Source organism: Trachypithecus francoisi, unplaced genomic scaffold (genome assembly GCF_009764315.1).
Source record: "Trachypithecus francoisi isolate TF-2019V2 unplaced genomic scaffold, Tfra_2.0 Lachesis_group2, whole genome shotgun sequence".
In the NCBI taxonomy this organism is placed as follows: Eukaryota; Metazoa; Chordata; class Mammalia; order Primates; family Cercopithecidae; genus Trachypithecus; species Trachypithecus francoisi.
This window is the reverse complement of record NW_022681465.1, coordinates 134784657-134856745: the sequence shown is the minus strand read 5'-3', so window position 1 is coordinate 134856745 and position 72089 is coordinate 134784657. Positions and strand designations below refer to the sequence as shown.

General features: G+C 41.9%; 1 protein-coding gene and 1 pseudogene across 1 annotated transcript; one reads left to right on the top strand and one right to left on the bottom strand.

Annotated features, from left to right (window-relative positions):
- Positions 1 to 26737: 26737 nt before the first annotated feature.
- On the bottom strand, positions 26738 to 69940 carry TIMD4 (T cell immunoglobulin and mucin domain containing 4). The gene is made up of 9 exons (XM_033180492.1): positions 69826 to 69940; positions 61083 to 61424; positions 58199 to 58474; positions 56325 to 56402; positions 55044 to 55127; positions 33768 to 33817; positions 29546 to 29663; positions 27907 to 27946; positions 26738 to 26983 (listed from the first exon to the last, which is right to left on the bottom strand). The coding sequence occupies exons 1-9, from the start codon at positions 69881 to 69883 to the stop codon at positions 26899 to 26901; spliced, it is 1131 nt and encodes a 376-aa protein (XP_033036383.1). The 5' UTR covers positions 69884 to 69940; the 3' UTR covers positions 26738 to 26898.
- Positions 30935 to 32187, top strand: LOC117064649 (annotated as a pseudogene).
- Positions 69941 to 72089: the final 2149 nt, after the last annotated feature.

Here is a 72089-nt window from a genome sequence, read left to right as displayed (position 1 = left end):
CTTAAAAAAAAAAAAAAAAAAAAAAAGGAATCATTTGCAATGGTGCTTGCTGCTAAATTTACCTTACCTGGAGCCTCTGTGGAACTTTCACACAAACAGGAACACAAACAGGGATTTGTTAGCAAACTCCAACCTGGGCAACTCTCCCTGTGCAGAGAGGAAACAGGGCTATAAATAGCTGTTCCAGCCTCATTCTGCCTATGATGAGTTCACGAGGGATCTGGGAGGCCCTGCGTCTGATGAGTCCACCAGGTGCAGGTCATTGAGAGGCAGAAGGCATGCACCAAGTCCCAGGAGTGGCTGATAAGGGCTAAAAGCTGAGCCTGGGCCCTCACTGCAGTAGGGATTAGTAAGCCGTTTCAGTGCTATAATAGCATCTGAGAACTTGTTAGAAAAGCAGAATCATGGGTCCTATCCAAGCTGTGAAGGATCAGAATCTGCATTTTAACCAGACCTCAGGTGATTCATATGCATAATGAATTTGGATAGCCCTAATGTTGAGTAGCACTAATGATAAATGCTTGCCATGTTGAACACAAATAAGCAAGAATGAAGAGTCCCGCCCTTTTCAATCTAGCCATGTAAAATGTTCAAAACTTACTTTCTCAAATCATGGCATGATGCAGATGCTTTGGAAAGATACTTCTGCAGAGATGCATGGCATCCCCCGTTTACCCCAGGTCAAGGGGAGGGGAGCCGGAACAAAGGCTCTATTCCTGACTTCCTTGCTGTCTCCATCTGATGGCAGGCAAGTTCTTTTCTTTTTAATGTCTGTTTTCATTGCTATAAAGCAGGCAAGTTCTTCGCCCTTTCCAGAGAACTCATTTCCCCAACATGTAACGTGAAGATTTCATAACCAGACCATCTTCTAAGCACCCTCCTAGGCAGTGACAGTCTCCAGTCTACTCATGAGAAGAACTGTCTCTGCTGTGAGGTCTCCAGATTCCAGATAAAAACATCCTCAACCTCTCCTTTTCACTGACCCTTGAATTAGACAAGTCCTTTCTTGCTAGAGCCCTCCTTTGATCTTTTTGGCTTTCTTGGTTGTGCTTAGCACCCTTTACTCTGCCAGAGGACCTCACTTTTACTTTGAGGCCAGCTGGTCTGTTTCCTGGACTCTTTTCTTCAGTGAGTCGTGTTAGACATGAATGCCTGGAAGTCTAAGCTTTCATCCACAGACTCCTGAAAAGAAAGATCACACACACAAACACACACATTTGTGAAGATGAGTAGTTTATCTTGTTTGGTATTTCTTGCATTGTTAATCATCTTAGTTTTCCACAACCCACAGTGGCTATAACACAGCCGATTATTCTTTACATAGAATCCTAGGGTTAAAAAGTTCTCCTTAAAGATCAAGTACCCCAAATTTTATTTAATTATCCCCTGTACATTACCCTGACACATTATCTTTCAGTATCCATTTGACCACCCCATAGAGGCAACCAGTACTATTCCACTTGCTCTCTGGAAAGTTTGTTCAGTTTATGAATCACAAATCTTCCCTCCAGTCCCTTCTACTCACTGGGACTGGTTCTTCCTCACAAAGCCTCAGCACACCCCTCTTCTTCAGAGGAGCCATCCAGTTATTGTTTTCCAGTTATTGTTCTCCTGTTAAGCATCCCAGGTCTTCTGTCACTGTTTAAACTCTCTTTAGTAGGTTCACATCACTTCTAAAGAGTAGCACCTGGACTTGAAATCAGTATTTCAGGGATAGAAAAGAGCAGAACCCAATCATGAGTGTTTTGCTCATTCTCTTCTTTGCAAAGGAACTAAAACTATTATGTGGCAGGATGATTTACGGAGATACTAGTTAATGTTTTGTTCTTCCTGTTCGTCACACCATGCCACCTAGACCAATCAGTGAGACCTTTGTGCTCCCATACCTCAGGGGAGGTTTGTGTTGCAAAGTCAGGAGCTATGCTGTCCTCCCAACACTAGCATACTTAACTTTTGTTTCCCAGGATCTTCTACACCTTGGCAAACTTGAGGGATGGCAAGGAGAGACAGCAATGCCTTTGAAGCAAGAAAACAAAGAACAGATGCCCCAAGAATGGAAGGAGATGAGAGTGATCCACAGGGTACTAGAAACCTTTGCAAGTGTGGTACTTAAGAGATGTGAATGATGTTGGATAGGAGAATGGCTGTCTGGGGAAACTAGGGAGGCCGGGCTGTAGTCATTGGAGATTCCACCTAAGCTTGGCAAATAAAGCAACTGAAACATTTCTCTCCAAGTGACCCCATCTACCCCACCTCAGGCTTGGTAATGAGGAGGTCATGATGGATTGAAAATGAAAGAGTCTTTCCACCATTTTCTGGCCACAACTTACATCTCTAAAACTTGGATGTGACCCCTGGAAAGGGGAGGGGAGCCTCCAAAAATCACTGTAGGTTACTTTTCTTATAGCCCTTCTGTAGGTTTAAGGTCTGATTTAGAGGAAATGAAATACTTTAATTTTTTTATACTTGCACTTACCGTTTAAATTGTATTTCCATTATAACTGTGTAAAGTATTGTGAAGGGACTCAGAGGAAAGGCTTCCTGTCTCAATGAAAGTACTGTCTAATCTGGAGATAGTTAGTACTTTGATTTTTCTTGTGATGACAGGAATTGTAACCTAATATAAAGCAATGTGACCCCTTGTCATTTTAAATCTCTTTATCTTACTTCCCTCCTCTAATAAACAGAAGTAAAAATGCAATACATAAAATTACTGGTAGAATTCTGCATTCCCATGCAAATGGACATGTTAAATTTTCACTAACCATAGGATTTGTTTAGGATATGGGTTCAAAGCTTAGACTCCAGGCCAGAGCACCTGTGTTTAAACCCTGGTTCTGTGAGTCTCTGTGTGGCTCTGGGAAGGCTAGTTACCCTCGCAACACTTCAGCTCCTTTATCTACACAATGGGGATAATATCAGCAGCTAGTTTGTAGGGTTTTGTGAGAATTAAATAATATCCATATAATCTTCTTAGCAAAGTACTTGCTACACACTAAGTAATAATTAACTATTATACATCGAGGAAATTGAGGTGAAAACATTTTGCAAAATTAAGCACATCACACAAATGTAAGTCATCATTGTTAAGCACTTACTATTCCAGTTGATTTGAAATTTTCTCATTTTTAAAAATAACTTAAACATCTGGACCTAAAACATATATAATTATAACAACAAAAGGAGAGAAAATATTTAAATCAACAGATGGATAATGTTACTTATATTGGCCTAAAAATGACCCAACGCTGTGATATAACTCAGATCCGATTTCCATAAATATTCATGGGATGATTAAATGATAAAGTTAAAGTATAGTACTCAAAACTTTTTTTGTGCATGTATGTCTGAATGTGAACATCTTTCTTTTTTTTTTTTTTTGAGACATGCTGTCGCCCAGGCTAGAATGCAGCAGCATGATCTCAGCTCACTGCAACCTCCGCCTCCCAGGTTCAAGCGATTCTCATGCTTCAGCCTCGTGAGCAGCTGGGATTACACACATGTGCCACCATGCCTGGTTAATTTTTATATGTTTAGTAGAGACAAGGTTTTTGCTATGATGGCCAGACTGGTCTCAAACTCCTGGCCTCAAGTGATCCACCTGCCTCAGCCTCCCAAAGTGCTGGGATTACAGGTATGAGCCACTGCGCCTGGCCTGGATATGAACATCTTTAAAATTAAACAGTTTTCCTTCATCTCCTGGGCCGAAGATTAAAAGGTCTAATTAATTATCCACCCCAGCAAATAAACTAATTACTCAGCCAAGGTTATAATGCAAATCCCGTCAAGAAGCCTTGTTTTGGCTAAATAATAATAATGTAGTACAAAGTGAATAATCCAGCTCTCTAAAAAATCATTCATTCCAGAATTAAACATTATAGATTCCTCCATTTAATATGCATCCCAGACTTGGACGTATATTAACCTCTACATCGGTCGGGCAAGGTGGCTCACGCCTACAATCCCAACACTTTGGGAAGCTGAGGCGGGTGGATAGCCTGAAGTCAGGAGTTCGAGACCAGCCTGACCAACATGGAGAAAACCCGTCTCTACTAAAAATATTAAATTAGCTGGGCATGGTGGTACATGCCTGTAATCCCAGCTACTCGGGAAGCTGAGGCAGGAGAATTGCTTGAACCCAGGAAGCGGAGTTTGCAGTGAGCCAAGGTTGCTCCATTACACTCCAGCCTGGGCAACAAGAGCCTATATCGCTTGGTCCTAAGTGATGGCCAATCCAGTGTTCTTGGAGTCTCTTTGAAGCTACCAAGTCCACTGGGCAGAACACAAGCAAAATCAAGTTTTGGAGGAGCCAAGAATTCAGAGTTGGAAGTCCTCAAAGTTAACCTTTCACATAATCTGGGCATCCATTCCATACCTACTGTGAAGACTGGTCATCTCCTCTGTGTGGAAACTACTGTGAGTGCAGTGTTCACTACCCATTTTAGTTAAAACTCCTGGCCGGGTGCAGTGGCTCAAGCCTGTAATCCCAGCACTTTGGGAGGCCGAGACGGGTGGATCACGAGGTCAGAAGATCGAGACCATCCTGGGTAACACGGTGAAACCCCGTCTCTACTAAAAATACAAAAACTAGCTGGGCGAGGTGGCGGGCGCCTGTAGTCCCAGCTACTCGGGAGGCTGAGGCAGGAGAATGGCATAAACCCGGGAGGCGGAGCTTGCAGTGAGCTGAGATCCGGCCACTGCACTCCAGCCTGGGCGACAGAGCGAGACTCCGTCTCAAAAAAAAAAAAAAAAAAAAAAAAAAAAAAAAAAACTCTTTTCACTTCAAATGGCAGAAAACCCAGTCCAAACTGGATTAAGCAAAATGGAAATGTATTTCCTCATATCACAGACCATGAATCTTCTAGGATCATAATTTCAGTCTTGGCATGATCAAGACTCAGCCAACATCACCAGGGTCTGGTTTTCATTCCCATATCTGAGCTCCACTTCTAAAATAGGCTCTCTCTGCGTGATAGCAAAACAGCAGCTGTAGCTTCCCATTCTCTTCTTAAGGGTCAGCAGGAAAAGATCAGCATCATAAATAACTCAAACAAAAGTCTTAGGATTGTATCTTTTGGTCCTAATCGGCCTAACTTGGGTCTTACAGTACCCAGTCACTATTATCAGGGTTATGGTGGGTTATGCAATGCTCTGACTTGCCAGACTCAGCTGTCAGATGGATGGGGATGAGTCAGTTTCAAGGGAACTATGAATAATAAAAGGACAGAAAGGAGGTATCAAAGAAATCCAAATGACCAAGCATGGTGGCTTACTCTTGTTATCCCAGCACTTTGGGAGGCTGAGGCGGGTGGATCACTTGAGGTCAGGAGTTCAAGACCAGCCTCGCCAACATGGTAAAGCCCCATCTCCACTAAAAATACAAAAATTAGCCGGGCTTGGTGGCACATGCCTGTCATCCCAGCTACTCTGGAGGTTGAGGCAGGAGAATTACTTGAACCCAGGAGATGGAGGTTACAGCGAGCCAAGATCATGCCACTGCACTCCAGCCTGGGTGACAGAGCCAGACTCTGTCTCAAAAAAAAAAAAAAAAAAAAGCCAAATGGAAGAATTGAACAAGTAAATCCTACATTATTATCAAAATCCTCTTCACAACAACATTCACCACTGTAAATTATTCTAGTAATGTATTTAAGTGAAATAGAAATTATTTTCTGATATTTCAATTCCCAGTCCTAAATTTATCTTCTGGAATCACATTGAACAAGGCTACTTCCTCTTCCTGGTGACAGTCCTTCAACTCTTTGTAGATAGACATCAAATCTAACTCAGTCTACTGTCCTCCCAGTTAAACATATTGCATATAAGGCGGTAGACTTTTTTGACTGAAAATAAATCAGTGCATCCTATTGGGTAGACACCAGAGTTGGTTTTTTTAATTTTAATTTGTATTTTTATTTATTTAATTTTATTTGGAAACAGGGTCTCACTCTGTCACCCAGGCTGAACTGCAGTGGTACAATCTCACTTTACTGCCACCTCTGCCTCCTGGGCTCAAGAGATCCTCCTACCTCAGCCTCCCACAGGCACATGCCACTGCACACAGCTAATTTTTGTATATTCTGTAGAGATAAGGCTTCACCATGTTGCCCAGGCCGGTTGTCAACTCCTGGGTTCAAGCAATCCACCCTTCTCAGCCTCCCAAAGTGTTGGGATTACAGGCATGAGCTGCTGTGCCTAGCCTGACATCAGAGTCTTTATGTGGAAATGAAATATAATGTTAGTTTGTATTATTTTTATCTTCATCATGAAGAAAAAATAATATAATAATAATAAATGTGATAATGATAAGCATTGGCAAGGCTATTGGGGAAATAAACATTATCAAGGAGAATCAGTTCTGGTAATGCTGATTTGGTAATTTGGACCAACCATCCTACATTAGACACACAAAAGATGAACAAAATACATTAAAATATTTTTAAAATATCAAAAAGTTAATAAAATTCAAAATGAGTAAAATTCAAACTAAAGAATATGCTAATCCACGTGAGCTCAAAGTTGCTTTTGCCTTGGAATCATTTTCCAATCTGGAATGAATATCAGCAAAATTGAGCTGAGGTTCTGGCTGCCTCATGTAACTAGAGGAAAGTGTCTAGGCAGAGGACTCACCAAAGTTAGGGACCTTGATAAACCACTAAGCTAAGATAAAAAAGGCCACACCCTTAGAGTGAGGGTGAACCAGTAGTAACTCTATTCTCAGATGGGCTTGTAACCTGGTTCCAGGTCATCTAAGTAATTAATTGAACTTAAAGCCTTGAACTTGAATTAAGGTGTGACACAAAAAGGTGCCTGATAGAAGCAAATGCAAGTTTCTGCAGAAGATCACATTATTAGCAGCCTCAAATTATTCCTACAAAAAAGTTTCCATTGCAATAAGCTCCATGCAATCAAAGACCAGGCACACAAGAAATTAAGACACACAAGTAAGAGTCGGCAGAGACAATGACCTCAAATGGTGAAATTACCAGACAAGTATCCTTAGTATCTTCAAATAAATAAAGCTAACTTTGGGGTCCAAGTCCATTTAGTGGAGGGAAATTTTTTTGCAGGAATAATTTGAGGCTTGGAATAATGTGTTCTTTGGAAAACTTGCATTTGCTTCTGTCAGGCATCTTTTTGCCCCACATCTTAATCCAAGTTCAAGGCTTTAAGTTTCATGAATTACTTAGATGACCTAGAACCAGGTTACAAATGGTGCTGGAACAAGTGGATTTCTACCTGCAAACGAATGCAGTTGGACTCCTACTTTTGGGTGTGTATGTGTGTGTGTGTGTGTGTAATTTTTTTAAAAAATTTTTGAGACAAATCTCGCTCTCTCACCCAGGCTGGAGTTCAGTGGTGCAATCTTGGCTCACTGCAAACTCTGCCTCTCAGCTTCAAGCGATTCTCCTGCCTCAGGCTCCGGAGTAGCTGGGATTACAGGCACGCCTGGCTAATTTTTGTATTTTTAGTAGAGACTGGGTTCCACCATGTTGGCAAGGCTGCTCTTGAACTCCTGACCTCAGGTGATCTGCCCACCTGGGCCTCCCAAAGTGCTAGGATTACAGGCATGAGCCACCATGCCTGGTCAACATATTTTTAAAACCTCAAAATGAATCAAGGATCTAAATTTAAGACTAAACCAAAGCACTCTTAAAAGGAAACACTGGGTAAATCTTCATGACCTTGGATTTAGCAGTGAATTCTTTGATAGGATAATGAGGGTATGAGCAATGACAATTAACATTTCTTGATAATGTCCTTCGTGCATTGAAGGACATTATCAAGAAAGTGAAAAGATAACCTACAGAATGGGAAAAATTATTTGCAAATAATATATCTGATAGGAGATTAAGATTTAGAATACATGGAGAACTCCTGCAACTCAACAGCAAACAGATAAACAACCTGATTTAAAATTGGGCAAGCAGTTGGAGGGAGGCAGGAAAAAATAAATACACAAAATTAAATGGAAAAGGGATTTGAATAGATCCTTCTCCAAAGAAGATATACAAATGGCCAATAAGGATACAAAAAGATAGTGAACATCATTACTCATTTGACAAATGCAAATCAAAGCCATGAGATACCACTTCACACCTATTAGAAGGACTATGATTTTTTTTTTTTTTTAAAGGAAAATACCGTCCTGGGTGCGATGGCTCACACCTGTAATCCCAGCCCTTTGGGAGGCCAAGGCAGGTGAATCATTTGAAGCCAGGAGTTCAAGACCAGCCTGGCCAACATGGTGAAACCTCATCTCTTCCAAAGATACAAAAACTAGCCAGGCGTGGTGGCAGATGTCTGTAATCCCAGCTACTCGGGGTGCTGAGGTAGAAGAATTGCTTGAACTTGGGAGGCAGAGGTTGCAATGAGCTGAGATCATGCCACTGCACTCCACCCTGGGCAACAGAGCAACAGTGTCTGAAAAAAAATAAATAAATAAAAGGAAAAATACCAAGTGTTGGCAAGTATGTAGAAAAATTGGAACATTCATACATTGCCGGTGAGACAGTAAAATGGTGCAGCCACTATGGAAAACAGTATGGTGGTTCCTCAAAAAGCTAAGCATAGAATTGCCATATGACCCCACGGTTCCATTCTTATGTATATATCCAAAAAAAATTCAAAACAGAGACTCAAACAGATACTTGTATGCCAGTGTATTGCACTATTATTCACAATAGCCAAAGGGTGAAAACAACCAAAGTATCTATCAACAGATGGATGAATAAACAAAATGTGGTATGCATACACAATGGAATATTATTCAGGAATATTATTAAAAAGGAATAAAATTCTTGTACATGCTAAAATAGAGATGAACCTTGACATCATTTTGTTGTGTGAAATAAGTCATATACAAAAGGACAAACATTGCATGATTCCGCTTACATAAAATAGCTAGAATAGGCAAATCCATAGAGACAGAAAGTAGAAGGATGGTTGCCAGGACCTGAAAGAAAGAGAGGAATGGAGAGTTATTGCTTAATGCTTACAGAGTTTCTGTTTGGGGTGATAAAAATGTTTTGAACATAGGTAGTGATGACGGTCGTGCAATATTATGAATATAATTAGTGCCATTGCATCGTGCACTAAAATGGTTAAAATGGCAAATTTTATGAAAAATTTAAAAATGTTGACAGGGAACTGGGAACTATAAAAATGATGGAGCAGATTTTAAAAGCAACCAAATACATATAAAATTGCAGAAAATCAATGACAGGAAAAAGTTTTTAAACAGTCCAAAATAAAAAGATGAATTAACTTCAAGAGAGCAAGTGTTAGACTGACGTTGTCTTCTCTGCAGAGATCATCAAACCAGAAGAGTACTGCGTTATCATCAAAAGTCTGAAAGAAATTAACTGCCAAACTAGGATTCTAAACCCAGGGAAAATATTCTTTCTAGAATGAAAGTCAAATAAAGATATTTTAAGATAAACAAAACTATTAGAGATGACTACAAATTAATTTGCATAAAGAAAATGCTAGCATGGGTGCAATGGCTCATACCTGCACTCCTAGTACTTTGGGAAGCCAAGGTGGGAGGATGACTTGAGCCTAGGAGTTCAAGACCAGCCTGGGCAATGTAGGGAGACCCCATTTCTACAAAAAATTTAAAAATCAGCTGGGCATGGTGGTGCACAGGTGCACACCTGTAGTCCCAGCTACTCAGGAGGCTGAGGTGGGAGGACTGCTTGAGTCTGGGAGGCAGCAGTTAAAGTGAAACAAGATCACACCACTGCACTCCAGCCTAGATGACAGAGCAAGATGCTGTCTCAAAAAAAAAAGAAATACTAAAGACTGTATTTTAGGGAGAAGAAAAAGAAAAAGAATATCAGATGGAGAGTCAGATATTCAGAAAGGAGTAAAGATCACAGAAAGTGGTAAAAACAAAGTAAATGTTGACTATATAAAACCACAACAATAATATCATGTTGAATTAATAAATTTACATATACTTAAAATGCAAGACAATAGCATATATCAAGAGAGGATTAAGTGAAAAGAAAATATTTTAAGGTCCTCAATGGTCCAGGAAGTTAATAGTGTTGATCGACATTAGACTTTGATAAGATAAAGATATATGTTATCAGTTGTAGAGCAAACACTAAAAAATAGAAATACAGTGTATAATTTTCAACCTAATGGAGAAAAATAATGGGAAATTTTTAAAAAATCAATCCAAAGAAATTAAGAAAGAAGAAGAAAACAGCAAGCAGCACAAATAAAAAATAATATCATAGATTTAAACCTAAATTTTATCAGTAATTCACTTAAATATAAATAAATTGTTCCAATTAAAAGGTAAAGATTGTCAAACTGAGAAGCACATCTAATTGTGTGTTGTTTATGAGGAAAACAGGCATTTCATAATAAAATTAATGGAAGTATAAATCGGGATAGTACTTTGGACGCTTCGGAGATATTTGCAATGAACGAACTACCAAGACTTTAAAGTACTGTTTGAGCCAGCAATTGCACTTATTTCAATTTACCATCCAATTTTGCTCTTATTGCACAAAGATGAACATGTGAGACTGTTATCGCAGTATAGTCTATAACAGCAGAGGAATGGTCTTCTTGTAACTACTTACCAACAGGAACCTAGTTACATCGTAATAATCTATATAATGGCACATTCTTCAACAATAAAAAAAGAATGAAGTATATTTTTATGTGCTGATAGAAAACGATATCCAACCTGTATTACAAAGTAGAAAAGAATAAGATGTCAAGCAATCTGTAGGGTATAATCCTTTCTGTATAATAGAATATATTAATATATATATTTTGCTTGTTCATGAATAAAGCATTTAGGAAGAACACACAAACACATGCCCAAAACAGGCAATGGTGGTTTCCCCAGAGAAGGAGACTGCAGATGGCAGGAGGAAGGGAAAGAGATAAAATATTTAAATTGTGTGTACAACTTTTATATAATAAAATAACTAATACAAAAATGATTTTAAAATTTTCTTTTGTCACAGTAAGGAGTTTTGCAATTGAAAGCTGTCTCCTGGCCAGGCACGATGGCTCAGGCCTGTAATCCCAGCACTTTGGGAGGCCGAGGCAGGCAGATCACCTGAGGTCAGGAGTTTGAGACCAGCCTGGCCAACATGGTGAAACCCTGTCTCTACTAAAAATACAAAAGAAAAATTAGCCAGATGTGGTGGTGCATACCTGTAGTCCCAAGTATTCAGGAGGCTGAGGCAGGAGAATCACTTGAACCCAAAAGGTGGAGGCTGCTGAGATCACACCACTGCACTCCAGCCTGGGCAACAAAGGAAGACCCTGTCTCAAAAAATAATAATAATAAATAAAGCTGTCTTCTATATGGCTGGAGCATCACCTTTGGCTTTTCATTTTCCCTTTCTGCCTATAACACACACACACACACACACTCTCTCTCTCTCTCTCTCATACACATCATCCACAAAAGTCTTCTTCCTCCAGACCATGCCAGAATCCCAGCTACTCAGGAGGCTGAGGCAGGAGAATCACCCTGAACCCTTGGGTAGTGTTCATACTTATAACAACATCGAGAAACTTTCTTTTTCTTTTCTTTCTTTTTTTTTTTTTTTGGAGACAAAGTCTGGAGTGCAGTGGCATGATCTTGGCTCACTGCAACCTCTGCTTCCTGGGCTCAAGTGACCCTCCCACCTTAGCTTCCCAAACAGCTGAGACTACCAGTGTTCACCATCGTGCCCTGCTAATTTTTTTTTTTTCTTCAGTAGAGACGAGGTCTCGCTAAGTTGCCCAAGTTGGTCTTAAACCCTGGGGCTCAAGCTGTTCTCCTGCCTCGGCCTCCTAAAGTTCTGAGATTACAGGTGTGAACCACCATGCCCAGCTGCCAGGGAAACTTTAGTCACCACAAATTCAGTATGAAGTAACTAGGTGAGATACTGATGTTTTAAAAATGATGTGGTCTTAGGTTGCATTGTAGAATAATGTGATGGCTTTATTCTCTTCTATGGTGGCCAGGCCCCTGCATTCACTTCAAGCAACACTTGGCCAGGCTTGATGATTCATGCCTATAATCCCAGCACTGTGGGATACCAAGGTAGGGGGATCACTTGAGTCCAGGAGTTTGAGACCAACCTGGGCAACATAGCAATGCCCCATCTCAATTGAAAAAAAAAAAAATTAAAACAAGCAACATCACTTTTAAGAGCCTTATTAAAATATAACTTACATACCATAAATTCACCTGTCTTAAGTGTACGATTCTATGGTTTTTAACATATTTACAGAGGTATGCTACTATAGCTATAATTTAATTTTAGAAGATTTTCATCACCCCTATAAGAAATCTAGCACCCATTAGGGTCACTCTTCATTTTTGCATCCTCAGCCACAGGTAACCGAAAATTTTTTCTTTTTTTTTTTTTTTTTTTTGAGATAGGGTTTCACTCTGTCACCCAGGACGGAGTGCAGTGGGCATGATCATAGCTCACTGTAGCCTTGATCTCTTGGGCTCAAACGATCCTCTTCCCTCAGCCTCCCTAACTACTGGGATTACAGGAGTGAGTCGTCTTGCCTGGCCATAAGCACTAATCTCTATGTCTCTACAGATTCACCTATTCTAGAAATTTTACGTAAGTGAAATCATACAATATGTAGTCTTTTGTATCTGGCTTCTTTATCATAATGTGTTTGAGGTTTATCCATGTTGCATGAATCAGTACTTCTGGTTTTTTTTGTTTTGTTTTGTTTTGTTTTTTGAGGCAGAGTCTCACTCGGTCACCCAGGCTGTAGTGCAGTGGTGCGATCTTGGCTCACTGCAACCTCTGCTGCCTGGGTTCAAGCAATTCTCCTGCCTCAGCCTCCCGAGTAGCTGGAATTACAGGCACCGACCACCATGCCCAGCTAATTTTTGTATTTTTAGTAGAGATGGGGGGTTTCACCATGTTGGTCAGGCTGGTCTCGAACTCCTGACCTCAGGTCATCTGCCCACCTCGGCCTCCCAAAGTGCTGGGATTACAGGTGTCAGCCACTGCACCTGGCCCGTATCTTTTCATTGCCAAATAGAATTCCATTGTACATTCCACATTTTGTTTATCAGTTTATAAGTATTTGGGTTGTTTCTACTTTGGGGCTATTATAAGTAATACTACTATGAGCATTTATCTACAAATCTTTGCTGTATCGTATAGTAACTACGTCTAACATTTTGTGAAACTGCCAACTATTATCCAAAGCGGCAGCACCATTTTACATTCTTACCAGCAATGCATGAAGGTTCCAATTTCTCCACATCCTTCTTAGCACTTGTTATTGTCTTTTCTTAAATTATTACTGCCATCCTAGTGGGTGTGAAGTGGTATCTCATTGTGGTTTTGATTTGTATTTTCCCAAGTGACTATTAATGTTGAGCATCTCATGTCCTTAACAGCCATTCATATTATCTGCCCAGAAAAAATTCTATTCAAATCGTAGGCCCCTTTTGAAATTGGTTTATTCATTTTCTTATTAGTAACCCCATCTTAAGAGGGAACAGTGATAAAGCAGAGCACATTCAGACAAAGACTAAGACGAAAGTAAAAGTGTTGTTAGGAACTAGAAGAAAGAATACCTGGAGGCAGAGAGAAACATGACCATTGTCTTCAAGGGTCTGAAGGGCTGTCATGTGAAAGAGAGAACAAAAGCCTTCTATTTTATTCCAGATGGGAAGAGGGATCATGAGGCAGAAGCCATGGAGAGGCATATTTTTCCTTACTTATGAAAATATTCTTTTTGAGAGCCACATAAAAATTAAACAGGAGATAGTGAGTTTCTAGTCACTGGAGGGATTCAAGAAAATCTAGCTACCTATTTGTCAGAGGTGTTGTAAAACAGACCAACACATGGGAAGAGAAACAGATCTACCTTCATTCATTCAAAGAATAGTTGACAACATAGTGAGGCCGGGCGCGGTGGCTCATGCCTGGAATCCCAGCACTTTGGGAGGCCGAGGCAGGTGGATTGCATGAGGCGAGGAGTTCAAGACCTGACTGGCCAACATGGTGAAACTAAAATACAAAAATTAGCCGGGTGTGGTGGAGGGTGCCTGTAATCCCAGCTACTCAGGAGGCTGTGGCAGGAGAATCACCTGAACCCAGGAGGCAGAGGCTGGCTGCAGTGAGCCAAAATTGCACCACTGCAATCCAGCCTGGGTGACATAGTGAGACTCCATGTCACACACACACACAAAAGTAAAAGAAAAAAAAGAAAAGAGTACAGGCCAGATACTGCCAAGCAATGGAAACAGACAGGCCATGACAGCCTCAGTCAGGTAGGAGTGTTCAAGAAACTCAGCTGTGAAACAGGAGCAATGGCTGGGGGTACTAGAACTAGAGAAAAAAAGGGCACTGTCCTGGGGTTAACTGCAGTGAACTGAGAAAGAGAATAAAATAAGACCTATACACAGGGTCGAAAGACAAAGATAAATAAAGCTGAGTGAGAGTTCAGAAAAGCATGGCAAGACCAGAGTGGCTAGGAATTGAGATGGCTGATATCAGCCCTGTTTGAATGTGAGCCTCTGAACCATACTCTCAGAGCATGATCCTTTGTTCCCCTGCTTCAGAATCCCAGTGGGCAAGGTGGAATTACAGGGCCCCGTCCAGCATCGCAGAATCAGCATCTCTGAGGGTCGGGCCCAGATATGTGCATTTTAGCATGTCCCTGGATCATTCTTACAGTCTTTAAAGGATGAGAACTACAGGCCAGGAGACACGTACTCAGCTTTTGAAACAGAGCAGAAACCCCCAGGTTTGACATTCTGGTTTTGCAAGTATACCAAATGCATCCTCACTGGGAAACTGTGCCAGTCCTGCCAGCAAATATCCATAAACACACACTTATAACTCTAAACTTGCTGGGCCCAGAGAGTGAAGAGCAGCAGCAGCAGCACCTGCTAATCATGGGGCACCTGTCTGTGCCAAGTACTGTGCTGATTGTTTTACTGACATTAACACATTTAATGCTTACTTATGAGGAGGGTACCATTATTTTTCTCAATTTATAGATTACAAAACTGAGACTGAGAGAAACTGAGCAACTTGTCCTGGGCCACCCAGCTGGGCTATAGCAGCTTCATGTTCTAGGCCAGTGTGACTCCAAGACCTGTGCCCTTTCCATTTGCCAACAGGTGGCAAAGTTTTTCAATAATGGTAACAAAGGGTGGTGGAGGTCACAGCATCATCAGCTGATGATAAGGCCTTGGCTAATTAAGAAACTTTATTTACCCTGGGATACCCAGGACATTATGGTGAAGCAAGCCTGTGCTGTCTTTTCTAGTCATCTTGATCCCTGAGCAAAAGGTATTGTCAGCATTTGTAATGTCGTTCAGGCCTTTTTTTTCATCTCCGGGAAGAAGGGTCTGAGATTCAGTTTGGGAGACTGAAAGTCAAAGCTCATAGGAACAGATTAAAATGATGCAGAGATGTTCTGAATCTGGAAGGAAAAATTGATAGCACTGTGTTGGCGGAGCTGCTGAAGGGAGATAAGACACCAACCTCCTCTCAGAGGGAGGAGAGAAGGGGAAAGAAAGAACTAGAACAGAGGGAACAGGATAAACAGGGTGGAGAATGAACATAAGAGGTGGAACAAGGGCAAGGCAAGGGAGGAGGATGGGGAGACCAGGCTTCTCTAAAGGAGAGTGGAACCCAGGCCACTTCCTTTTTTCTTTCTTTCTCTAAGTCTTTTTGTGTATTCTTTAAAAAATGAGAGGTGGCAAAATTTCTAGTATAATTATGTTTGAACCTGATCATTTAATCTCTGTGCTTTAATATATGACCTCATTTGGAGATCTGGGTCTAAATTTGAGTCTCTTCAAGAAGGTGAGACCCAGCCAGGTGCGGCTGGCTCATGCCTGTAATCCCAGCTTTTTGGGAGGCTGAGGCCAGAGAATCACTTGAGCCCAGAAGTTCGAGACCAGCCTGGGCAACATGGCAAAACTCTATCTTTACCCAGAAAAAAAAAAAAAAGAAACACAAAAATTAGCCAGGCGTGGTGGCTTGTGCCTGTAATCCCAGCTACTCAGGAGGCTGAGGTGGGAGGATCACTTGAGCCTGGGAGGATCATGCCACTGCACTCCAGCCTGGGTGACAGAGTGAGACCCTGTCTCAAAACAAACAAACAATGTAAGAGCCAGGCCCAAAGAACTTTCTAGCTCCATGCTCTTCACTCCCCACCCATCTCCATATTGGTGGCATTAAGAGAGGCTAGGGATGGAGAACACGTTGATACAGGTGTTAAGAAGAAATCACTCAGGCAGATAGCAAGGGTATGGAACTCCTCAGTAAGGCTTTTCTTTTTGATGAAGAGCAGTCCCAAATCATTTTCTACCAAAGAGCAGTCTGCAAGCTGGGAGCTTGCATGGGTGAATGCCGGCAGAACTAGGGACTAGACATGTTCAAGATGGCGGCTCCATGGTCTCTTCTCTGCCAGCCCCACGTACAGTAAGAAGCAGACAAGATAGTCACAATCAACTGGAAAGTATTTGCATAAGAAGATTAGGGTGGGGCGACCAGCCTTCCTCGTGCGCTATGTAAACGTCATACCTCATCAAACCAATCTATGAGCCCTATGTAAATCAGACACCGCCTCCTCAAACCGGACTATAAACTTTGGCACATTCACCACCAGCGAGTCTTTTCCACTGGGAGACCCCTTCCTCTATAGAGGAAGCTGTTTCTCTTTCTCTTCTCCTCTACCTATTAAACCTCTGATCCTAAACTCCCCGTGTGTCTCTGTGTTGTAAATTTTCCTGGTGCGCTACAAGGAACCCCAGGATATATACCCCAGGCAACGTAGCCGCTCCAGCATCATCTTACTACGGTGATTAGAGGGAAAATGAGGACAATCTAAAAGTCACAGCTGAATAGTTCTTTCCACCTTCCACATGTATGTAATCATTAAGAGATCAAAAAAGTGCTTTTAAATACCTGGAAGGGCCAGGGTACATGGGTTAGTTAAGACCCTGGGCCGTGGAGGTTCTTCTTAGTTAGAATCCCAGCCAACTAGCCTCTTTATCTGGCTGAGCGTCCATTTCCTCATCTGTCAAACAGATAAAACTGACAACTACCTCAAAGGGTGATTGTCATTATTAAATTTAAAAGCGTATTTAAAGTGCTTAGGGCAGTGTCTGGCTTACTGCACGTGCTCAAATAATATTAGTGATAATGATTGGCCCTGTTACGAATTCCAAGCACAAAGCCGGGGGCACATGGTGAGCATCCCATGAAGATGGCATGGATCCGTTGATTTGAGGAGGAATCAGGACACTTGACTCTAATCCTGTCTCACTAACCATGGTGGGAACACAGTCACTTTGCTTCTCTGTGCCTCCATTTTGCTCCTCTATGAAATGGGGACACACTGTCCCTCTGACACAGAGCACCAATGTTTGAAAATGCCTAGAAAACTATGAAGCAGCATAGAAATATAAGGTGAGATTTATTTCTATTACTGTCACATTTGTGATAAAGCTAGCTATCTTCTGCTGAGCTAAGAAAGTTCTGCCATAGCTAAGAATTCTTGCTCTAATTTGCCTTCACCACCTAGGTCTCAATGTTTCAGCCCCTTCCTCCATTGACTGGTGACCCTTACAGCAAAGGTACAGGTCCACAAGTTCAAGAACGTATCTATATGTACACAGAATTTCTAAGCGTATTATCCCTTCACTCTTTTTGTTTCTCAGGCACATCAGATATGATCCAAATATTTGGAATCATGAAATGGACAATAAAGATAGAAATGGCTTTGTAGACTGTAAGCTGCCTAGGATCAGGGACTGGGACTCTGTTGTCCCTCACAATGCCCCAGCTCCCCACTGGGCCCTTTGGCACATAGGAGACAACCAGTAACCTTGTGGTGGATGAGTAACTACGGCAGAAATCAAGACCATCCACCCCACAGCCATTTCCAGTTTCACCCATGCTAACGGATCCTAGTCAATATGCACAGCCTAGAGAATGAATAATGATTGATTAGTATAAATCATCTTAGCAATTGCATTCCCCTTTGCCAAGGTCTGGGTATGTGACCCAGTTTGGACAATCAAACATAGGAACGTCTTCTGGTAATGTCTGTGAAAGATGTCCCTTTTTGATAAAGCATCATATTAGAGGGAAAGTCCCATTTGCCACCTACTTCACCTACTTCCTTTCTTCCTACTTGGCTTATTTTTTCTCTTTTTGACAGGATCTTGCTCTATTTCCCAGGCTGGAGTGCAGTGGTGCAATCAGCTCAATGCGGCCTTGAAATCCTGGGCTCAAGGAATCCTTCTGCCTTAGCCTCCTGAGTAGCTAAGTGAGAAGATACATGCCACCACCCAAAGCTAATTTTATTTTTTAATTTTTTTGTAGAGATGGGATCTTGCTATGTTAACCAGGGCTCTTTCTTTCTACTTGGGATGCTTTTGTGGGAGGGCATATCAGAGCTGTGGCAGCCATCCTGCAACCATGAGGGAAGCACCAATGAAGACACAGAGACCTAATACCTCATTCTCATGAAGCTCCTGAACCTACCCTACAACAGTCCTAAGTCCCAAGTCTAGTTACGAGAGATGATTCAAAGTCTTTGGTAATTAAATCATTATTTTTTTGTATTCTCTTACTTGTAAGAACACAATCTTACTGAGACAATGAATGACTGCTTGTTCCCTACAGAAGATCTCCCATTATATCTAAGTACAAAAGAAAAGGTAGTTGCCTTTTTACCAAGTTCCTTATTGTGCAACAAAGATTACCACTTAACCAATCTCCCTCATTTCTCTTACAATCTTGGTGTCAAGCCATCTTTCCGATGTCTTCTGAAGAGATTCATAGTGCCACCCTGACCCTAGGACATTCCTTCTCTGATTATCTTTTGTCTTATTATCACTTTCCATAGACTAAATATTATGTCTTGGTTTTTAATTACTTTAATGGGCCTCTTGCATAGTAACTGGTCATTATCTTTATGCCTCAGATCTTCTTGAGCAATATTGATGATTTCTGTATGCAAAATCACGTGGGGGTAGTAGAACTACATAAACTTAGGCCAAGCTTTGTTCTGATTAATTAGAAACATTACTTTCTGGTGCAAAGCTACCTCCTCTTTAGGGCTGAAGTTTGCAAACATTGCTGTATATTCAAATCAACTGAAGTGCTTTAAAAACTGATACCCATGTTTCCTCATTGTGAATCAAATCAGGACCTCAGATGGAAGCCAGGCATCAGTAATTTTAAAAATTTATTTATTTATTTTATTATTTTATTTTTTGAGATGGAGTTTTGCTCTTGTCACCCAGGCTGCAGTGCAATGGCGTGATCCCAGCTCACTGCAACTTCCACATCCTCCCAAGTACCTGGGATTCCAGATGCCTACCACCATGCGCAGCTAATCTTTGCATTTTTAGTAGAAATGGGGTTTCACCATGTTGGCCAGGCTGGTCTCAAACTTCTGACCTCAGGTGATCTGCCTGCCTCAGCCTCCCAAAGTGCTGGGATTACAGGCATGGGGCATGGCACTTTGCCTAAATTTATTTTTAGTTGACAATAATTGTGTGTATTTATGGGGTACAAGGTGATGTTTTGATCTATGGATCAGGCATAAGTATTTTTTAAGTTTCCCCATGTGATTCCAATGTGCAGCTGAGTTTGAAAATCAATGCTTTAGACCACGACTTCTCAAACTTTAATGTGCACATGAGTGACCTAGAGATCCTAGATTTTACAAGGTGAATTTTGATTCGGAGGGTCTAGGGTAGGGCCTGAGATTCTGCATTTCTAACATGCTCCCAAGTGATGACAGAACTGCTGGTCTGAATCCCCCACGTTGAATAGCGAGGGTCTAGATATAAAATGTAGATCTAGTAGTAGTCTATTCTAACAGCGGATCTGAACAAACTAAATTCCATTTGGGTCCAACTGCGAAGTCACAGGAAAAGTGATCACTGCAATAAAGTCAAGAGCAGGGGCTGAGAGAACTGAGAGGATGGTTGTTTTTGATCTCTAGTTTATGGACTTAGGTTGACCAACCATCCCAATGAAGCCATCTTTGCAAAATTATAACGGCGAGAGAAATCTGACACAGTTGACCCCATTTTGTATAGTTGACATATTTTGATGCCATAGTTTCTACAGTCCCTTACTGCTTAGGAGTTACATGGCCAGAGATCACAAGATTTGTGACCTCCTCAATTGCTCATATAGGTAATATCACTATTGTAGAACCTAAGATTGGATTTTTGAAATATTTTTTCAGACTGATCCCACCCAGACTTGTGACTCATGATTCACCTGGTCCTGTGGCCCCACCCAGAGGTGGACTCAGCACACAAAGAAGTTTTCCCACACCCCTATGATTTCATCCCCAACTAATCAGCAGCACCCTTTCTCTAGCCTCCTGCTCTCCAAGCTGTCCATAAAAAACCCTAACCTTCAAGTCTTTGGGGAGATTGATTTGAATAATAACTCTATTTTCCATGTGGCTGACGTCATGTCCATTAAACTCTTTCTCTACTGCAATGCCGTGGTCTCAGTGAACTGGTTTTGTCTGTGCAAAGGACACAGGAGGAACCTATTGGGTGATTACACTAGTTTGCTCAGGACTGAGGGTTCCTGGCATGTGGAACTTTGAGTTTTAAAACCAGGAAAGCCCAGAGCAAACTGGGACAAGTTGGTCACCATAGTTATGGTGCTGCTAGGATAGCAACAGAGCAGCCAAGCTGTGTGCTTTCTGCATTCGGATTCCTCTTCCTGGGGGCAGCAGCCCACTATAAAGCCAGGGGTGTGCTAAGAAAGATGGCTCACGGAAGAAACGCTGAATTGCATGGCCACACCAACAAGAACTTAATTACATGACTCCAGAAGGGCAATAACAGGGCAGATTCTGTGAAAACCCCAGAATCTTAGCCACAGAGACAAGTCTAGAAAACACAAGTTAGTGCTTTGCTCTAGCATTGGTTTACTGTGGGGACTGGGCAACTCATGCCCCCTTTCTGTGCCTCAGTTTCCTTGGCTGAAAATGGGAGTGAAACTGACAGATGTGTGCAGGTCTTTCCTGTGCTCCCACCCCATTATTTCACATACAATATGGATAATGCATATAACTGCACAACAGCACCTTCTCAGCACAAGCAGCAAATCCACCTTCTGTTTTGTGAGCAGCCATTTCCAGTGCTCCCCAAACTCCCTCTGGATAACATTAACATTCATCTTATTCCGGAACACTTCCCGTCACTGTTCTTTGATGCTCACAGAGCTGAGAACTCACAGTGTTTTTTTTTTTTTTTTTTTTTTTTAAGGCTGTAACATGTTTACAAATCTAAATGAAGCTCTATATCCAGACCCAGTCTTTTGGTTTTGAGTGGCTTCCTCCTTCTGCTCTCACCTCCACTCAGGCAGCCCACTTCTCAACTTCCTGTTTTCTTTAGAGAGACAAAGAGTCTCCCAAGCCACCCATTGCTGAATTCCTGTTAACCTTTCATTAAGCCTGCTGACAGCTGGCTTCAGCTCTTCATGACTTAGTTCAACACATTTCCATTTAAGTGTGTCCCACCTGGCTTCATTAAGGTTCCTCCCAGGTTCTCCCTTTACAGCTTCCTCTGCAAATGCAAATCAGATTCTGAGTAAATAATATGGGGACTAGGGAAGATTGAGCTATAATGGGGTTGGAATTGGAAAGCCATTGTTATACTCAGGTTGCTGTGGATCTGAGAACACTGAAATCCATTTGAGTTCAATGCAGGTCAGTGTTACAGAGCCATATGCATGAAGTCTGGAATTGGAGCCCTCGCTGTGAAGTAAAGGGTAGTGGTTAGAGTGTGGAGTCCTTCAAGCCTGGTTCAAAACCCAGCTCTGCTACAGGAGCTTGGATGACCTGACCTTGATGACCTTGAGCAAGTTCCTTCACCTGCCTCTGCTTCTGTTTTCTTAGCTCCAAAGCCAAAATAATATACCTGCTTTGTTGAGTTGCTGTCAGGAGTCAATGAGATAATTATGTTGAAACAGTTAACAGAGTTAGAATATAGTAGGTGCTCATTACAAATTGATAGTATTTCTTTTATTTAGCCTAGAAAGGCCATGGGAAGGAATTCCATTGCTTTAAATTGAGCTTGCACGCAGCCCAGGATGACTTTGAATGCGGCCTGACACAAATTGGTAAACTTTCTTAAACATTATGAGACTTTTTTGCGATTTTTTTAGCTCACTAGTTATAATTAGTGTTAGTGTATTTTATGTGTGGCCCAAGATAATTCTTTTTCTTCCAGTGTGACCCAGGGAAGCCAACAGATTGGAAACCCCCGCTTTAAATTGTGAGGTTTGATCGTGGATCCACCATATAATCATTAGCTGTAAAAACCACATACTGCATCAAATTCCTTCCTTATGGAAATGGAAAAACAATATTGATGCTATTCTATTGCATTACCTTTTTGTTGTTGTTGTTTGTTTTTGAGACAGACAGAGTCTTAATCCATTTCTCAGGGTGGAGCACAATGGCACGATCTCAGCTCCCTGCAACCTCCTCCTCCCAGGTTCAACCGATTCTCCTGCCTCAGCCTCCCGAGTAGCTCGAATTACCCGCCACCAGGCTTAGCTAATTTTTGTATTTTGGGTAGAGACAGGGTTTCACCATGTTGGCCAGGCTGGTCTCAAACTCCTGGCCTCAAATGATGTGCCACCTTGGCCTCCCAAAGTGCTGGGATTACAGGTGTGAGCCACTGCACCCGGCCTATTCTATTGCAATTCCCATGTGTGTTTTCTCTCATTCAGATGTGAAGCTCCTTAAAAGAAGCAGTTCTCTCTCCTGGGCCCCACATACAATAGATACCAAAAAGTTATAGATGCTAACAATTCATCCTGATTACACAAAGAGGGAATGAGAGGAACAACTACGTCCACAGCCTTCTCTGATCAAGGAGTCTCAGTATAAGAATTACATATTTATTTTAATTCATCTTTTACTAAAATCCACCCCTTACCCCCAGTCTCAAACTGGCTACCTTGTTTTAGCCCACAGCCATGCTTTGCTTGCCCAGGAAATTATTTTAACTAATTTTAAATGTTAATGCCCTTAAGTAGACATACATACACTCCAATTTATCATGGGCCACGTCATCTCCCATGGACTCCCTCAACTGTATCAGCTGCCTGGCCTCTGAAGTCATCAGACTTTGCCACCCCTGCCCCAGGCAGAGCTAAGTGTGCTGCTTCTAGGTAGGTCTAGGGGCCAAGGATGAAAAGGGCTAGAAGTCAGGAGACAGGAATCCCATACCTGTATTGAAAGAGGGTGTCTCTGCCAAAGCATGGAGAACAGAGAGGAAAATGAGTAAAGTCGGAGATTATAATTAGGAAGATACTGCAGGAATGCAGGCAGAAAGTGATGTCAGCTTAAAGGAGGTGAAGCAGCAGGCCCTTTGCCCCCGGTGCTGGAAGCTCCTGACCCTCTGTCTAGCCAAGCCCACCACCACACAGCCCTGGTAAAGAGAGATTCTTTTCCTGAACTCTCAATCCATCTGTTAGAAATTACTACAGTGCAACACTTCTCAAACTCTAGTGCGCATCAGAATCATCTGGATGGTTTGTGAAAACACAGTTTGCTGAGCTCTACCCCCAGTTTCTGATTCTGGAGGTATGGGGTGAAGGACATGAATTTGCGTTTCTATCAAGTACCAGTAATGCTGAGGCTGCTGGTCTGAAGTGCATAGTTTGAGAGCCACCAGGCTAGACCAGCGTTTTTAGACCTTGGTTCCACATTAGAACCACTTTGGGACATTTTTCAAAAATTCAGATGCCCAAGTCATACTCTGGACCAATTACAAAAAGAATCTCTTAAAGGGTAGGACTCAGGAATTGGCATTGAAAAATCTCCCCAGTTGGGCCAGGCGCAGTGGCTCAAGCCTGTAATCCCAGCACTTTGGGAGGCCGAGACGGGCAGATCACGAGGTCAGGAGATCGGGACCATCCTGGCTAACCCTGTGAAACCCCGTCTCTAGTAAAAAATACAAAAAACTAGCCGGGCGAGGTGGCGGGCGCCTGTAGTCCCAGCTACTCGGGAGGCTGAGGCAGGAGAATGGCATAAACCCAGGAGGCGGAGCTTGCAGTGAGCTGAGATCTGGCCACTGCACTCCAGCCTGGGTGACAGAGCGAGACTCCGTCTCAAAAAAGAGAAAAATCTCCCCAGTTGATTGTTCATTGTTCAGCTAACATTGAGAACTACTAAGACAGAGGCTCCTAGAGGCCATTACCAGCTCTAAAATACTATGATTGCTCATGTCAACGTTTCTTAGTCCTTACAAGGAGTTTCAGAATTATATTTGGGAATCGATTGAAAATAGCCCTTTGCAAAACAGAAAAATAATATTCATTGAGTTTAAATGTTCTGTTGAGGAAGTATCTGCTGACCTCTTTTTCTAGTTAGACCCAAGTTGGTAGTGACATTGATAATGGTGGTGGTTTTGGAAGGTGGATAGGGAGCATGAGCTAAGTTAGGGTTGGGTGTATCATTAACTCACAAGATATTATAACCTGACTATATACACAAAGCCATCTAGACCCACTCTATTTTCCAGATGGGAAAATCCAGGCCCTGAACCTGACTCTAGACCCACTTCTCCCACATTTTTAAATAAATGTTTGAGTTTAGCACACTAGACAAAGTCATTTCAAGTACCTTAAGCTAACATCAAAGCCACGTTGACCTAAAAAAAAAAAAAAAAAAAAAAAAGAGGCCAGCCATGGAGGTTCATACCTGTAATCCCAGCACTTTGGGAGGCCGAGGCAGGCAGATCACCTAAGGTCAGGAGTTTGAGACCAGCCTGGCCAACATGGTGAAACCCCATCTCTACTAAAAAATCAGCCAGGTGTGGTGGTGGGCACCTGTAATCCCAGCTGCTTGGGAGGTTGAGGCAGGAGCATCATTTGAACCCACCAGGCAGAGGTTGCAGTGAGCCAAGATCGTGCCATTGCACTCTAGCCTAGGCAACAAGAGCAAAACTCCGTCTCAAAAAAAAAAAAAAAGAAAAGTAAAGAAACAGCTGTCAATCTGCTGCTCATTGTTTTCATCATTGGGGCCAATCATTCTGCCCAACTGCAACTGAACAAGTCAGAAGTCAGGCTGCCCTGGGCCAGTTTTTCCAAGTGCCCAGGTGAGGGGGATTTTTACTAACTGCTGGATCAGTGTTGTGTGAACTAATAGGGCAAAAACATCTATAGGCTTCACCAGTCAAGTAAAAAGACTGACTTTTTTCTCTCTTAAATGTAATGTCAAGAGAGTTGAAATCCAAAAGATGGCTACCTTCAGAAAACCACGTACTTATTCCATTAATGTTGCTATTGCTCTAAACATGCTGAGAAGTCCTTCACAGAAATGTCTTTCAGATCTGGTTTACTTGCCACACTTCTACCCAGCCAGAAGTCCCTCTCACTCAGGCACACATGTTTTTTATTCATTCATTCAACAACTGTTTGCTTTCATCTCTCTCCCAGGGCTCCTTGTGTTAGTAGTTATTAAAGTTTTCAAATAAACCTGTTGTTACTGACGAACATATTTCCATGAATTATATTTAGAGAAACTTATTTGGATTGCCTTGCTTTCGCATCCAAGCACTGCCCCTGGGTGAATATCCCTGTCATTCACCACATTTTACTCCCACGGACTCTTTCCTGTTTCCAAAATTAAATTCCCCAGGCAAGAATTAGCATGTGACACTGTGGTCATCTTTAAAGACACTCAAATGTGAAAATAAAATTATAGAAAATTTAGGAGTTTTAGAGGTGAGTCAATGTTGGCCAAGTGCAGTGGCTCAAGCCTGTAATCCCAGCAATTTGGGAGGCCGAGGCGGGCAGATTACCTGAGGTCAGGAGCTGGAGACCCACCTGGTCAATACAGTGAAACTCCATCTCTACTAAAAATACAAAAACTAGCTAGGCATGGTGGCGCGCACCTGTAAGCCCAACTACTCAGAAAGCTGAGGCAGGAGAATCACTTGGACCCAGGAGGCGGAGGCTGCAGTGAGCCAAGATTGTCCATTGCACTACAGCCTGGGCAACAGAGTGAGACTCCGTCTCAAGAAAAAAAAATAAAGAAGTGAGTCACAGTTATGGTGTGATTCCATGTCATTTCCTGCAATGTTAAGGAACCATAGGCTCTGCGCTGCTCATATCATACCTGCAGCAAGACGATGAACTCTTAAAGCTAGGCATAAAAGGAGAGATACAAACACATACGAGATGAAGGCAATTAGGGTAACAAAAGAACCAGAAATTATATCCCAGAAGCAAGGAGATTTGGAGAAACATGAGATTTTCCTTCCAATACCTGAAGAGTTAACAGCTCTCCAGTACTTCCCAGCATGCTTAGAGCAATATCAACATTAATGGAATAAGCACATGTTTCTCCAAAGGTAACCATCTTTTGGATTTCTACTCTCTTGACATTACCTTTACGAGAGAAAAAAAAAAAAAGTCAGTCTTATTGACTGATGGAGCCTATAGATTTTTTTGTCCTGTTAGTTCACACAACACTGATCCAGCAGTTAATAAAGAAGAGATGTTCTGTGTAGGCACAACAACTATTGTTGTAATATCATCCAGAGACAGATTTTGCCTTAAGTATTTCTTCATCTCAGAACTGCTCTGAGATGGAATGGACTCCCTTGGGTGTGGTAAGGAGTTCACCATCACTGAAAGTGTTCAAGTGTAGTGTGCAAGATCACTTAGCAGTGATTCTACAGAGATGATTAGAGCACGGACAGAGAAGGTGTGGTCTCTAAAGTACCTTTCATTCACGAAACTAAAGCAAGACTGGATCAATGACATCCACGGAATAAGTGAATCCTTTTTATGAAACAAATAAACCTCCTAAGACTTATTTTGACACTTGATTGTCATGCCGCCATCCTCAATCTAACATGCTACTGCGTTGTTAGAGGGTAAAAAGTCCATCTTCATCTTCCCTTCCATGCCGCATGTCGTTGAGGACATTTTTACTATCTCCAATGCAGTCTAGCCTGTAAACAGAAAAGAGGAGCTGATAATGGGAAACACAAGACTGGAAAACAAAACAAAAGACAGATGCTGATAAGTTACAATGCAATTATCCTTAAAGTTCAAAGGGCTCACAGTTCATTCAGTCTAAGCTCCACATTTTATAGATAGGAAAACTGAGGCTGCAGGGGAAAAAGAGTTTCTGCCAATCCATTATAACAAGGAGATAAAAAAAATTCTTAGCAAAATATAAAATCATGATTTCAATACATTTATTTACCAAAAGGTCTCTAAGTATGACCTTGAAAGGTCACCTTGCTGGGCATCAGTTTTCCTTCTTGTTAATACATATTGTGGTATCAATGCAATTAATTAGTGAAGGCAAGGCCTTCATGAATAATTTACATCAAGTTTTTACATTTCTTTTCCAAAAGCTAAAGAATAGGGCAGATAGCTAAAATCCCTTACTAGAGAATCTTCAAATACCATTTTTAAAAAGGCCCCAAAACAAGCTGCTCCCATGGTCTAATGGGGCAGAGGAACCAACTCCCAAGAATAGTATTCTACATGCTTTTTTCACTTTCCATATTGCCAACTCTCCTCAATAAACTCCAGTTTAACAATGGCCTCTTAAACTAATTTACCCACAGGTGAACAAAAAATTTCAGACAGAGTAGAGGGCCATATCACCTTCTTTCTTTGGCATGCTATACTTCTATTAATCCTACCTGCCTTGGTACTGGCATTTTGTTCAGACACAGTGTTAACCAAGACACAGGTTAATGTGAGCTAAATCTGCACAACTTTTTCACTTCTAATGTCACATTTTTCCAACTCTATGTTTAATTGGAGCACAAGCTCAAGTCATTAAACCACTGAGTAGTAGCTAATCATTTGTAACAGCTTGTACAATCATTACAACACCCATTCATGCAAGATCAATTACCTTGTGTGTTTCTGCAAACAATTGGTTTCCATGAGTTTCCCTGAAAAGACAAGGCCACAGTGTAAGCCGAGGGGCTGCGATGCATAGAACATGCAAAATGCTGGGGGAATTCCAGTATTGCCTCCCAAAGAGCAGACATAGGCCAAAGGTGAGAACCAGTGGCTGGCTTTGGCAGAAAAAGCCATTCCCTTTCCCAGGTCAAACACTTGCTATTTTAGACCACAGTCAGTGCTCAATTACACAGTTGTTCCAACATTCTGGGCAATGGTGTTAAGCTATTTCATTTTGAGTCATCTGCCTATCCAGAACTCAAGTACTCACTTGGGTTTTAAAACACTTCTTTATGAGACATACTCAGAATTTTCTGAAACTGTAACCATGCCTTTGTAGGAAGACTAACAGCAGGATTCCAGTAAATTTTAAATTTCTTTTTGCACCTGGGGCAGGTGTTGCACTATACAAGTTTCACTATTATTCAAATCAGCTGAGATGGTTACTAGTCTCATCTCCTGCCATACTGCCCTGAAACAGCTTTTGTTAATGAGTACAGAACAATTTAACCCCATTTTACAATGGTACCAGGTGCCATGTGCCTATAATTTGTATGAAAACCATACGCTCTGTTTCATGGCTCGTTTTTGTAGTGTTTTAAAACTTCTGGGGGTGGGGTGGGGGTGGGATGGAGGTACAAGGTCATGGAGCAGCTTGCAAATTTAATGAAAACTATAGACCTTGTCCCTTGAAAAATGCAGGCATGAACACATAAACACTTTTGCACATGATTTCAAAGGATTCACATTACCCTTGAAGTCCATCTATGGCCTCTAGGTTAAGAAAGCTTGCTTTCAGGGAACACATAAGGAAATCAGAATCAGGCCAGGAGTGGTGGCTCATGCCTGTTATCCCAGAGCTTTGGCAGGCCAAAGTGGGTGGATCACCTGAGGTCAGGAGTTTGAGACCAGCCTAGCCCACATGGCAAAACCCCCTCTCTACTAAAAATACTAAAATTAGCCGCGCGTGATGGCACGAACCTGTAGTCTCAGCGCCTCAGGAGGCTGAGGCAGGAGAATCACTTGAACCCAGGAGGCGGAGGTTGCAGTGAGCTGAGATTGCACCACTGTACTCCAGCCTGGGCAACAGAGTGACTCTCCGTCTCAAAAAAAAAAAAAAAGAAGAAGAAGAAGAAGAAAACCAGGACTGTTCGTGGTCTTTGTCCTGGAACAATACTAGCCACAAGAAGCGACAAGCTAGGGTTTTCTCAATCAAAGAACAAAGAAAGTGAAGAAAGTGAACAAAGAACAATACTTTCCTCTTAAGGCAGCAATAGGGATAAAATGAATTAGGCACGTCAAGAGTATACCATCAGGACTGGCACAAAAATGTCCAATAAATGAAGGTGCTCTTCTTCTGCTTTTTTTCCTTTTCCAAAATGTAAACTCTACTAGGAGGTTAATACACAGAGCCATTAGCAACTTGTGGAGAATGAGCTTACCTGTTACGTCCCTGACTGGGATGGGAACAATGACAGAACTGAGTCTCTTTGGGGAGGGATAAAGGGGAAGGAAGTGGAGACAACTCCAGATCCTCCTGCAGTCGCCAGGGTTCTGAAGTGCTCCATCACCTGGCCCTCCCTCCTTACCTCTCAGGAGAAACGCCACGAGCAATGCCAGGAGCACAAATCCCAAGCTGGGGGCAAGGATCATCAGTAGTTGGGAGATGGGCATTTCATTCTTCATGGGCACGGGCATTCCATCCATCTGATGGGACACAGGCAAGGAGATGGGCCCAGTCACTGCTAGACACCACCCTCACAGGATGACATCCCGGCCCAATAATACCTTATAACCACCAGCAGTTTCACTACATTTCACCACCTTTTGCCAAAAATCTCTGAAAACCTAAAACACGTGACCCATATCCCAAAATTTTCCAAAGTGTTAGACATCAGACATAAGGAACTATGGGGCTCAGGGGTCTGAGGATAAAAAATAACTGTTGTGAACTGTGTTTTCCACAGTCAAATCTCTTTCCTGGCCACTGCTCAAATCCTCTGAGCTCTCCCTAGCCCTGTGCCACTCTTTTCATGGCTGACTTAGGCTACTAGAGAAAACAGGATTAAAGAGAAAATGAAACTTAATTTTACATTTTCTACAGCAGTGGTTCTCAAAGTCTAGATGGGAAGCCCATGAGATCAAAATGATTTTCATGGGACATTTTTTGCCATTTTCACTATCATTCTGTCGTGAGATGTACAGTATACTTTCCCAGAGGCTATGTGATGTGTGACGTCATTGCTCTCACTTATACAGAATGTGGAAACAGAGATGAGAATCCCTCTGTCTCCTATTAAGCCAGATATTAATGAGATTTGCAAAAAACGTAAAACAATGCCATTTTTCTCACTAATTTTCTCATTCGTTTTTCTCACTCATGTTTTTTCAAAATAGAGTTAGTTGCCATAAAACATACTACGTTAGCACAAAGCGGGTTTGTTGTTATTTTTAAATACATTGATTTTTTAAAATGTTTAAAATATGGACACCTGTATGACAAACTTGCACATGTACCCCTGAATCTAAAGGAAAAGTTTAAACTTTTTTTTTTTAATTTTAAAAATGAGATGATATTTCGCTATGTTGCCCAGGCTGGGCTCAAGCTCCTACCATGGCCTTCCTAAGTGCTGGGATTAAATTTATTTTTTCTTTCTTTTTTTTTTTTTTTGAGACAGAGTCTCAGTCTGTCAGCCAGGCTGGAGTGCAGGGCTGCGATCTCAGCTCACTGCAACCTCTGCCTCCCAAGTTCAAGCAATTCTCCTGCCTCAAACTCCCACGTAGCTGGGGTTACAGGCACACACATCCAAGCCCGGATAATTTTTGTGTTTTTAGTAGAGATGAGTTTCCACCATGTTGGCTAGGCTGGTCTCGAACTCCTGACCTCAAGTGATCTGCCTACCTCAGCCTCCGAAAGTGCTGGAATTACAGGCGTGAGCCACTGCACCTGTCCCAAAACATTTTTTTTAATTGTAGAAATGTCTCAGTTTTTTCTGCTGAGCAGTCTAGAGAATCAAAAACAAAACAAAGTCTCAGTTTTAAGAAACTGATTTTTTTTTCTTTTGTAGAGACAAAGTCTCGCTCTTGCCCAGGCTAGAGTGCAGTGGCAATGATTACAGCTCACTGCAAACTTGAATTCCCGGGTTCAAGCAATCCTCCCACCTCAGCCTCCTGAGTAGCTGGGACTATAGGCACGCATCACATTGCCTGACTTTTTTTTATTTTTATTTTTTAAATATTTTGTAGAGACAGCATCTCACTACCTTGCCCAAGCTGGTCTTGAACTCCTGGGCTCAAGCAATCCTCCTGCCTCAGCTTCCCAAAGTGGGATTAGAGGATTGTGCCACAAGACCCAGGCTGTTATTTTTTTTTTTTGAGACAGGGCCTTTCTCTGTTGCCTAGGCTGTAGTGCAGTGGCACAAACAAGGCTCACTGCAGCCTCAACCTCCTGGACTCAAGTGATCCTCCCACCCCAGCCTCCCAAAGTAGCTGAGATTACAGGTACATGATACCATACCCAGCTATTTTTTTTTTAATTTTTATTTTTGTAGATACGGGGTCTCACCATGTTGCCCAGGCTAGAAACTGAGTTTCAAGAGTATAAAAAGACCCTGTGAGAGCCCCACTGCCAGTAACGTGTTCAAGGTGGTTTAGAGGTCCATGGGGCTGGCCAGCCTGAGCCTACTCACCTTCAAAGTCTATGCAGCATCAAAAAAGGACCCCCTCCCCAAAATCCCATGAAGGTTTATGAGCTTTTACTCTAGTAAGTTCTCGAGGGCCAACCTAAACATGCGGAGGAGTCAAGGACCCAGCTTAGGAAAGCATGTCTCAGCTTTGACATTATCATGAGCTACACACAAATTGGTGTCAGGAAAGGTACTCCTAAACGAAGCCCAAGATGTAGAGTTTGGTTCAATGGGGGTGAGACAGCTATGAATATCTCCAAAATGCACCTGCTGGATTTTTTCCACGACTTGGTGTTACTGGTTTTGCTGGCCTTGTTGGACTTCTTTTGGCTAGAGGTTCAAAATTAAAGAAGCAGGTATTTCTATCTGGTTTCATGGGATTAGCAGCCTCTATCCATTATCCACAACAAGCCATCGAGTTTGTAAAGGTCAGAAAGGAGAGATTATATGACTGGGGTTTACAAGGATACATAGTTGGGAAAGATTTTTGGAAGGAGAACTTTCTAAAGCCAGGAAATGTGAGGAATTCACCCGAAAATAAGTAGAAAATTCCATGCTCTACACATTTTAGTCAGTTATAGGTAAGCAACAGAAACTTCATATGGTCAATCAGTATTTTTACAGAAAAATGGCAGAAAAGTCAGTATTGAATATATTAACCTGGCGTTCTTCTTCAGGAAAAACTATACTAGGCTTCTGTTATCTTGGGTGATGCCATCCTACAAGCAAATGGATCTGAAATCCTTTCACTTAGAGATAAGGCACAAGCCTTGGAACTCCCTGTACTCATGTTGCTATTTACATACATGATTAAAATCCAAGTTTAAAAAAAAAAAAAAGTATAGTCCAGGCGTGTTGGCTCACGCCTGTAATCCTGGCACTTTGGGAGGCCAAGGCGGGTGGATCACTTGAGGCTAGGAACTCAAGACCAGCCAACGTGTTGCAACCCCATCTCTATTAAAAATACAAAAAATTAGCCGGGCATGGTGGCATGTGCCTGTAATCCTAGCTACTCAGGAGGCTGAGGCAGGACAATGGCTTGAACCCAGGAGGCAGAGGGTGCACTGAGTCAAGATTGCACCACTGCACTCTAGCTTGGGCAAAAGACTGAGACTTTGTCTCAAAAAAAAGAAAAAAAGGAGCATAAAGGGACCCTGACATCAAAAATATTGAGAGGTGCTGCTCTGTAGGCAGGCATTGAGGCATCTTGCTGGGGCTATGCCATCTCCATTGACCAAGCTATGCTCTCTCCCTCTCTTCCTGTTACATTCTCTAACACACAGAATCCCAGAGACAGTGGGCACAGCAACCAGGACAGGACAACAGACAGTGCCTGACAGAGAGATGCGGAAGAAGAAAAAGGGGATGGGGAAACTTTATTTATCCTTTACAGACTTCTGTACTGCCTGAAAGCTTTCACTTAAAATAGCTTGAATCACTTTTGTAATAATAAAAACAGTACCTTCAGAAAATAAGAGAAATATTGATGGTAGGTGTTGATTCTGTAGTATGTCATGAATTCTGGGTCACACAGAAAGAACACACAATGATCTTGCATGTTTTTTGTACTTTTTTTTTTTCTTTCTTTCTTTCTTTTCAAAGCATTGGCACATACAGAAGTAACAATCAAGGTTATTTCTGCCAAGAGTACAAGTCTATCAATTCTTGGGCTGTTTCATAATCGTTGCAATGAATTTTTCCAGTTAGCAATATCTTGCTTTTGCTAGTCCATCTCTGCAAAACTCTGTGGATTTTTTGTTTGTTTGTTTGTTTGTTTTGTTTTAAGAGACAGAGTCTCCCTCGGTCACCAGGCTGGAGTGCAATGGCGCCATCTCGGCTCACTGCAACCTCCGCCTCCTGGGTTCAAGCAATTCTCATGCCTCAGCCTTCTGGGTAGCTGGGACTACAGGCATGTACCACCAAGCCCGGCTAATTTTTGCATTTTTGATAGAGATGGGGTTTTGCCATGCTGGCCAGGGTGATATCAAATTTCTGGCAGAGAGTGATCCGCCCACCTTGGCCTCCCAAAGTGCTGGGATTATAGGCATGAGCCACTGTGCCTGGCCACTGCTGTGGATTTTTATGATTTAAGTGATATACTTCAAATACTTCACAGATTTTTTACCTGTCCTGTTTCTCTTGTTTTGTTTTGCTCAGGAACTGCAGTATCGGATGCTGGGAAGGAAAAGAGAAGAAAATGGTTATATGTCTGGTGGGGGAATAAAACATCACATCCTGAAATAGGTAATTAAGAGCCCATCTGGAACTGCAACTGATGTGTTTAATTATTTAATCCCGTGGTTTTTGTATAATCTATTTATGCATATTTGTTTTGATATGGTTTTAATGTAAAGTTTATCTGCTATACAACATTATCCCCCAGGAACATCTCCATTTTACAGATGGGTAGAGTCAGGCATTGGGCCAGCAGGTGATTGGCTCTAATTTTTCTGTAGGCCTCAGCAATTTATTCAGGATTTTTATCCAGCAAGAAAATGTGTCAGTTTTCTGGTTAACAAATATTTACTGAGCACCTATTATAGGCCATGCAGTGTGATAGCTAGCTGGACCTCATAGAATTTACAACTTAGTGCAGAAAACCAAATGTAAAAATGTAATGTAAATAGTTGAAAACATAATTAGTTACAAGTGCAAAATTCTGGGAAAAAAACCAGTATGAGTTGTTATAGGGACATATCATGAGGTTGCCAGACTTGTTCTGGAGGGTCAAGGAAAACTTCCTTGAGAATGGGAGTTCATGCTGAGAGGTGGAGTCATGTATGTATTCATAATCTATAGTTGAGTTACAAGGGAACCATACTGAGAATCTACCAAATGCTAAGCACTGTTCCAGGCACTAAGAATACTGTGAGACTGCGGCAAGGCCCCTACCCTCAAGAAATTTACAGTCCATTAGAGAAGAGAGACCGAAAGATGATTTCAGCCTAACAGGCCAAAGCTAGTGATGGAGCACACACAGGCTGCTGGAAGGGCAGGTAGAGGGAGAGGCATTCAGCTCAACATCGTAGTTCGTTGAAAGTTTTATCAGAATAAAGGTTCATGAGGACAGAGTCCCTGTCTGCTTGTTCACCACTGGGACTCTGATACCACCTGGCATATACTTGGTGCTCAATAAATGTTTGTTGAATAACACTTCTGAGTTAAGGTCGTGTAAGAATTAGCCAGGCAAAGAATGGTGGCAACGGTGTTTCAGGTGGACAGAACAGCATCAGCAAAGCTGTGGAAACAAGAAAGGGCGTGGTGCCGACGTCAGACGACAAGCAGCCATGAAGAGGTGAAATGAGGGGTGGTAGCTGCAGGATATGAGACAGGTGAGCAAGAGCCAATCAGGGAGGGCCTTTGTTTCCTGATGGTAAGTCTCCATTGGATTCTGTAGGCAATGGAAAACCACAGAAATGTTTAAGCATGATATGGTCCAGTTAGGAGGATAAAGGAACAGCCAAGATGACAGTTATCATCTAATTCCAGATCTGAAATTCTGAGCTAGTAAAACTAGAGAGAGAGAGAAATTTCAGAAATGCTTAGAAGGGAGAACAACAGGATATGGACGTTGAATGTGGAAGTGAGAAAGAAAAGTCTTTGATACCTCACCAGTTCCTACTTGAGACACCTGGCCATGGCCTGAGCTGTCCACTAAGACTGGGAACAGGGGAGGGAGTGGAGAAGGGTAAGTCTAGGGGAGAAAGGTGATAAGTTCACATTTACAGTCACTGAGTGACTGTGGGGCACATGCAAGCAGAAGTCGCCTAACAAGCCCCTGATGCATTTGAATCTAAATCAAACTCAGGAAAAGGGTGCAGTTGGAAATACTGATTCGGGAGTCATCAATATCCAGGGAGCAGTTGACCTCCTCAGAGTATATAAGAAACCCGGCCTGGGCACAGTGGCTCACGCCTGTAATCCCAGCACTTTGGCAGGCTGAGTTGGGGGGATCAAGATGTCAAGAGATCAAGATCACCCTGGCCAATATGGTGAAATCCCATCTCTACTAAAAATCCAAAAAGTAGCTGGGCATGGTGGCGTGCATCTGTAGTCCCAGATAATCGGGAGGCTGAAGCAGGAGAATCACTTGAATCCAGGAGGGGGAGATTGCAGTGAGCCAAGACTGCCCCACTGCACTCCAGCCTGGCAACAGAGAGAAAGAGACTGGAAAGAGAAAGAAAGAAAGAGAGAGAGAGAGGAGAGAGAGAGAGAGAGAGAGAGAGAGAGAAAGAAAGAAAGAAAGAAAGAAAGAGAGAGAGAAAGAGAGAGAGAGAAAGAAAGAAAGAAAGAAAGAAAGAAAGAAAGAAAGAAAGAAAGAAAGAAAGAAAAAAGAAAGAAAGAAAGAAAGAAAGAGAGAGAGAAAGGGCCGGGCGCGGTGGCTCAAGCCTGTAATCCCAGCACTTTGGGAGGCCGAGACGGGCAGATCACGAGGTCAGGAGATCGAGACCATCCTGGCTAACACGGTGAAACCCCGTCTCTACTAAAAATACAAAAACTAGCTGGGCGAAGTGGCGGGCGCCTGTAGTCCCAGCTACTCAGGAGGCTGAGGCAGGAGAATGGCGTAAACCCGGGAGGCGGAGCTTGCAGTGAGCTGAGATCTGGCCACTGCACTCCAGCCTGGGCGACAGAGCGAGACTCTGCCTCAAAAAAAAAAAAAAAAAAAGAAAGAAAGAAAGGGAGAGAAAGAAAGAAAGAAAAGAAAGAAAGAAGGAAAGAAAAGAAAAGAAAAGAAATCCATGGGCTGCATGTTCAAAGAGAAGAGTAGGGATCCTGGAAAACATCAGCATTAAAAAGTAGGCAGAGGAGATGGAGGAGAAAAAAAAAGAGAAGAAATGGTCAGAGAGATCAGAAAGTAAGAGCAGTATCAGAAGCTGGAGCAAGGAGAAAACATCCAGGAGGGATGTAAAGTCACATGTACAATAAAATCTTAAAATAGAAACAGAACTTAAATAAAACACACAGGGAGAGGTCCTGGATATAATAAATACCTAAGCTAATAATTAATGAAATTGATCATTGTTTCCCCAGAGCTTCCTTTGTACTTAAGGCAAAAGGATAAATGTGGGAGATTTTTGTAAGGCTCATAATTTGGTATCAGAGAGCTGATTTGTTCATCAGGAAAGTGACTTGTTAAATGCCTAGGAACAAGGGAGAAATTCAGCATGTTTTCATATCCTAGAACTAAGTTATTGTTGTTGTTTTTCTCTCTACAATTATCCCCTACAGCTGAAAATTGCAGGTAAGAATTCAAAATTCCTACCCCTGTTCTGTCAAAATCCTGTTGTATTACAATCATTTGTGATGAATAAGCCTGAAATTGAAACCATCAAAGGGAAAAGCCAGCCTGGGTCCGTTTTGTCAGCGCTAATCTGTATTTTAAATTGGAATCGTCCAATGGGAGAGACATTTTGCCAACACAAATGCTGCTGCATGATACCAAACAGCACTTTTTTCCTTCTTCTTCTTCTTCTGAAGATGCTAAAAGCCCAAATGGGAAGCACTCCAAGGGCTACGGTGTCATACACAGAATGGTAACACTGAGAACAAGTTGATGGTGATTTTTCTTCCTTGTGAAACGTAGCCATGCCAGTGGCCAGGGGATGGGGGTTAGAAAGGGCAAAACTGCTGATTTCCAGGTTGTCTGTGTTCCCCCAGCCCTTAGAGTCTCAAGTCCTTGAGCTCTGACACATGTGCACTGAGACAAAGGCAGGAGCCTCCCAGAACTTGGTAATAAAGCAATTCTGCAAGAGGGAAGTATAATGAGTAGCATAGTGTTACTACCCCCTCTCCCCACCGAATCATATCCACCCAGAAACTCAGACTGTGACATTGTTTAGAAATAGTATCTTTGCAGATGTAATTAGTTAAGCTCTTGAGAGGAAATCATTCTACATTTAGGGTAGGCCCTACATCCAATGATTGGTGTCCTCAAGAGAAGGGGTCACAGAGAGACACACACAGAGAAGGTCATGTGAAGATGGGAGAGACTGGAGTGATGCTGTCATAAGCCAGGGAATCCCCGGAGTACCAGAAGCTAGGAAGAGGCAAGGAAGGGTTCCCCTTTAGAGCCTCCAAGGAGAGCATGGCCGTGCCAACCTCTTGATTTCAGACTTCTGCCCTCCAGAACCGAGAGAGAATAAAAAGTTCTGTTGTTTTAAGTTTGTGGTACTTTGTGTTACAGCAGCCCCAGGAAATACATTCAAAGGACTCAACACACAAAGATTGAAAGCAACCTTAAACGGGGGTAACCAACCTAAAAAAAAGTCAGGAAGTGGGTGCTGAGCACAGGTAAGAAGACTAAATCCAATGAAAGATCCTAGTATTAAACTCCAAAGAGTATAAATCTAATGTCATATTATTATTAAAATTCCATTGAACTTTATTTATTTATTTATTTATTGTGGAGACAGTCTCGCTCAGTCGCCCAGGCTGGAGTGCAGTGGCGCGATCTTGGCTCGCTGCAACCTCCGCCTCCCAGGTTCAAGCGATTCTCATGCCTCAGCCTCCCAAGTAGCTGGGATTACAGGTGTGCACCACCAATTTCTTGTATTTTCAGTAGAGATGGGGTCTTGCTATGTTGGCCAGACCAATCTCAAACTCCTGGCCTCAAATGATCCGCACGTCTTGGCCTCCAAAGTGCTGGGATAACAGGCGTGAACCACTGCCCCCGGCCTCACACTGAATATTTAATCCTCACAAGCAACCCTATGAGGCAGACATTATGCCATATTGCCAGTGAATAAACTGAGGCCCATGGGGTTGAGCAATGTGATGGAGGTTGGACAGGTGGTAGCTGTAGAGCTGGTATTTGAACTGTCTGACTGACATAAATACCTGTACTGTTAACAATCTCATTATGCTGGAGCTCAAGTGCCTTGTACCATGTAAACAGCATGTCCTACTGACAGAAGAAAAGAATGTTCAGGACAGTGATTTGCACTGAATGTACCAAAAGGATAGTTTAGGACAGTGTTCTCTAAAGAGGGCTTGGCACTTACCATGAGTGTAGTAGGCAATCCACTGACTGTGGGGAAAATGACATCTTCTATTTACATTTATTTATACTTTATCTTTTAAACATTTTCCAGAAGGATATATTTCATAATGTACAGAACAAATTGGTAAACAAATATAAATAAGCATCTTAATAATAAGAATACATTATTTTTCATCAGAACACATTATTAGTCTGGTCTAGAGAAGAAGGAGTCATTCGTCTCTCAAATGTAGTTTGGAGACTGTGGTCAGCAAAATAACGACACCCAAATATGTCCATGTCCTAATCTTCAGAAACTGTGAATATGTTCTCTTACATGGCAAAAGAGATTTTGCAATGTCATTAAGTTAAGGATCATGCAATGAGAAGATTATCCTGGATTATCTGGTGGGTCTAATGTAATTACAAGGGTCCTTATGAGGAGGCGGCAAGAACATTAGAGAAGTCAGAGGATGTGTGATAAAGGAAGAAGAGCTCACAGAGATATTTGAAGATGCTATGCTGCTGACTTTCAAGATGAAGGAAGGGGTCACAAGCCAAGGAATGCCTCTAGGAGCTAGAAAAAGCAAAGAAACAAATTATCCCCTAACAAATCCAGTATGAATATAGCCCTGCCAACACCTTGATTTTAGAGCTTCTACCCTCACAACTGTGAGATAATAAATGTGTGTGTTAAGCCAGAAAGTGTGAGGTCATTTGTTACAGCAGCAACAAGAAACTAATGCAGAGACAGTGGTCCCTAAGACCTTCCAAAAGAACAGTGGCTCTGGGACAGGCACAAGAGATGAAAGGAAGATTGACTTTTCATGTTAACATTTTTTGTATGCTTTGTACTTTTTCCATGTGTGTGTATGATGTATCTTAAATTAATTAAAATTTAAACAGTAACAAAACAATCTTAACATTAACTCCACTTTTCCTAGGTACATGGATTCACCAAACCTTCTGGTTAATATTAGATTTTTCTACAGGATGAGAATGTGTTTTCAGGAGGATTACAGGTTAGGTCTCTTGGCAGCTAGAATTCTGTTAGTATATTGGCTTTCTAGCTTGTATTTTGGTCTCTTGAGTTCTTGGTAGGCATGGGCACTCTGGTAAAATGAAATTCCTGTAACATTTAACTTTAGATCTTGGAGTACTGCCAAGTGCTTGCACTTCAACCTTCTTCACTGTGGCATCCTGGGACACTCTGCATCACTAAGTATTTATCTCAACTTTTCTGGCTGTGTGACCTTGGCTAAGATACTTTCCTTCTCTGAGCCATAGTTTATTCATCTGAAAATATTAATATTTCACCAACTGATCTCCTATGTCCTTTTTAACCTTTCTAATTCTGGATATCTTTTTACAAAGAATTTTACTGAGAAAAATTATCATTACACAATACTCTTTTAAAAGGATATAAAACTACACAGTATAGGGAATGAATATGCAAATACTTAAAATACATACAGAAATACAATTGTGTATTTTTAATATTTGCATACTCATTCCCCAAAGAAAACTAAAAAGAAACATAAAGACTGAATATATCTGCTTTCAAGTAGAAATATCAAGAGAATTAAAATTATTCTTCCTAGTACCATTTTAATTTTGTCTAATTTCTAAATTTTCTCAAATGTGATTTTTTAATGGGAAATTTTCTTTGTATCATGTGTTAATCACTGGAAACTCCACGATGCTTGAGGCAAGAGCAAATTCTTGGGGTGTGTGTCATTTCCCCGAAGCAGCGTCAAAGCGACCTTCTATGTGAAACTTTGAAGACGGGTGTTAGAAACCCAGTAACCCACAGCCCAAAAAGGGTTAGAATGATGCTATTAAAAAGGGACACCCTCCAGATCTAAAAGTACTGACATGGAAAGCAAGCTGCCCAATAGATATATACTGCTTGTTTTTATATGTCCAAAGAATTTTTAACAGTAAGTACATATAAAAGCCAACAAAGGCCTGCTAGGGTTAATACACTAGTTAATTGTATTGTGCCAGCATCAGTTTCCTGGCTTGGACAATGTGCTATCATTATGTAAGATGTGATCATTGGGGGACACTGGAGGAATATAGGAGAACTTCACTGTCCTATTTTTGCAAGTTCTCGTGAGCCTAAAATTATTTGAAAACAAGCTTTAAAGAAAATAGTTTAAGGGCCGGGTGTAGTGGCTCAAACCTGTAATCCCAGCACTTTGGGAGGCCGAGGCAGATGGATCACCTGAGGTCAGTTCACGACCCCCATGGCCAACATGGTGAAACCCTGTCTCTACTAAAAATGCAAAAATTAGTTGGGTGTGGTGGCGGGTGCCTGTAATCCCAGCTACTCCGGAGGTTGAGGCAGGAGAATGGCTTGAGCCTGGGAGGCAAAGGTTGCAGTGAGCCAAGATCGTGCCACTGCACTCCAGTCTGGGCAACTGAGTGAGACTCTGTCTCAAAAAAAAAAAAAAGAAAAGAAAATGGTTTAAATATCAGTCATTTCACAGTATTCTATCGAATATATGAATGGTATATAGCAGCTTTGTGGTAAAGATTTCTTGAATGAAACTGTTTAATGAAATTTAAAGTGAGTTTAAAAGAACATAGAATGATTTTGAAAAGAAAAAATTGAAAGTTTTTGTGAAAAACAATAATCTATTGTTATGAGGAAAATTAAAAAGACTGGGCAAGGATCACGCCTGTAATTCTAGCACTTTGGGAGGCCAAGGTGGAAGGATCATTTGAGGCCACAACTTTGAGGCAAACCTGGGAAACATATCCAGATGCTCTCTCTACAAAAATTTTTTTAACAGATTAGCCAGACATTCTAGGCTGCAGTGAGCTATGATTGGGCCCCTGCACTACAGCTTGGGCAACAGAGCGAGATCTTGTCCCCTCCCCCCTCCAAAAAAAAATCTGAAAAGTGAAAGGATATAGTCTAACCTGTAACAGTGGTAATCTCTTTATCTGTTCATGGGTGAGAGTGTTGTGTTGTGTCGTTTTGTTTTGTTTTGTTTTGTTCTGTTTTGAGATAGAGTCTCACTCTGTCTCCCAGACTGGAGCGCAGTGGCACGATCTTGGCTCGCTGCACCCTCCACCTCCCAGGTTCAAGCGATTATCCTGCCTCAGTCTCCTGAGTAGCTGGGATTACAGGCCCGGCTAATTTTTGTATTTTTAGTAAAGATAGGATTTCATCATGTTGGCCAGGCTGGCCTTGAACTCCTGACCTTGAGGAGCTGTGATCCGCCCACCTTGGCCTCCCAAAGTGCTGGGATTACAGGTGTGAGCCATCACGCCCGGCCCTTTCTGGCCCTCTACAGAAAACATTTGCAGATCCCTATTGGTCTACTGGTGCAAAAACAACCCCCATGGTTTCAAGGAATTAAATTTAATTGTAAGAGCCTTCAGAACTTAGGGTGATGATAGACTTCCTTTTCAACATGGCTGTGCTTACCATGATACACCAGAACCTGCTCTGTCACTCAATTAGAACTGTGCTATGTGCACTTCTGAAGTGGCATTACACTTTTAGACAAGAAGATATTTTAAGAATCCACTTTTAATATCCCCGTTCCCATCCTATTCATAGAAACTTGCTTTAAAATTAGCAGAGACTTTCTCTTTGAATACATTTATTGAGTGCTTACTATGTGTCATGCACAGTTATAAGCACTTCATATAAATCATAGTTTTTTTAAAAACTTGAGATAGGGTCTTGCTCTGTTGCCTAGGCTTGAGTGCAGTGCTCAATCAGGGCTCACTGCAGCCTCAACCTCCCGGGCTCAGGGTATGGTCCCACCTCTCCTCTGCTTCCCAAATAGCTGGGACTACAGGTGTATGCCACCATACCTAGCTAGTGTTTTGTTGTTGTTGCTGTTGTTGTTGTTGTTGTTGTTGTTGTTTGGTAGAGATGGAGTTTTGCTATGTTGCCCAGGTTGGTCTCAAACTCCTGGGCTAAAGTGAACCTCCACCTTGTTCTCCCAAAGTGCTGAGATTACAAGCGTGAGCTACCACTCCCAGCCAAATTATCACATTTAATGCTCATAAACCCATTTTACAAATGGTAAACTGAGGCTGAAAGAAGTTATATTGATTGCCCAAGGTGACACAAACAATTAAAGGAGATTTGAACCCAACTCTGAATGACTAAAAAAAAAAAATGTTTTTAACGAGTCTGACAGAAAAGAAAAAACGCAAATTATAATCCTACTTGAAAACACAAATTCTCTAACGAGTGAGCTTCAAACCGGAAATCAACTGAAAAGAAGAGCACTCTGTCTTCTCAGTGGGTGCATTTTAAAACAGATATCACATATGTTGACTCATCATTGAATTCATAGATGCTGGGACTCATCTGTCCTATGTTTAAAACAAAATTAGTTCTGAAATAAGTCAACTCAAAGATACAATTTTAACGCAATCCTGGAATTTTAGAAGTGACAAGTGCAAGCCTTCAGAGAACAGTTTCTTTTCTTTCATGGGTAGCCTCGGGCTTACGCTGCCCCCTGTGGATCATGGGCGATATGGTCTTAATATATCCAAAAGACAGCAAAAGAATCCAAAAATCACAATCGGAATGTTTAAGAGTTGGGAAGGATTTGAAATTGTCTCCTCCAATTTCTTTTTTTTTTTTTTTTTAATTTGTCAAGAGGGAAGCTGAAATCTAGAAAGAAATGTTCATTTGCACAAGATTTTACATAAATAACAAAGGAATGGACTACGTATTTTGCTGACCTCTACTCAGAATTCGTATTTTCTGACCTTTGTCAGCAGCACTAACACAGATCTAGAATTTCAAAACTCCTGTTGAAAGTGGAAGCACACATTTATTGAATTCGCATACTTGCTTTAAATTCTGAAGGCCTCTACATGTTTTTATACACTTAAATGAATATATACACTTAAATGAATAAATCAAGAGAGCATTACATACATCCAGGCGTTCCTTAGGTCAAAAGGAAGAATTGGGTGGGGTCCATGTTGGTAATTATGAAAGAGAACAGAGAGCAAGTTGTGTTCGCACCCAATGTGTTTCAGAAAGAGGAAGAAATGGTAAGATACTGTCACATTTCACGCAGATTAGGTAGATAGAAGGAAACCAGAGATTCTAGAACACCATTGTTCAAGAGGCACCTTGGTTCTGAACCTTGGCCTCAACCTTCCACTGCTCTTGAGCTACCCTAGCAACAAAATCTCGTCAACCCTGTGAGAGCCTAGAGTCACCTCCTTAGGCTTCTGTTCTCCTGTGACAATAGCCAAGGGTCTCAGTAGAGCACAGATAAGACCTCATTCCTAATCCTTCATCACTGGACTCTCTTCTGGAGGGCAATGTCTAGCACTGTGCTTTGCCCACACTAGCTGATCAATAAATCTTCACTGAGGCCAAGCGCGGTAGCTCATGCTTGTAATCCAGCGCTTTGGGAGGCCGAGGCGGCCAGATCGCTTGAACGCAGGAGTTCAAGACCAGCCTGGGCAACATAGGGAGACACCATCTCTATAATATAAAAAAAATTAGCTGGGCGTGGTGGCGCATGCCTTTAGTCCCAGCTACTCAGGAGGCTGTGGCAGGAGGATCGCTTGAGCCCAAGAGATCAAGGCTGCAATGAGCCATGATCGCACCAGTGCACTCCAGCCCGAGCTGCAGAATGAGACCCTATCTTGAAAACAAAAATAAATAAATCTTGATTGAGGGAGATGGGAAGATCTGCATTTGACCTAAAAGCCTCAGAATTATTGATAATAACAACAATAATAATAAATGGTTACCATATACTGAGCACTTACTGCATGCCAAGTGCAATGTGAAGTACTTCTCATGTTCTTAGTTGACTCTCAGAAGATGCTCGGCAGTAGTTACCATTATTGTCCTCATCTCACAGTGGGAAACTTGTGGCCTAGAGAAGTCAGGCAACTTGCTCAAGTTGCATAGTAGGAAGGGACAGAGCAAATCTCGGAGCCAGGATCATCTACCTTCGTAGCCCAAGCTCTTATCCTCTGGGCTCTATGGACTTTGGAAAACGTGGCAAGATGAGTGCTGGAGACTGAATACAATGGGAAGAGTGGTTCACGCCTATAATCCCAGCACTTTGGGAGGCCAAGGTGGGCAGATCACCTGAGGTCAAAAGTTCAAAACCAGCCTGGCCAACATGGTGAAACCCTGTCTCTACAAATATACAAAAAAAGAAAAAGAAAAAAATATTAGCCGGACATGATGGTGTGTGCCTGTAATCCCAGCTACTCAGGAGGCTGAGGCAGGGGAATCACTTGAACACAGGAGGCGGAGGTTGCAGTGAGCTGAGATGGCACCATTGCCCTCCAGCCTGGGTGAGAGAGCGAGACTCCATCTCAAAAAAAAAAAAAGAAAGAAAGAAAGAAAAGAAATGAAACCCCAGTCCTCCACCACCTGGATGGGTACAGTTTTTGGAAAAGAGATTATAATAATCATTATTATCGATGATTATTATTGTGAGTACAATGTAAGCATCTGAAAGTGCACAAAGAACTTTCACATACATTATCTTATTGGAGCTTTAATATGAGTCTATGAGCTAAGCAAACTTTGGCAGACTTATTGAAAGAGGAGGAAAGGCCAGGCGCAGTGGCTCACGTCTATAATCCCAGCTACTCAGGAGGCTGAGGTGGATCACGAGGTCAGGAGATCGAGACCATTCTAGCTAACACGGTGAAACCCCATCTCTGCTAAAAATACAAAAAATTAGCCGGGCGTGGTGGCGGGTGCCCTGTAGTCCCAGCTACTCGGGAGGTTGAGGCAGGAGAATGGCGTGAACCCAGGAGGTGGAGCTTGCAGTGAGCCGAGATCATGCCACTGCACTCCAGCCTGGGGGACAGAGCAAGACTCCGTCTCAAAAAAAAAAAAAAAAAAAAGAGAGAGAAAGAGAAAGAGGAGGAGGAAATGAAAGCTCTGATGGGTCCATGTCTTGCCCAAGGCTGCAGTGGTAATAATGAGAGCTAGTGAATGGTAGGGCAATGACATCTGATTCCAGGTTCCACTTCTTTTCCCCTCCATTGTACTATTGAGTATCACAGGGTTCAACAGTCCCCAATTACAGATGGTGGATCTTGCCAAAGGGCATTTGTACCTTTATTTGTTGACTTGTTTACAGGGCAGAAAACAGAGAGACCACACTGCAGAACTCACTGAGGTTTCCTCATTTATTCTACCCGCTGTGAAATCAGAGACCTGTCCAGTGCCTAGAAACCCCTCTCCAGCTCTGCATCAGAGAGATGTTTTGACCTACAGAGGGGGGACACCCAGCTCGGTTTGTTAGCCATCAATGAGGACTTATCTTGGGGCTGGCTTTGTGTTGTGTTTCAACAGCTCACCCCTTATTTCTTTTTCACTCTTTGTTTCTCTTACATGGATATACCTCTTTTAAAGCTTGGCAATTTTATTTGATCTTATTTGGTTGACATTTCTGAAGGTGAGCTGTTAGATGCTAGAATTACATGGGTTCAATTCCAGTGTTATTAATAAAAAAAATTGTACAGTTGGTAGACTAAAATGCTATTGTGAGAAAAAAAATAATAAGAATCCACTTTTGTCCTTTTCCTTTATCCCCCAGCCAGGTTACCAACTGATTCAAGCCTGTGAACAGCACTGGGCATGAGAGATAAGACAAATCTGTTAATACCTCATGAAAGATGTTGACTTTGAAATCAAGTGCATCCAATTTATTTCTTCCTAACAATGGCATTGGTGAGTACAAATGTGGTTTGCTTCATTCCTCTGCCTTTCTCTGTTCCTTCTGCTGAATTTGCACTGAGAATGGCAATTCCTCCTACAACTTTTCCATGCCCTTGATCAACAAAAGGCTCAGAAAAGTGTCAGGTTCTGACAGGGCTCAATTTTATCTTTACTTTATTAAAATCGTGCAACGTAGGGCAATGAGCTCTAATTTGGAAGCCAGAAGAGACTCCTACCTAAGGATGAGTGCTCACTCCTCTTTAAACTTTTCAAATGTCCCTGTGCCTCAATTTCCTTATTTGTAAAATAAGGAGAGTGTACTATACTAGTAATCCCTAACTGCCTTCTTGGGACCAGGGCTGTGGCTTCAAAAGACTCGTCTGAAGTTTGTTAAACATACGATTTCTTGACCCCACTGCCAGAGGTTCTCATCTGCAAGTCTTGGGTACACTAAGGAGACCTATATTTTTACTGAGTTCCCTGTAATTCCAACGCATGATCAGGTCTGGTATTCATGGATTAGATGACCTCCAAGTTCAAGGTCCTGGTTCCCCAGTCTTCTCCTACCTCCTTAAGGTCAACATAAGATCTGATTGTTCTCACATCTTCATTTATTCTCTCCTCACCCTCTTCTCTCTTATCTCCAGGTCTAGATCAAACCTACCTCTGCCACATTTGACTGCATCTTCCTATGCCATGCCAGAATACACCTTGCTCATTCCACGGCTCCTCCCTTCTCTACCCTGCCTTCCCTCTAAATTTCTTGAAAGAACATCAAACATTCATCCTCTAGCAATTGCTCATTTCGGGATTTCATGAAGTCTGCCCACAGAGCTCACACTCTCTGTCCACTTCATGGTGACCCTGCTGCAGTACACAGTCACCTCTCTAAATGCCTCCTCCTAGAATTTCCTAGTCTTTAACTACACCTTCCCTAGGCTTTGACAGCCCAGCTTCCTCTGCCCTTGTGCGCTTATGCATCCCATTCTACTTTTGGTGTCTCCCTGTCTAGCTCCTTAGCTGGCTTAGGAGTAGCTCCTTAGCTGGCTTTTCTTCCTCCACCACAAGCTTCCCCAGCATACTGCTTCTTTGTGGGGAGAGAGTCTTCCTTTGCACCTCTTCATTTCTCTCTTCATCTCACACAATATCTTTAGGTGGTTATACAGGAACTTCCATTATCCCTCCTCCACTAATGAGGCAAGATAATAAAATGTGCAAGAGCTCAGGTTCAAGCACCAAAGAGACCTGGGATTCAAATTCTGGCCAATTTTTTAACCTCTTCAAACCTTAGTTTTTCTCCTTTATCATGGACCTTATAATAGAATCTTCCTCGCAGATTCAGACAATTGCTCACAATGAGACAATGCACTGGACACATTGAGCCAAGCCTTGGCATATAATAAGTACTCAATAAGTGCCATTTATGAGGAATGACCTCCCAAATTATATCCTTAGTCTTGTACTATCCCTTCTGAGAGAATATGCATGAAAGTATTGGTATACTGGCAAGTCTTTATTTAGCACTTGTAATGTGAATCATTGTAGTAATTATTTTGATCAGATATAAGTACCAATTAGCAAAGACACCCACCCAGGCATCCATGAGTCAGCCCAGACCCACACTTCCAACTGCCTGTTAGACACTTCTCAGAGGCATTTCAAACTCAAGATCTCACACACAAACTTAACTCTTCCTTATGGAGCTCCTTTACCAGTTAACCCACACATTGACCCATTCTCCCAGCTGCAGAGAATTAGCCGTCCTTCATTCTCCACTTAGGCCACCAAGTCCTCTGACTCCTAATTGCTAAATGGCTGTTACTCTGTCCCCTCTCTATTGTTACTGCTCTATTGTTCTAATCTAGACACTCATGCTTCACCTGAAGTATTGCAGGAGCCTCCAGCCTTGCTCCCATCAAATCCATCTTCCATAGCCTTGCCAGAGCAATTTTTCCTAAAACAACTGAAAATGTCACTCCCTACTCAAAAAATGTGAACGATTCCTCATGACTCTGAAATAAAATATAAATTCTTTAGTCGATCATACAAGTCCCTCAAGAACCTAGACCATTACCAGCTTCCTATCCCTATTTTTGGATTAAACCAGACTGTTAAATAATCACCAAAGACATCATGCTTGTATAACATTTGCCTGTCTTTGCTCATGCTGTTCTTCCATCCTGTTGGCTCTTCCCTCCTTAATAGCATTTTCTCCTTGAAGAACCAATTCAAAGGTCAATGAGTAAAATCAGCCCTGACCCTGGCCCTCATTTTCATTTTCACCTCTTCCATCTTGGGCCCCAGTGTACCTTTTCTTACCTCTATCTCAAAGCAGAGCTCACTAAAGGATGGTTTGTTATGCACAAGCCTGTCCATCCCACTAAAGTGTGATCACTTTAAAGATGAAGGCCATGACTTACTCATTTTTACATGTCCTATGCCACATAAAGTAGCAAGCAAATATATTACCTGTTGTCATATATCCAAACCAAATGCCAGAGTTACAAAGTAAGATTTAAAATTCCATGTCCAACCACATTTCCCTCTGAGCACGCTTCCATGGAAAGGCCAGCTTGTTTTGGACCTTGAAGCTTTGACTAACTTTGCAAAATAAAAATACATAGTAATAGAAAAAAAAATGTTTCTAAACTCATCCCTAACCTACTCCCCCATATTCTTGTCCCTGGGACCAAGACATAACCACCATTAAGTATCACAAGGAAAGAAAAATGTTGTTATTGTCAGAGCAATCTTCATTTTTCCCAATTTGAATATTGACAGCAAAGTCCTCATGTGCTTTTTGGTGCTTTCAATTTGAATTTGTCCTACAGTTTTGACTTCCTGCTGATTATAGATACAATGATTCATTTGGGGCACAAGAAAAAGTGAAACCTCATATTTTAGGAGTAAGTAAGGAACCCTGCATTCAAGAAAGCTTTGCTGAGAAACAGTAACTGCCAGTCTGGGAGCAAAGACCAGTTCTACACGAGATCAGGACCACTGGCCTCTTGCCTTAGCTCTCTTCCTAACTCACTACAAGGCTTCTCTCAATTCCTTGGCCTTCTCTAGGTCTCAATTTCCCATCTTCTTAGTTTCCTAGTATTCCACAGACAAGACTTCCACCCCCCGCCTCCCCCACATCCCCCAGAAGTTCGTAGACAGAAGTTTAAAATCCCTGAAATGTGAGTGTGAGTCCCAGTTCTCCCTCTTTCTAGCTGTGTGACCTTGGGTAAATCATTCTACATCTCTGAGCCCTGTATCTGGCATCCAGAGAGTGGACGTTAGAATTTGCACACTAAGTAGGTCTTCTTTGGTTGATATCTGCAGACCAGCCACCTAAAAATTGGAGGAGAGCATTGAGCTAGAAGGCATGTACATGAAGTTGCTTTGTAAAATAAATAACACAAACCTGGAAGCATTTGGATGGCAAACTGGACCACAGCTCTTTTTCAGCTGTAACTTGATTCTCAAGCCTAAATTATAGACTGGAGCCTCAATAGATTGAGCAATGTGAGAACAAAACAACTGAGAGGCAGTTGAAAATTAAAGATGTTCACCCACAGGAATAAAACCAGTAATTGAGAGTTCTACAGAACCATCTAAACAGAGGTCAGTGAAAAGCTTTCAGAATCTCAGATCTGTTCTAATACTGAGAATTACTACTATGAGACTGTAAAAACTTTTGTAACTTCTCAGGGTTTGTGATTTTGTCACTCCTCAGCTGTTTCCCTAGTGTGATTAGTAGTTAAAAAAATCGTAAAACCAAAAAGTATCTATGTACTTATCAGGAACAGCCAGTCAGTTGGGAGCTGGCAGAGGTGGCCTCTTGTTACCCTGCTGGACTGCCTGAAAATGAAGGTTTGTGATCTGGATTAGCAGCAGAGATGTAAAGAAAAGAAAAAAATAGAAGTCCCTCCTAATGACTATTATTTACAAGCCAATAATTATGTACTAGGCATTTTTCTCATGCATATTGTCACTTAACAGCCCTACACAATAAGCACTACTGTTATTCCCATTTTACATTTTGATGAAACTGAGATTCAGAAAAGGATAGAAGAAATAACTCACCTGAGATTCTACAAGAAAAACAAAAATCTCACAAAACGGCAGAGGTAGGATATAATCAGGAGCCTTTGGGCTCCCTGACTCAACTCTTTCAACTCCCACCTAATGCTACACAACAGGCTATGAGAAGAAAGTACAAAAAAGAAAGGATAGGAAATTGGGATGTTATAGAGGCAGTGAACATAAGCCTGAGATACAATCAGTAGGGAACTTAATCCCAGGCCACCTGATTTTATTTAGGAAATGGCATAGTTATGTGGCTTTTTATGTCCTGGCTTCGGAGTCCCTACCCAGTAGAGATGGGGCCTTTTGGGAGCAACTGGGGGCCATTTCACACATTCCTGCTACCAAGCAAGAAATAAAATGAATCCCAGCTGGGCGCAGTGGCTCACGCCTGTAATCCCAGCACTTTGGGAGGCCGAGGTGGGTGGATCACAAGGTTAGGAGTTCACGTATAGTCTAGTCAATACGGTGAAACCCCATCTCTACTAAAAATACACACACACAAAAATTAGCCAGGGGTGGTGGTGGATGCCTATAGTCCCAGCTCCTTAGGAGGCTGAGGCAGGAGAATCACTTGAACCCAGGAGGCAGATGTTGCAGTGAGCCAAGATCACGCCACTGCACTCCAACCTGGGTGACAGAGGTAAGACTCTGCCTCAAAAAAAAAAAAAAAAGAAGAAGAAGAAGAAAAGAAAAAAGAAATAAAATTAATCCCATAGGTGAAAAGGTATGATCAGAGTTCCTAGGTATCGAGGTGTGAGTTTGTATTACTCTAACAGATTTTGGGGGAGTGGGACCTATGTCATATTTTCACATGAGTTGTTACCATTGTTTTGTCTGTTTGTGCTTGTATTTTTTACTGAATTATAGTTCCTAGCCATTTAGGGCTTTGTAGAATATTTAGAGAATTGAATGAAAGTCCTGGACTTTGCCCCAGAAAAATATGTGTGCATACGTACATACAATTATGCATATAATTTCAGGAGGGTCATGCCCTTCCTGCAAGAAGCTTATCTACAGATATCCCCCATCCAGGAATTCATAGGCACAGTTTAAAATCTCTAAAAACTGGGTGTGACTCCCAGCTCTCCCGCTGTTCAGCTGTGTGATCTTAAGACAAGTCACTCTACATCTCTGAGCTGCAAGAGATGGAGGCAAGAAATTTAAAAGTGGAGGCAAGAAATTGCTACCCTGGGTCATGCTAATTTTAGAGAACAATGATTGACAAGACCCTCTTTAAGGATTTAAATCAGCCTGCAACCACGGAAGTTTTGCCATCCGAAAATTACATGAAAAAATGGAGAGGGAATTGAGGATTGTTAGCCAGAGAAAGAAAAACCCATAGAAGCTTGCAGGCCCTCTGAAGTGGGTTGAAAGGTTTTTCATGTGAATGAAGATGTAGTCTTATTCTGTAAGAGGCACCAGAGGGGAGACCAGGAGGAAGCAGAGCAGCATGGTGCTAGAGTGATTTAGAGTTGAAAAGACATGGGTTAGATCCAGGTCGGCCATTTACTGGGCAAGTTTTTAATCTTCAAGGGCTCTAAAATGGAGGTGATAATGGCACCCATTTCTTAGGAATTTGTGGACAATCAAAAGAGATAATACATGTAACGTGTATGGTGTTAAAACAATGGCAGACCTACAATGGTAGGTGTTAGCTTCCCTAATAAAGTCTCTGACCCTCCATTTCTTTACTTATAAAATGAGGATATCTATAGTTGCCTAGGAGGTTGTTGTGAGATTCAAATAAGAAAATTAATGCAAAAACGCGGATCACAGTACCTAATGCATAGATAAGTCCTCGGGGGATGTTAACCACAATTATCACTATGAATGTTTCATTACCAAAAGAACAGTGGGAAGAGAGGAAGTAAGGAGTGAAAGAATTTTATTTCTATCTGTTTTTATGTATCCCTAACAAGAAAGTAAGAGTGTAATGTTTGTGTAATTTAAGATAAATGAATAGTGGTTAAAAGAATATGACTTTTAATTTCAGTTTAGAAAGCCAGATAAAATAAAATGATATCTAAAGAGTGCAGAATCAGAGCTAGACATCCTGGACCAGACACCTGAGAGCTGTGTGGCCTTGGGAGATTTAGATAAAACAAAAATATGAGCATTTACTAAAGAGGGATTAAATGAAGTGGCCCAAGAAGACAACTTGACACTAACCTAGCACATAATATGTGCTCAATAAACCCTGCTTTTCATCCCTAATGACTAAATGTTCCATAGAGACTGACTGGCCTTCTTACACCAACCTTCTCTTCAGGCCAGCAGCAAGGGTTTTCTCTTCTGGCATTTGGTCAAGGAGGAGAGAAATGAAAACTATCAAGAAGCTTATGGAAGGTAAAAATCACACGACCTCTTGTTCCCTTGTAATTCAATGTAAAATAGTTCAAGATTTAAATGGAATAAAGGATGATGGTGTTAGAATGCTCTCCCTACTTTCCATCACCTTTCTAGTCACTGCCTTCTCTTTCTTTGTCAGAAAATAGTCCCCCACCCTTACCCCATCCCATAAACAAAGAGGGTTTGGATCTTTGGCACCCCATTTCCCTTAAATTATCAACTACTAGTCCAGATTTTCTATTTTCCCACTGTATGAGTTAGTGCAGGCCAAAGTGTCTTAATATCAGGTCCCCCTTGCATTTCATCCTGAGTTACAGTCTTACTTCAAAACCTGTCCCCTTCCATTCACTCTTGTCTGTTTCCTCCAATTCTGTCTTCTGAGCTTTTTCTTTTTTTTTAGACAGAGTGTCACTCTGTCACCCAGGCTGGTGTGCAGTGGCGCTATTTCGGCTCATGGCAAGCTCCGCCTCCCAGGTTCACACCATTCTCCTGCCTCAACCTCCCGAGTAGAGCAGCTGGGACTACAGGTGCCCGCCATCATGTCCGGCTAACTTTTTTGTATTTTTTTTTTAGTGGAGACGGGGTTTCACCATGTTAGATAGGATGGTCTCGATCTCCTGACCTCATGATCCGCCCGCCTCAGCCTCTCAAAGAGCTGGGATTACAGGCATGAGTCACCATGCCTGGACTCTTCTGAACTTTTGAGAGGGATGTTACATTGTCTACTTCACAGAATTAAGGGATGCCTGTTTCCTGGCTAATAAACATATAGAAAGGAACTCAAACTCTCCATTAATCAGGATAAGAAATGAACAAGATGGGCCGGGCAAGGTGGCTCATGCCTGTAACCCCAGCACTTTGGGAGGCCGAGGCAGGTGGATCGCCTGAGCTCTATTAGAAGTTCAAGACCACCCAGGGCAACATGGTGAAACCCCATCTCTACTAAAATACAAAAAATTAGTCAGGCATGGTGGCATGCACCTGTAGTCCCAGCTACTCGGGAGGCTGAGGCACGAGAATCGCTTGAGCCCAGGAGGCGGAGGTTGCAATGAGCGGAGATTGCACCACTGCACTCTAACTTGGGCTACAGAGTGAGGATCTGTCTCAAAAAAAAGAAAAAAAAAACAGAAGAAGATGACATTTTCTTCTCGTAAGATTGAAAAAGTTACACAAATGGTCCTATCAAGTGTAGGGAGGATGTGAGAAAGCAGATACTCTGTGGGTGGAAAAATAAATTGGTACAGCCTTTTCTGAGAACATTTTTCAACAAGCTATTAAATTTAAAGGTGCACATTTCTTTTATCCAGTATTTTTTACTTTTTGGTCCCCATCCTAACTACAGAAACACTTGCATGAATGGTTAGGGAGGCACGCATGTCCTAGGATGTTCACTGCCGCACTGTTTATAAAAAGGAAACATTGAAACAACCTAAATGCCCCTCAATAGACAAGAAATGCTGTGAGTACTCCTAATATGAAATGCTACACAGCAATTTGACATAATGATACATATCTACATAGATTAAAGAAGAAAGTGGACCAATATATAACAATAAGTGAATAAAACAAAATGCAGAATGCTACATATAGTATGATAACACTGTTTAAAAACATGCACAAAACTGAACTATATATTTCTATATCTGTGTAGACACATAAGGGAATGGAAAAAAGACCTAGAATGGTCGTCTTCAACTAATAACAGTTATTATCTCATGGCAGGGGGCTGGGATTGAGGACAAGGAGTGAAAGAGAATTTTATTTCTATCTGTTTTTATGCACCCCTAACAAAAATGCATTAGTGTGATATTTGTGTAATTTAAAATAAAAATAATAAAAATTTGAAAAATGAATAGGTGGTTTTCCTACTATCATTCCTGGCGTCAGGTCAACAGTTGCTAAGGAAGAAAGAAGATTTCAACAGAGGGGCTTCGGAGATGAGCAGAGGAGAGGAGAAGCCAGAATTGATGCTTGCAGCATGTTTTGCTTTCACCCCAGGAGGCAGGAGAATGTGGTACGTGGCCACAAAGGAGCCAGAATAGTTGAATCCCAAGACAACCAGACAGGTGACAGATTGTTTCCACATCCAAAGACAAGCCACTCATAAGAACACAGCCCCAGGCCAGGCAGGTGGCTCTAGCACTTTGGGAGGCCAAGGCAGGAGGATCACTTGAGGCCAAGAGGTTTGAGACCAGCCTGGGCAACATGGTGAAACCTCATCTCTACAAAAAAAAAAAAAAGGAAACAAAGAAAGAAAGAGAAATTAATGAAGTAAAATAAAATAAAATAAAAAATCACAGTCCCCTTACCTCCAGGCTGAGGAGAAGACACTGAATCACTCGTTTTCCACATCGACACATGGGATGTTGGTGGGAGATCCCAAACTTTGGACTCTTTGGAAAAACAAAGGAAAACAGAAAACAGACTTAGGTAAATGCTTGTCTTCCTGCTTTTGGTACTCAACTGTCCCTATACTAACTTCCGTCATTGAAAAAAAAAAAAAAAAGTATGTGCTAGACACTGTCCTAAGTGACCTACATGGGTTCTGTCATTTAATCCTTAGAAAGAGCCACAGGATAAGTGTTATTCCCATTTTACCAATGAGGAAACCAAGACCCAGAGAGATTAGGTAGATGAGCTAAAATCACACAAGCAGGAAAAAGGCAGGATTTGTACTTAGGCAGAGTGAAGCAAGAGCACCCACATAAATCACTCTATCATACCCCTGTGTTGTAACTATGACAAACACTGATTTACTTACCTTACAGTGTATGGTTTCCTTTGCTAGATTATTAGCTCCATTATGGTAACACCTCCCATGTGAGTGCTTACAAACATGCCAGGCACTCTTCTAAGTCCTTACATGCATGAAGTTATACAACTCTACAACAAAGCTAGGAATAAACTGAGGCCAGGGATCCCAGCAAAAAGTAATAGAACTGGGGAGTCAACCCCAAGTGGTCCTCTCTAGCACCCCCAAGGATGCCATTCGTGTCTTATTTCAGGGTGTACCCCATCCCAGGCCCCAGTAACTACCTAAAGAAGTTTTGATGGGTAGATGACAAGATAAATAACAAAAGAGTGACTGATTCTCCCTCCACTCTAAAAAGTCAATGTGTTGAATGAGTAAACCCCTCAGCAGTCTCAACAAAGAAGATTTGTGTGCATGAAATTAGAATGAGACATCTAAGTGCTACTTAGCCTAGAGTCAAAAAGCAAACATCCTAGAGATGTACCATGAGCTACTGCGGAGAATTGCACCAATCAAGAATGGCCTTCCTTGTCCCTCTCTCCTCCTCTTCCTCCTCCTCCTGCTCCTCCTCCTCTTCCTCCTCCTCCTCCTCCTTCTTCTTTCTCTCTCTCTCTCTCTCTCTCTCTCTCTCTCTCTCTCTCTCTCTCTCCTCTCTGTCTTAGCCACAAGAAGGAACAAACTACAAAGGCTGCCCTGAGACCAATTTGCCGCAGGGGGATTTTATGGCACAAAAGACCCAAAGAGGTTGTCAGTCATCTGATTCAGTAAGACTTTTAGTAATTTCCTACTCCTCAGTCCAAGGGGTGAGGGAGGACAGAGAGGGTGAGTGTCTGCACACCTCTGGATGTCAGCAGGACAGTGTCTGCAGGAGACTCAGCACTACTCCAGGAGTCACTGGGGAGGACAGTTTCTGATTCTGGAAGAGAAAAAGGTTGGATAAAAGGCAGCTAAAAAATAATAGTGTTACTGTGTTTGTGGTGGGTGGTGGAATTTGAGAGTATCTTTTTTAATTTTTTAATTAATTAATTAATTTTTTGAAACAGAATCTTGCTCTGTCACCCAGGGTGGAGTGCAGTGGCACAATCTCGGCTCACTGCAGTCTCCACCTCCGAGATTCAAGCGATTCTCCTGCCTCACCCTCCCGAGTAGCTGGGATTACAGGTACCCGCCACCACACCTGGCTAATTTTGTATTTTTACTAAGGGATGGGATTTCACCATGTTGACTGGGATGGTTTGAACCCCTGACCTTAAGTGATCCACCTGCCTTGGTCTCCCAAAGTACTGGGGTTACAGGCATGAGCCCCCGCATCTGGCCACTTTTTTTTTTCTAATTTATCTAATTATTAAAAGACAGTCTCACTATGTTGTCCAGGCTGGAATTGACCTCTTGGGCTCAAGGGATCCTCCTGCCTCAACCTCCCAAGTAGTTGGGATTACAGGCTCGCATCACCATGTTCCAGGGTATTTTTATGGCTGTCTTGGTGCTTCTTTATATATTTCAAATTTTCTTCAAGGATTGCAAGTAATTTTTAGAATCAAGAAATAGAAACTACAAATGTTGTATTTTACGGTAGTTATTTATTTTAAAGCCCAAAGGAATAAAAAAGTACATACAAGAATTGATTGGCTCAGGGTTCATGGATTTTAGGTGACTATTCAGAGTATAATAGAATTAGCCAATTCAATTTCATAAAGCTATTTGAATTATCCAAGACTTCTTGAGGCAGCTGAAATGTCTAAGAAAGCCTTCAAGCTATCTCATGATTGCTTTCCCAATTCTTACTGAAGAATCAGAGTCTGACACACAATGACAGCCCTGACAAGCCCCCCTAAGCAATGGAGCAAGTCACTCAGTGAGAGGTACAAGTTGCAGGGTCAAGAATTCCAGGGGGAAAAAAAAAAAAAGAAACAAGGCTAGAACTAGCTCACCATCAGGGGATATTTTAAAGCGTCTGGAGGTCTTTCCTCAACCAATCTCTAATGCTCAGGCAGCGACTTAACCCCTGAAAGAATGGAACTGGAGTCTGACCAGGAGTGACCTTTCCTGGTTCTTCAATAAGTATCTCTTGCAAGACTCCTTAGAGGTCAACTGGAGAACCCAAAATGCTGACTTTTCAAAAACACAAAGGAAAAGGCAGAAGAAAAGAGAAACCATGAAAAAAGAAAAGGAACAGTTTGGTGAAAACACCTCCTGACACACACACATGCACACACACACATGCGCACACACACACATATGCCTACTGTTAAGGAGTAAATTGTATCCCCTCAAAATTCATATGTTGAAGTGCTAACCCTCAGTACCTCGGATGCAAATGTATAGTGAGATAGCGCCTTCAAAGAGATAGTTAAGGTAAAATGAGGTCATAACAATGGACCCTAATCCAATACGACTGGTATTCTTACAAGAGATTAGGACACAGAAGGACAGACAGAAGGAAGACAGCCACCTGCGAGTCAAGGAGAGAGGACTTAGAAGAAACCAACCCTGCTGACACCTTGACCCTGGACTTGTAGAACCCATAGCAGTGGGAAAATAAATTTCTGTTGTTTAAGCCACCCAGTCTGCGGTGTTTGTTTGATAGGCCTAGCAAGCTAATATACGCATGTGCACACACACAGTCACACACACTGAGAGAGAGCAAGTCACTGGGCTGCCTCATTCAGTGAGACAGCTCTGTTCTAAGAAACCCAAGATACATCTGCGTACCTGCAGTGGGGATGGGCCCTTCCTTAGAAGGCTCAGGAGTCAGAAGACCTGTGGCTGCCTCTGGAAGAGTGCTTGGGGTTGGTGAAGGGCATGTGTTTGCTGTTGTGAAGACAGCAGTGGTTGTCATCTGAAGTGGTGTTTCGCTTGTGAGATCCAGTGTGGTCACGACTGTTGTTGGAAGTGCAGCTATGGTTGTTGTCACATGTGGGGTGGTGGAGGGACTCGTTGTTGTTGTTCTGTGTGTGGTGGTTGTTGTTCTGCGTGTGGTTGTCGAGGCTGTAACCAACAACAGACATGTCTGGCACCAAGCGGAGATGGAGGAAAAAGAAAATAATGCAAGTACATCTGGGACCCATCCATTTCTGTGGCCCTCACCTGGTCCACTGGCCTGGACCATTGTAATCCCCAATAAAATTGTGTTTCCTGCCCCCGCTCTGACTCGTTCCTTCCAATCTGTTCTTCACACATTGGCTACAGTAATCATTTAAAATGTTGGCCAGGCATGGTGGCTCACACCTGTAATCCCAGCACTTTGGGAGGCCGAGGCAGGCAGATCACTTGAGGTCAGGAGTTTGAGACCAGCCTAGTCAACATGGTGAAATCCTGACTCTACTGAAAATACAAAAATTAGCTGGGTGTGGTGGTGTGCATCTGTAATCCCAGCTACTCAGGAGGCTGAGGCAGGAGAATCACTTGAACCCGGGAGGCAGAGGTTGCAGTGAGCTGAGATAGTGCCACTGCACTCCAGCCTGGGCAACAGAGTAACAATCCATCTCCAAAAAAAAAAAAAAAGTCAAATGTAATTATGTCCATCCCCTGCCTAAATCTTTTACTGGGTCCTCCTTGCCCGTAAGGTAAAGAACCCAGTCCTGCACCTTGGCCTGCAAGCTGCAAGCCTCCATTTGACCCCATCTTGCCTTTCTTTCCGATCTCATATCTCCATCCCCTGCTATCACTTTTTCCCACCCAACTGGTGTTTCTTTAGCTCTTTGAATACATCAGCAACCTTCCCGCTGCACGAACCTTTGTACCTGCTGCTTCCTATTCTTATTCTTCACGAGGCTGACTCCTACTTCACTCTCATGTCTCAGCTAAAAGGTTACTTCTGCAAGGAGGCCATGTAGATTCTCCAATAATTATTAGGCTTTTTTATTACGTGCTCTCATAGTTTATTTACCTCCACAGCCTTTATTGCATTTCATAACTGCACATTTATTTCATTGCTATTGTTTAAAGTCCGTTTATCCCATTAAACTTTAAGCACCATGAGGGAAAATCTGACATTTATTTTGTTCTATGCTACAAATCCGATAACTATCACAGTGTCTTGCATATAGTAGGTGCTCCAAAAACATTGCATGAATGTGTAAATGAGCGCATCAAAAGTGAGCTCAAAGTATGCAACCTAGAGTGAGAACTTAGTCTCTTTCAGGCAGTAAAGATTCGTTCAAACTGACACCATTTACTCCCTGAACATCTGATTTGAGCTTCATTAGCCACCGTTTATGCTACAAATCTCATCCTCCCTAGAATATGCCAAATTTCCATGACTCTAATAGACCAGAAAGACACCATTTGTTCTAAGTGAACTTGGAAATGACCTCATAATATATTAAGGTCAAGTATTTTATAAAATAATAGCTAGTTATACCCAACTTGAAAAGAGAAGACTTGAGTGGGAGTCATCTAACTTCAATAAACCTCATTTCTCTCTTCTACAAAATTGGAATACCTTTTATCTCACAATGTTGCCTTAAGAGAAAGACATAATAATATATATGCAAGTTCTTAAATTAGAAGCATCTACATCAGTTGGTCTCAAATTTTAGAGTGCATTAGAGTCACCTGAAAACTTAAGCATCTAGGCCGGGCATGGTGGCTCACGCTTGTAATCCCAGCACTTTGGGAGGCCGAGGAGGTGGATCACTTGAGGTCAGGAGTTCGAGACCAGCCTGACCAACATGGTGAAACCTCATCTCTACTTAAAATACAAAATTAGCTGGGTGTGGTGCCAGGTGCCTGTAATCCCAACTACTCAGGAGGCTGAGGCAGGAGAATCGCTTGAACCAGGAAGTAGAGTTTGCAGTGAGCTGAAATCGTGCCACTGCACTCCAGCCTGGGTGACAAGAGCAAAACTCTGTCTCAAAAAGAAAAAAAAAAAGAATATAGATGTCTAGACTCCTGTCTTCCAAGGTGCCCATCCAGTTAGGAATAGAGTGCAAGGATCCTCCAGGTGACACCGATGCAGGTGGAATACAGAGCTCACTTTGGGAAGCTCCATTCCGGATAAGCACTAAAGGTAATTATTGTTAGCATTTTTCAACCATAGGCTCAATGCAGCTCAAATTTTTGAAGTCCCACCATATTCCAAATTTCATCCAAAGCAACTGATAGTAACAGAAGAAAGAGCTCCTGAAAACTGCTCTATGTCCAAATCTCACACCCTTTCCCCCCGGCCAGAAGTGGCAAGCTGTTGGTTTACTGCTTGAAGATGATCCCTGAATACATTTTACTTAGTTCATGCAGTTTTTTTATTATTTTAAAAACTGGCAACATGCAAAATTCAACAGAGTTCACATAAAAATTGATAGATCTGAAAACACTGGACCCAAATATCTGCAAGGTGGTAATCCCCTAGATACATAGCAGCTGCCTCTTCAAATTGACCCTGCAATTCACTAGTTCCCTTTCCACCTTCCACTCATTTCTGTGGCTGCTTTTGTGTTGTACTTGCCTACTTCATACCACGGCACCTTATTTCAAATTCAATCTTCCCACTCACTGTGAAAGCAACTCCAGCCTCTTCACCACCAACCACTGATCCCATTATCCATTAACCACTGAATCTCTCCTTTCGCAGACATGAGGCCCTTCATGTGCTTACCTCTCTGCAGATTCAGGCGCATGTTTATCTTTACATCGTTGAACCAGCCAGGCACCTCTATGCGGCAGCAGTACATACCGCTGTCACCTTCACTGGGGTTCAAGATGGTCAAGGAGACATTGCCTCTCTGGATAGTCCCCTGAAGTCTATATTTTGCCGACTTTCTTGAGGTCACCCTCGTTCCATCAGTGCGGATGAGCGCCTCCGTGCAACCAGAGTGGGGGCACTTGTCTTTCCCCCAGCACATGCTGTTGCTGTTCTGAGACCAAGATGGGTACAGACAGGGCAAAGTCACCCGGTGACCCAAAACCTCCGTCACAACAGTCTCTGAAGTGACTGGTGCTGCAAGAAAACATGAGGAAATGAGGTCATGCAGTACTGAAATCTCTCAAATATGCTACACAGTTTTTGTGCTAATAGATGCTTCCGGGAAGATGAAGACACCTATAGTCTATGTTTCTTTTCTTTCCTTTCCTTTTTTTCTTTTTCTCTCTCTTTTTTTTTTTTTTTTTTTTTTGTGACACAGGGTCTTGCTTTGTCACCCAGGCTGGAGTGCAGTGGTGCAATCATGGCCTCGACCTCCCAGACTCAATCCATCCTCCCACCTCAGCCTTCTGAGTAGCTGGGACCACAGGTGCATGGCAGTATTTCTTGGCTAATCTTTGTGTTTCTTTGTGCAGACAGGGTTTCCCATGTTGCCTGGCTTATGTGGTTCTTTAGCATAAGTTTTGATGTGCCTTGCTGTTCTCCTGTGCTCCTAACTCCACATGATTCTATCCCCCAAGTGGTGCCAGATGAGCACTTGAATCTCTAACCATGGCAAGACCTTTTTGCTAATTTAAATACTCCGATTTGAGTTCCATTCACTAACCAGTAAACTCTCACATGAAAAATCCTGACCTTGTAACTCAATTTCACTTATTCATATAATCAGGTGGGCTGTTTTCCACAAGTAAATATTGTGGACATCAGACTTAAAAGCTTCAAATGGATCTCCTAATCCAGAGAGTGCTATGAGAAAAAGATAGGCTGTAAAACTGTATTCCATTTCCTTCTCTCCTTTCAGTGGAAATAACTAGAATTGGAAATTACTTGCTTTGGACTATTTGTTTGCTGTTAGATAATATGAAGTTAGGTGGAGTTCATGGACTATTTATTTATTTTTAATGGACAAATAATAATTCTGTGTGTGTGCATATATATATATTTATTATTATTATTATTATTTTGAGATGGAGTCTCACTCTGTCACCCAGGCTGGAGTGCAGTGACACAATCTCGGCTCACTGCAAGCTCCGCCTCCCGGGTTCACACCATTCTCCTGCCTCAGCCTCCCGAGTAGCTGGGACTACAGGTGCCCGCCACCACGCCCAGCTAATTTTTTGCATTTTTAGTAGAGACGGGGTTTCACCGTGTTAGTCAGAATGGTCTTGATCTCCTGGCCTCGTGATCCGCCTGCCTTGGCCTCCCAAAGTGCTGGGATTACAGGCGTGAGCCACAGCATCCAGCCAATAATTGTGTATATTTATAGGGTACAATGTGATGTTCTAATATACATATACATCGTAGAAAAATTCAATCAAGCTAATTAAGATATCCATTGCCTTACCAACTTAACAAATTTTTGTGGCAAGAACATTAAAAATCTATTAGCAATTTTGAAATATTAATTACTGTGGTCACCATGCAGTGCAATAGATCACTAAAACTTAGTCCTTCAGTCTAACTGAAACTGTGTACCTTTTAATCAACATCTTCCCTTTCCCTATCCCACCCACTCACCCACCCCCCAGCCTCTGGTAACCACCTTTCTATTGTGTCTATGGGATTAACTTTTTTAGATGCTGCATATAAGTGAGATCTTGTATTTGTCCTTCTATGCCTTGCTTATTTCACTTTGCATCATGTATTTTTTTGTTAATTTTAGAGCTCGAAGGAACCACAGGAATATCTAAAATAGCAGCTGTGCCATAAAAAAAAAAAAAAAAAATACTGGAGGGTAAGGTTTACTGCATCAGCTATTTGAGATGGAATGTTTCTCCCTTTCTAAAATGAATCATGAGGGTGTCCTAACCACTGCTACTCATTAGCATGACCTAGGGAGCTTGTTAAAAATACATAGTTTATTGCCTAAACCTGAGCCTGAATCCCTGAGGCGAAGGCTGGTGCATATGTACTTGAATCAAGTTCTCCAGGCCACTCTGATGTAGTTGACTACTCAACCAGTGTTTGAGAACCACTAGACAAGCTCCTTTAAGATTACTTTCACCTCTGATAATCTGCAAAACATTTTCACTGTTAAAAATGTTAAGCCCGTTGGTTTAATTGTGCATCAGAGATTATTCTAAACCATGTCCTTCCCCAAAAATGCTATTGAAGTGAAAGTCAGGCAGCCTGTAGATCTCAGATTGTTGAGACCACACCCTGCTGCCCCTTGGGTACCTGGGTCCCTGCTCATTGTTTTCTCTGAGGCACCTTCCTGTGAGATTCTCCATTCACGAACTTGGCTGACTTAGTTGGCTAAGTTACAGAAGACAGGGCCGGCCAGTAGTGCTGTGCTCCTCCCTGACTCTGCTGGCAGTAACATCCAGGCATTCCTCTCTCTAGGAGAAGGTGGCCCTGAGCCCTAAGAGTCACCCATATGGTAAGCAAGACCATATGCTTCTGGGGTTTTTCACAGCTGGCTTTTTTTTTTTTTTTTTTTTTTTTTTTAAAGACAGTCTCATTCTGTCACCTAGGCTGAAGCATAGTGGTGCAATCTCGGCTCTCTGCAACCTCCGGTTTTTCTTATGATAAAAGATCATTCTCAGTTCAGACCAGCCTGCAGCCTTCCCCGAATTTAGTCTCTTCACTTTGCACAGTGGAAATGTTTCACAGATTATAAATGAAGTGGGAGGCTGGGCACAGTGGCTCATGCCCATAATCCCAGCACTTTAGGAAGCAGAGTCTGGCAGATCACCTGAGGTCAGGAGTTCAAGACCGGCCTGGCCAACATGGTGAAACCCCATATCTACAAAAATATAAAAATTAGCTGGATATGATGGTGGGTGCCTGTAAACCCAGCTACTCGGAAGGCTGAGGCAGGAGAATCGCTGGAACTCAGGAGGCAGAGGTTGCAGTGAGGTGAGATTGCACCATTGCACTCCAGTCTGGGTGACAGAGCAAGACTCTGTCTTAAAAAAAAAAAATGAAAAAATAAAAATAAAAAAGTCAATGCAGTGGGAAATCCGTTTTGCCTCCCATGAATCCAGGAGAAAAATAAGAAGTTCATTGTCATCACCCTCAGCTGTGTTAACAACATAGAACACATGCACCTAAAATTAATAACTACTAAAATATGAACTTAGCCAAGTGTGGTGCACATTTCTACAGTCCCAGCTACTCAGGAGGCTGAGGCAGGAGGATGGCTTGAACCCGCGAGTTTGAGGCTGCAGTGAGTTATGATCGTATCACTGGACTCCAGCCTGGGCAACAAAGCAAGACTGCCTCAAATTCAAGAAAGTAAAAAGAAAAAATAGATCATCTTGTTCCTATAAATATTTGATAAATTAATAAAACATGTATAAGAAGTATTCCACTGGAGAGTCAACATTTTATTTTCCCAAGTACCTTAGTATAAAAGGAGGCATCCTAATTGATAATAAGAAAAGATGCGGCTGGACGCGTTGGCTCATGCCTGTACTCCCAGCACTTTGGGAGGCAGAGGTGGGCAGATCATGAAGTCAGGAGTTCAAGACCAACCTAGCCAACATAGTGAAACCCTGTCTCTACTAAAAATACAAAAATTAGCTGGGTGTGGTGGTGGGCGCCTGTAATCCCAGCTACTCAGGAGGCTGAGGCAGGAGAATCGTTTGAACCCGGGAGGCAGAGGTTGCAGTGAGCCGAGATCATGCCATTTCACTCCAGCCTGGGGAACAGGGCAAGACTCCGTCTCAAAAAAAAAAAAAAGAAAAGAAAAAGAAAAAAAGAGAAAAAGAAAGAAAAAAGAAAAGATCCAATAGAGAAACTAGCAGAGGACATAATAGACAATTCATAGATAAGGAAATAAGAGCAGCCAATAAATTTTGCCCATTAGACTGGCAAAAACTTAGAACACTGATAATATTGAATATTGGTCAAGGTGTGAGTAAACAAGGCTCCAAGACACTTGTGGGAAGGGACTTAGGAAAGGACTTAGCCTCCTGAGAAAACCAGAGTGAAATGGGGGTATAAATTGGTACAGCCACACTGTGAGGAAATTTGATGGTTTCTATTAAGTATTCACTATACATGAGTCCTAGTATGCCTTAGCAATTTCACGTTTGTTATCCACCCTAGAAAAACACATGTTGACAAAGATGCTTATTTGCAAATGTTTATTGCAGCCTCCATGTATATGTGAATGAAATGGACAATGTACATATGGGAAATGGCTAAACTGGGGCATCTTTATTCCATGGAATTCTATGTAGATTAATAGCATTAGAGATAGACCTACATGAATTGGCATGAAGACTCCAAGCTATTTAATGATGAAGAGGGCAAATTTCAAAACAAGACATAAAATATAAAACCCTTCTTATAAAATAAATAAATAAACCAATTTCTTTGTTTTTGTGGGCTCAGACATTTGAAAGTAAATGCACAGAAAAGTGTCTGGTGGGATAGACACCAAACTCAGTGTGTCAGTTACCCCCAGGATCAGAGAAAAGGGATTGGAATTGGGGATAGCAGTCCAAAGGGCATTCGGCTTTATAACATTTCAATTTTTTCACCAGGAGTATTTCTGTGTTACTCATCTTATTAAAAATTCACATAAGAAAAGGAAGCAGACACTGCATATGGCAGGAAAAACAGCCATTAAGCTCACATTGTAAACCCCATTCTGCCAGTTACTGCTTTTGTGTTGTTGAAGGAAAGCCACAATAATCCTGACCTCATTATTATCACAAGGCAAAGGGGATAATACTCACCTCAGAAATGGTTCTGAGGTCCACATGAAGAGGAGTTATCAAATGCCATGTGAAATTAACAAAGTATTAATATGTATAACCAAGGACATTAGAATTTAGAAATAAGACAAAAAAAAGGTTCCTGTCTGTTATAAAACTATCCCTGAGTAAAGCAATTGTTGATATCAAATCAGTTTCACTTCTGTGGAGCTACCTGGAATGGTGGTTAAGTCCTTATGCCAGCTTGGTTCCTTCCTTAGCTGGTGAGCTTAAACAAGGCTGGCCCTTCCCCAATCTGTCTCAAAATCACCGTCTACAGAGTGAAGGGCATCTTTTAAGAGTACATCCAGCTCTGATCCTTGGTGATTCTGAGCAGTCACTCTGTTTTAAGTTGGTTATCTTAGAAAAGGCACATATAGGCCAGGTGTGGTGGCTCACACCTGTAATCCCAGCACTTTGGGAGGCTGATACAGGTGGATCACCTGAGGTCAGGAGTTCAAGACCAGCCTGGCCAAATATGGTGAAACCCTGTCTCTACTAAAAAAATACACAAAATTAACTGGGTGTGGTGGCAGGTAATTGTAATCCCAGCTACTTAGGAGGCTGAGGCAGGAGAATTGCTTGAGCCTGGGAGGCAGAAGTTGCCATGAGCCGAGATTGCACCACTACACTCCAACCTGGGCACGGGAGTGAGACTCTGTCTCAAAAAAAAAAAAAACGAAAATATTTTGAAAAACAAAAGAAAAAAGAAAAGGCACATATGAAAAAACAAAATTAAAAAAAAATCAGCTCACCAGGTGCTGCCTCCTTCAAGCAGGATTAGAAAATCCCCCTCAACCAGTGTCCTGCCAGTAGCAGGACATGTAGACATAGACCCCTGCAACTTTCAACCTAACAAAACCCTCCAAACCTCAAGTTTCCAGGACAAGACAAAGACAGTTAAAGTAAAAATAAAAAAATAAAAAAAATTGATGGAAAGGCAAGTGGTAGCTTTCTACATCCAAACAAACCCAAACCAACCCCAAAATAAAAGTGTGAAAGTGACAGGGACTGCTTTCATTCTGTAGATTGTTTTTTCTTCCTTTTCTTTGTTTTTTTTTTTTTTTCTTTTTGAGACAGAGTCTCACTCTGTCACCCAGGCTGGAGTGCAGTGGTGCGATCTCGGCTCACTGCAACCTCTACCTCTCAAATTCAAGCGATTCTCCTGCCTCACCCTCCCGAGTAGCTGAGATTACAGGCACATGTCAACACACCCGGTTAATTTTTGTATTTTTAGTAGAGACAGGGTTTCACCATGTTGGCCAGGCTAGTCGCAAATTCCTGACCTCAGGTGATCCACCCACCTCGGCCTCCCAAAATGCCAGGATTATAGGCATGAGCCACCACAACCGGCCTGTAGATTGCTTCATCAGTGTCTATAATATATCAAGCGTGTAACTAGGTGCTGGAATATAACAAGCCACAAAGCAGACCTGGCCTCCCCTCATGGGGCCTGCAGAGTACCTGGGAAGAGAGGCAAGTGAGTGAGCATTTGCTATAGAGTGACAAGTTTGCAGATGCAGGAACTCCGAGGAGGATGAGAACTCATAGCAGAAATACCTAAACTAGTCCAGAAGCTATGGGGTAGCCAGGAAAAGCCTGACTTAAGTAGGGACCTGAGGATGCATGGCACTATGGAGGAAAGAAGGGCAGAGAGAATAGTATAATAAGTGTTTAGAGGTGAGGAAATAGGTTTGTTTTCCTTAAAATGTGGGTGTTTTCTCATGCACCATGTTGGAAAGGTTTCTGCACATACAAAGAGTTAAGACCTAGAAGAAAAAATGTTTAACATCGCTAATCACTGGGGTAATGCAAATCCAAACCACAATGAGATATCACTTCATTTCTGATAAAATGGCTACTATCAAAAAGACAAAAAGCAACCATTGCTGGTGAGGACACAAAGAAAGAGGAACTGTCGTACACTGTTGGTGGGACCGTAAATTACTACAGCCATTATGGGAAACAGTATGGTGATTCCTTAAAAAACCAAAAATAGAACTACCATATGATCCAACAATTCCACTACTGGGGATATATCCCAAAGAAAGGGAATCAATTAAAGAGATATTTGCACTCCCATGTCTATTATAGCACTATTCACGATAGCCAAGATAAAGAATCGACCTAAGTGTCCATCAGTGGATAAAGAAAATGTGGTATATGGCTGGGTGCAGTTACTCATGCCTGTAATCCCAGCACTTTGGGAGGCTGAGGCGGGTGATCGCCTGAGGTCAGGAGTTCAAGACCAGCCTGACCAATATGGTGAAACCCCGTCTTTACTAAAAATACAAAAATTAACCAGCCATGGTGGCTGGCATCTGTAGTCTCAGCTACTTGGGAAGCTGAGGCAGGAGATGCTTGAACCTGGGAGGTGGAAGTTGACGTAAGCTGAGATCGCGCCACTGCACTCCAGCCTGGCAACAGAGCAAGACTCAGACTCAAAAAAAGAAAAGAAAAAAAAAAAAAGAAAGAAAGAAAATGTGGTATATAAACACAGTAGAATATTCAGCCACAAAAAAGGAATGAAATTCTGTCATTTGCAACAACATGAATGGAAACAGAGTTTATTAATATTAAGTGAAATAAGCTAGGCATAGAAAGATAAATATTGCATGTTCCCACTCATACATGAGAGCTAAAAAAGTTGATCTCATGAAAGTGGAGAATAGAATGATAGTCACTGGAGTCTACAAAGGATAGGGGAGAAGGGGTATGAAGAAAGGCAGGTTAATGGGTACAAAAATACAGTTAGTTAGAACATGTGGGAAAAGGGAAAAAATACAATTAAATAGAAGGAATAAGTCCTAGTGTTTGACAGCATAGTAGGGTGCCTATCGTTATTAATAATTTCTCATGTATTTCAAAATAACTGGAAGAGAACATTTGAAATGTTCTCAGCACAAAGAAATTTAAATGTTTCAAGAAATGAATATCCCAATTACCCTGATTTGATCATTGTACATTGTATGTATATATCAAAATAACACACATGTAGCCCATAAATATATATAGTTATTATGTATCCATTTTTTTATAAAAAATGGACTTTTGTAAAACTGCAAGGGCCATTCAATATTATCTTGTCCTAGAAGCATAGATTGTGACAAGTGGTCATTTAAAAAGCCAGGTCTCTCATTTCAAATATAGGAGAGCCAGAGCAATTTAGACATATTCCCAGTGTCAACAGTTAGTGCCCGAGATGCAGCTGCAGTGCAGGCCAGAACACGTGGCCCTATATCACCAGGATGCAAAGAACTTCACTGGCCAAAACTGAGTGTGTACATTTGCATCATCCAAAACCCAAAAACAACGTGGAGAAAAGAAACTTTACCATAAAGCCTCACCCCAGCAAAACAAAACGAAAAGCAAACAAACACTTCTAAAAACACAGGGAATTGTAAGAATTATCACAACTCTCACCATAACAAATTCTCCTGGCTTATTGATTATATGAATAACACCCATAGAGGAAATCTCTTTTCTCCAACTTATCTAACCACTTATTTCAGTGTCTCTTCTTCAGTTGCCATTTCCAATACAAGCCCAAATTACCCCAGCCTAAAACCCCCAGACCAGTCTCTGGATATAAACCTCTGTATAACAAGGCAGGACAGAGACCCTCCACAGAAGGAAGCCTGGTAGGGAGAGGGGAGGGATGCAGAAATGAAGTGAGCTTCCGCTTTACTGAGGCCCAAACCAGTGCATGGAAATCCATCACAAAATAGCAAGTCCTCCAAGAACTTCTACATAGAAGGTTTCAGAACACTTACTCAGATAAAGCCACCAAAACTCCATCATCAGCCAGAGAATGAGAGGTTCTTTGGACATTTTGATGTTTGACCGGACCCAGGAGTCTGTCTATCTATCCAAAGCCCAACCTTTTATATCCCAGTTAATGCTGACAGGGTGGGACTCTTTAGTTTCATTTCTCTTTTTGCCTCATAATCTTCCCTTTCTCCTGTCCTACATGGCTTCCCCCAATTGGTGATGCATGATGAAATGTGCTGAGCCCTTTTCTCCCGGTGACTAGTGTGTGTGTGGAGGGATGGCATGGACACACTTGTGCTTCTTTGTCCATGTGTATAGTGGGTTTCCTATATGTGCACGAGCATCCGTGCATGTGCTGGTGCAAATATGCCTGTATAACCTGTCCACGTGCCACAGATGTCCCAACTGCTGTACAGCCTGTCACAAAATGCAATTGACTCTCCACACTGGCAAGTGTTTACATGTAGATTCCTGGGGCCAAAGCACAGTTAGACTGAAAGTTACCTCTATTCCCATTCTAGGTTCTCTCTCACCCTGTCCCCTGGCCTCCTTGCCCTAATAATGGAGAAAGAATATTGAGGACAGGCAGAGTGGTGCACATCTGTAATCCTAGCACTTAGGGAGGCCAAGATGGGAGGATTGCTTGAGGCCAGAAGTTTGAGACCAGCCTGATCAACATAGCGAAACCCCATCTTAATTTTTTTATTTTAAAAAAAGTTTAATAAAAAATTTATTTTTTTTTAAGTTTTAGGAAGACACTGAAGCCCAGAACTTCCTGATTCCAAAGATTATGATTAATCACTACATTGTCCTTTGACCTGTGACCCTTTGGGTACTGTGTCCATGTGACCAAGCCTACCTATGGCTAGCTTCTACTTAGTACCAGAGAGAAAATATAAGAATGCACAAATGTTCTAGATTTTTAAAAATCCTCAATTGATTGTAACCAGCCAACAAACCTCAAACATTCAACATTGCTTCTACTGAAGGTATCAGCGAAAAATCTAAATATCAGGTGAGGTTCTAGACCCAGAGAAGCCAGACTAACATGGGCAGGGATGAAAATAAGGGGATTCAGAGTGAATCTTCCCACTGAATGCCCACAGAACCAAGGGATCCTTTCCCCATTCTATCCCCAGGAAACTGGAGGATTTAATCTCTGGATAAACTAAATGGTCCCAATAAAACATTTTCAGATATTTATATTTTTGAGTGTTCCCCAACAAAACCACTAACCCTCCTTCAATAAGTTCATCAGTGCATGAGCCTCAGCCATGCATGCAGAACTTTTAATTAGTTTTTAGTGTCACTTTCAGATATGAACATATAACTAGGGATCATCAGACATTTGAGGAAAGCATTTAACATAAAAAAGAGACAAAAATAACAGGAAGAGCTAAAGAGAACTTCAAAAAAATTTTAAAGAGCTAATGTTTTCTCAGAAAGAAAGATTTTACATCATGAAAAAGAACACAGACATTATAAAAACGTAAAATCGGAGGATAGAAAAGAACTCTTAGAAATTAAAAATATTACACCTATCCCCGAATTTTATGGAAAGTTTGAAAACTAAAGTTAAGAAAATTTGTTAGAAAGTGTAATCATCTACAAAGTCAAAGGACTAGGATTGTTTCAGAACATTACAAAAGAAAACAGAGGAGAGGAAATTACTAAAGAAATAATAAAAGAAAGACTCTTGTAACTAAAGGACATGACTCTCAGTATTGAGAGGGTCAATCAAATGTTAAACTCAATGAAATATCCCCACAAAGCAAGACATTATCATGTAATATGAGAACATCAGACGTAAAGAAAAGATACGAAAAGACTCCAGAGATAAAGAACAACATATTGCACTGAATGGATTTGGAATTAGAATGGCACTGGTGTTCCAAACAATAAAGCTAGAAAATAATGCATGAATGCCTTCAAAATTCAGCAGGGAGGCTGAGTGTGGTGGCTCACATCTGTAATCTCAGCACTTTGAGAGGCCAAGGTGAGTGGATCACTTGAGTGCAGGTGTTCCAGGTTAGCCTGGGCAACATGGTAAAAACCTGTATCAGCTGGGTGCGGCGGCTCACGCCTGTAATCCCAGCACTTTGGGAGACCAAGACGGGCAGATCATTTGGGTCAGGAGTTCAAGACAAGCCTGGGCAACATGGCAAAACCCAGTCTCTACTAAAAATACAAAAATTAGCTGGGTATGGTGGTGCACGCCTGTAATCCTAGCTACTTGGGAGGCTGAGGCAGGAGAATCATTTGAACC

Excerpts from the sequence above, each read along its gene's own strand:
- TIMD4 (XM_033180492.1), bottom strand. The coding sequence starts at position 69,883 with ATGTCCAAAGAACCTCTCATTCTCTGGCTGATGATGGAGTTTTGGTGG. Across the intron at positions 58,475-61,082 it reads GCGCCTGAATCTGCAGAGAG|CCTCGACAACCACACGCAGA; the intron begins GTAAGCACATGA and ends TGTTGGTTACAG. Across the intron at positions 55,128-56,324 it reads TGTCCTGCTGACATCCAGAG|AGTCCAAAGTTTGGGATCTC; the intron begins GTGTGCAGACAC and ends GTTTTTCCAAAG.